Source organism: Eumetopias jubatus, unplaced genomic scaffold (genome assembly GCF_037043125.1).
Source record: "Eumetopias jubatus isolate StellerSeaLion01/CBP00866 unplaced genomic scaffold, mEumJub1_p1.0 scaffold_15, whole genome shotgun sequence".
NCBI classification, from domain to species: domain Eukaryota; kingdom Metazoa; phylum Chordata; class Mammalia; order Carnivora; family Otariidae; genus Eumetopias; species Eumetopias jubatus.
Genome location: NW_028274821.1, coordinates 93095470 through 93164567, shown reverse-complemented (window position 1 = coordinate 93164567; position 69098 = coordinate 93095470). Strand labels below are relative to the sequence as shown.

The 69098-nt window shown below is 56.0% G+C and overlaps 3 protein-coding genes across 5 annotated transcripts; 1 reads left to right on the top strand and 2 right to left on the bottom strand.

Moving 5' to 3' along the window:
* Positions 1–28370: 28370 nt before the first annotated feature.
* Positions 28371–31799, bottom strand: MRPS2 (mitochondrial ribosomal protein S2). Of its 2 annotated transcripts, none has more exons than XM_028093441.2 (4): positions 31544–31799; positions 30853–30978; positions 30079–30208; positions 28371–29464 (listed from the first exon to the last, which is right to left on the bottom strand). In XM_028093441.2, the coding sequence occupies exons 1-4, from the start codon at positions 31584–31586 to the stop codon at positions 28879–28881; spliced, it is 885 nt and encodes a 294-aa protein (XP_027949242.2). In that variant the 5' UTR covers positions 31587–31799; the 3' UTR covers positions 28371–28878. The 2 variants fall into 2 exon arrangements, with proteins under 2 accessions (XP_027949242.2, XP_027949243.2); XM_028093442.2 differs by lacking the exon at positions 31544–31799 and adding an exon at positions 31162–31241.
* Positions 31800–31917: 118 nt separating this feature from the next.
* On the top strand, positions 31918–34448 carry PIERCE1 (piercer of microtubule wall 1). 2 transcript variants are annotated; one of them, XM_028093443.1, is made up of 3 exons: positions 31918–32075; positions 33044–33122; positions 34177–34448. In XM_028093443.1, the coding sequence occupies exons 1-3, from the start codon at positions 31918–31920 to the stop codon at positions 34363–34365; spliced, it is 426 nt and encodes a 141-aa protein (XP_027949244.1). In that variant the 3' UTR covers positions 34366–34448. The 2 variants fall into 2 exon arrangements, with proteins under 2 accessions (XP_027949244.1, XP_087875116.1); XM_088018990.1 differs by having other exon boundaries at positions 33044–33137.
* Positions 34449–38600: 4152 nt separating this feature from the next.
* PPP1R26 (protein phosphatase 1 regulatory subunit 26) lies at positions 38601–45677 on the bottom strand. Its single transcript, XM_028093397.2, has 2 exons — positions 45527–45677; positions 38601–43468 (listed from the first exon to the last, which is right to left on the bottom strand). Exon 2 carries the CDS (start codon positions 42950–42952, stop codon positions 39404–39406), a length of 3549 nt encoding a protein of 1182 aa, XP_027949198.2. The 5' UTR covers positions 42953–43468; positions 45527–45677; the 3' UTR covers positions 38601–39403.
* Positions 45678–69098: the final 23421 nt, after the last annotated feature.

The following is a 69098-nucleotide window of genomic DNA, read 5'->3' as shown; positions in this document are numbered from 1 at the left end:
ATTCGGGCTCCTGGGTCGATTTGAGAAAGCTCAGAAGCCTCCTTTGTCCCCATTTCCCTCTCCGGTCCTGGTGCTCGGTTGCCTCCTAAGGCCTCCTCACCCTGAACAGAGCAGTGCTTCTGGAACCTCTGCCAAATGGGGCCCCTGAGGCTGCAAACAAGGAGGGTCTTGACCTTGGTCCCCAGACCAGTGGTCCAGTGCTCTGACACCAAATCTCAGGAGCTGCGGCTCGCATCGCTGTTGGACCTGGCTCGAGCTCTGGGGCAGGCGCTAGAGCTGAATCCCCCTCCAGCGATGATCAAACCCGGTTCCGCACTTGGATAAGGCTCTTGAACCCACAAATGGCTTTCCTCCCCTGGCATTTCATGGATGACAAAACTCGGGACGGTGACGGGACCGGCTCCATGGGGGTAATGGCTACGGGGGGATTCAGCCCAAGGATCCTGCATGCCCTTCACCACGCGCCCCACGTGAGTCGGTCCTGAGCTGCCCGACAGGGGCAAGGGCCGGACCCGCTGCTCCCGGCACCTGATCCCAGCTGAGCAGAGACACGTGCCGGGGACCTGAAGTCCTCGTTTGACCTCTGCTCCGGCCAGCCCCACGCGAGCAGGGACCGTGCTTCCTCACCGCTGGGTCCCCAACCCCCAAACAGTGCCCGGTAGTGGTAACAGTTCACATTGTAGTGAATCACAGGGATCCCCCAGCAGCCCCGTGATGCGGGGGATGTTGCTTACAGAAGAGAGATCTGGGCCACAGGCTTGTGTTCACTCTTTCATGCACTCGTGCAGCATCCCCACCTGTGTCTGTTCGCTGGAATGCAGAGGGGACCCCCAGACACCCTCCCTGCCCTCGGAGCTCCCAGCCTAACCTGTGGGTCAGCATCTCACCCACAGTCAGCAAGGGGGCGATACAGAGCTAGAGCATCTCTAGCACCAGACCTTGAAGGAGCCTGGGGCAGAGCCAGCCCTGGCGGCAGCTAAGATCTAGAACCATCGGACGCGCTAGAACGTGCCCCCGCGCTGACTCGAGCCAGCCACGGAAGGAGCTCGAGAGCCTGAGCCAGTGCCCCCACAGACCAGAGCCCCTCCAGCTCCGACCCGCGGACCCCCACCAGAGGTAAAACCAGCTCCAGCACGAGTTCCAGGGTAAAGCCGTCTGCACACCAGTTCTCCCACCCGATCCGGCACCATCGCCAGAGTGAGAGCCTGCCCGAGATCGGGAGGCACTTCTCGAGGCAGCTCAGCGCTGCTGTGGGAGGCTGTGCGGGGTATCCTCCGAGAAGGCACAGGGATAGGCTGTGGGGATCAGCACAGGGTGATCACCCGGGCAGGGTGGTGATCTTCTCTCCTCCTGCTGCTTCGGTACCATGTCCAGATGGAGGACTGGCCACTGCAGCGGGGCTGGTCACCACTGTAGAGTCGACGCGGCTGCAGAAGCAGCTACAGACCCAAAGCCCGCTCCAGAGCTCGAGGCATTTCCATCTTCTGCTGTGGTGACTTCGCCGGGAGCTCGGGAGCTGAAGCCAAGTGCGCCCCAGTGTGAGTAAGCCCCCTGGACCTACGGCTCCATCACCAACTCCAGAGCTAGAGCCAACGCAAGACTCCGAGCTGGCCCAGCTCCCCAGTCAGCTCCGGGAGCTCCTGGGACATGGAGCCAGCGCTGGCTCCCCCTGCAGAGCTAGAGCCAGTGGGCTCTGCGCAGCAAGCCCCAACCCAGCACCAGCTCCAGGGCTAGAGCCGGCTCCGGCCCCAGCTCCCGGACCAGCTGATGAGCTACCACCAGGGCCAGTTCCAGCACCAGAGTCGGCCTGTACTCACTGGTGAAGGCATTCCTTTCTTCCCTTTTGGCTTTTTTTTTCTTTTCATGATTCCAGGTGTGCTTTGTTTCTAATTTAATATAAAATAAACGTTATCTTTTTAAACATTTCACAGTGTGCAATCCACTGTTATTAACTTCATTTCCTGCACTGGGCACCATCACCACTACCTCGTCCCAGAACATTTAATGCCCTGGAGGAAAACCCCGCCCCCACTGAGCAGGCAGGCCCTGGCCATTCCCCACTCCCCCTGCTCCCTGGCAACCACCAATCTGGCACCTGTCATTTACCTGCGATGAATCTCTCATACACGTGGGATCATACCGTATGTGGTATTTTGGGTCTAGTATCTTCCCCCGAGTATAATGTTTTCGAAGTTCACCCACATGGTAGCATGTATCAGTACTTCATTCCTGTCATGGCTGAATGAATTCCATCGTATGAACACACCACGCTGTGTTTATCCATTCGCCTGTGGATGCACCTGTGGGTTGTCTTCACCTTTCGGTTATTGCCAAGAGTGCTGCTGCGCATACTTATGGGCAGGCTCTTGTTAGAGTGCCTGTATTCCATTCTTTGTTTAGATGATGAGTGGAATTGGGCCAAAGGGTAACAGCATGCTCAACGTTTGGATGACGTGCCACACCCTTTGCCACAGTGGCTCCTCCATGTTATATCTCCCCCAGCAATGGAGGAGGCTTCTCTTTCCCCAGATCCTCTCCAACACTTGTTATTTCTGCTGATTCACTAGAGCCCCCCTCCTGGGTGCGGGAAGGTACGTCACTGTGGTGTTGGCTTGCATTCCCCTACTCTCTCATGATGAAAATCATCCCATGTGCTCACTGGGCCGTCGGACTATCTTCTTTGGAGAAATGTCTCTTATTTTCAGTGGGGTTGTTTATGTTCTTAAGTTGTAGGAGTTTTTTATGCATTCTAGATGCAAGACTCTTAGGAGATTTGCAAATATTTCCTACCATTCTTTGGCTTTCATTACATTCTCTTGAGATTATCCTTTCATTCACAAAAGTTTTTAGCAATGTTGAAGTGCAGTGTCTCTGTTTTCTCTGTTGTTGCTTGTGCTTCGGGTGCCATTCAAGAGACACCATTGCCAAATCCAAGGAATGAAGATCTGCCCCTATGTGCTCTTAGTTTCCTTCTGAGTGTTCAGCATTTTCACTCTTAAAGCTCATGCTTTGATCCATTTGGGGTTCATTTTCTATATGGTGGAAGGCAGTGCTCTGACTTCACTCTTTCGTATGTGGATATCCAGTTTCTCAACACCGTTTGTTAGAGACACTGTTTTTGCCGCATCGAATGATCTCGGTATCCGTGTTCAGACACAACTGACGGTACATGTATGTATTGCTTGGTTCTCAGCGGTATTCCATTGATCCATAGGTGTTGGTCTTCTCTGCTCATACCTTTCGGGAAATATGATAATCTCATACAGAGTTTTTCAAATTCTTAGGATTATTTGCATATAAGATCATGTCATATATAAATAACCTTTTTCTTCTTCCTTTCCACTTGGGAGCTTTTAGTGACCAATCTTGTATAATTTCTCTGACCAAACTTCTATGACAATATTGAAATGAAGTGGTGGATATGGGCATCCTTGAATTATTTGGGATTTTAAGGAGAAAACTCTCAGTCTTTCACCACAGAGAATTATATACATAGGAGTTTTTTTTTCATAAATATCCTTTATCATAATTTTTAAAGACTTATTTATTTATTTGAGAGAGAGAGCATGCAAACCCAAGAGTGGGGAGGGGCAGAGGGAGAGAATCTCCAAACAGACTCCCTACTGAGTGCAGAGCCCTCCCTGGAGCTCAGTCTCAAGATTCTTGAGATCATGACCTGAGCCCAAACCTAGAGTCGGACACTCAACCCACTGAGCCACCCAGGCACCTCTCCTTTATCACAATTTAATTTCCTATTTCTATTTTATTGAGAGTACTTGTTACGAAAAGGCTTGGATTTTGTCAAAGCTGATCCTATATCAGTTGAGATGGATCACGTTTCTTATGGATGTGGTCCATGACCCTGCTTAGCTACGTTGAACAGCCTTTGCATTCCTGGTGTAAATCACACTTGGTCATGGTGTATAGTCCTGTCAGTGTGCTGCTAGATTCGGTCTGCTAGAATTCTGTTGAGGATCCGTGCCTCGCTCTTCATAATGCATTTTGGCCTGCCGTTGTCTTTTCTTGTAAGGTCTTTGTCAGTCTTTGGAGTCGGGACGATGCTGGCATTCTAGGGTGATGTGGGAAGTGTTCCCTCCTCTTGTACTTTTTTCAGACTTTCAGAAGGATTGGTATTATGTCTTCTTTAAACGTGTGGGACAAATCACCAGGGAAAGCGTCGGGTTCTGGACTTTTCATTCTTGGGAAGTTCTCATTACTGCTTCAGTCTATTTACTTATTACAAGTCTGCTCAGGGTTTCCATTTCTTCTGGAGTCACTTTGGCAGTTCGTGTGCTTCTCAGAATTATGTGCTTCATCTCAGGGAGCCAATTTGTTGCTATAACGTGGTTCCATTTTTGTCTCCTTGTCAATTTTGGTAAATCTGCAAAAGAAAGAACTGTTCTTTTCACTGAATTTTCTCACGTGCTCTTCTCTTCCGTTTATCTCTGCCCTAATCTTCATAGTTCCTTTTGCTCTACTAACTTGGATCTTCTCCTTTGACTGAGCCAGAGGAACATTCTAACAATTCCAGATGCCAGCCAGCCAGAGGGCCGTCGTCCAGGTCTGCGATGTTGGGTCCAGAAGCAATACCGAGTGGAGTGGATCAGGCTACCTGGGCAATTTCCACCTCACCTGGCATTCCAGGTCACCCCCAGACTGTTATTTCAGGCTGAACCTCTCCTCCTGCCAGGCATGATGCCCAGCAACACACTGACCTGGCTTCCCATGAACCACTCATGACGTTAGGTGTCTTCTGTGCTGAAGGAACAAGAAGACTAGCTGAATTTTGCCAAGGAGCACTGCCCATGAGCAGAAAACCCTGCATAGCCCAGGGCACTGTCTTCTGTGCACTTCCTTCACACCTTCCCATGCATGGGTCACAGCCACCTGTGCCCATGGACACCCAAGAGCACCCATTCACCCAGGGTGTCTGATCAATGCACAGTCAGCCCTTCAATTCTTTATTTTTTTTTTATTTTTTTATTGTTATGTTAATCACCATATATTACATCATTAGTTTTTGATGTAGTGTTCCATGATTCATTGTTTGTTCATAACACCCAGTGCTCCATGCAGAATGTGCCCTCTTTAATACCCATCACCAGGCTAACCCATCCCCCTACCCTCCTCCCCTCTAGAACCCTCAGTTTGCTTTTCAGAGTCCATCATCTCTCATGGTTCGTCTCCCCCTCTGACTTACTCCCCTTCATTCTTCCTCTCCTGCTATCTTCTTCTTTTTCTTTTCTCTGAAAATATGTTGCGTTATTTGTTTCAGAAGTACAGATCTGTGATTTAACAGTCTTGCACAATTCACAGCGCTCACCGTAGCACATACCCTCCCCAATGTCTATCACCCAGCCACCCCATCCCTCCCACCCCCAACCACTCCAGTAACACTCAGTTTGTTTCCTGAGATTAAGAATTCCTCATATCAGTGAGGTCATATGATACACGTCTTTCTCCGATTGACTTGTTTCACTAAGCATAACACCCTCCAGTTCCATCCACGTCGTTGCAAATGGCAAGATCTCATTCCTTTTGATGGCTGCATAATATTCCATTGTGTAGATATACCACTTCTTCTTTATCCATTCATCTGTCGATGGACATCTTGGCTCTTTCCACAGTTTGGCTATTGTGGACATTGCTGCTATAAACATCGGGGTGCACGTAGCCCTTCGCAGCCCTTCAATTCTGCCACCACACCCGCAACACAACACCCAAGACCAAAAGGAGCCCTCACTCCAAGTCCTGGGACCAGCTCAGATGCAGCCCCTACCTGCGCAGCAGGGACACCGCCCACCTGCTCTGCATGCTCCTCCAGCCCGATGTGGATGTGGAGGAGATCAGCGTGGGTTTTGTGTCAGGGTCCCTGATGGCCAGGAAAAGGTGACTGTCCCACCCTTTTCCCTGACAGACATCCGTTCCTGGAGCCTGGGTCTCCACTCCACAGCCACAAAGGGGCCAAGGAGACTCAGTCTCTAGAAGCTTCCGGGCTAGATGCTGACAGGGTGTGCCTTGCACAGTCTGGTGTTTCTGCTGGCCTTGCCGTTCCTCAGGTTCCGGAGTTGACCTCCCAGTCATCGCTGGAGACCTCAGGCATCATCTCAGCTTCCTGTCAGCACCTCCCCGTCCTCAGCCTCCATATCAGATCTGTGGCAGCCTCGGACTCACACGAGCTCCGCCTCTCAGGGTCTGCAACCACAGCTCCTCGCTGCCGCTCTCCACGCAGCAGGTGGGCGCTGCTGCCTCATCCCCATCAGCCTGGACACGAAGATCGGCACCATGTACAAGAGCATCCTGCTGAACTGGGCATGTGGGGCATCCCTTTGGTCTCCTCACTCAGACCTCTCTGGGTACTGACCTCACTGGAACAGCTAGCTACTCTGACGAGAAGCCATCTCTGGACCTTCCAGGCAGCATGCCCAGGCCTGGAAGGACGCAGACGCCCACCACGGCCCCCACTCTACACAGGAGGAAACTGCATCAGCCTCCTCACCTCTGGCTGGTGCTTGGGGATCCACGCTTGAGTGGGGGCAATAACATGCCCACCAAGCTCCTTCTAAGTCTAGGATGCTGTGGCTCTGATAAGACTGCCTGGATTGTGTCCCCTGAACCCACAACCCGCAGTGTCCCCTGACTCCTTGCCCGACATCCAGAGAGCCCTGCGTGATCTGGTCTAGACATGCTCCCCAGGGTGCACCCCTCACCCCACTCTCTCCTCTGTAGGGCCTTCATCTCCCAGGGAGCCCGTCAAGATGTTGCCCCTCAGAACACCCCCATCCAGGATGGACTCACCGCCAAGCCTGGGCTCAAAGGCTACTTCCTCGGGCTCCTCTGGAAGCTCAGGCTTTGGGTCAGGTTGATCTGGGTTCAAACCCACAGCAGGGCCCTGTCCCAGCCCTGTGACTGGCAAGCTCCTATGGGAACTCTTGGGACCTCCGTTTTCTACTTTGAAGATGGGGTCAGTGACTCCCACCCCAGGAGGATGTGTTGGGGTTTAAAGCAGGGAGATGAGAGTGTGTGAGTGCGGACCTTGGGGAGACGGGGTGCTGCCAGGAAGACAGGGGAGGGGATGTAGAGGAGAGAAACGCGGCCTGAACTCCTCCCTGCCCAGACGTGTCCCCATTCCCCCTCCCCTGACCCAGCCATGCACCGGGACGAACACTGGAGTGGAACGTGGCGGCCAGGACGGCAAGGTGGGGGGTATGTTTCATTTCTCTCTGGTCCCCAGGTCTCCATGTCCACTCAGTCCAGCGGCCCTGCCTGGCGGGAGTGGGGTTGCCCCCCGGCCTAAGGGGACATGGGGTCACTGAGCAGGCAGTGGAGATCGGGACCCGTGGGACCGACCCCACCGCGAGCCCCTTGGTGTTGCGCATGCCTGCTGGGAGGTGGGGTCCCGCGCATGCGCCGTCTGCTGGGCCGCGTGCGCACCTGCGCAGGATCCACCGGCCTCCGACGACCGTTGGCGGGAGGACCCCGCCCACCCAGAGTGCACCTGCGCCACGTCCACCCAAAAGGTGGGAGCCGACCGGCCACCCAGAACCACGCTAATGGAGTTCCTCCTCCAACCCCTCGTGGGACAGTCGGCAAACTGAGGGCAGGAGACGGAGGGACTGGCCTGGGACGCAGCAGGTGAGCAGAGGCTAGAGGAACGGGGAGGGTTCCGGCTTCCTAGGCCAGGGCTTCACCTCCCATGGGGTTTCCTTTATGAATGAGGGTCCCTAAGATCCTGGAGCACCGCTGCCCACACTCCCATGTGGGGTCCTTTCCTCTGGTCATCCTCGCATGGACACATATACACACAAGGCTCTGTGCGCACACTCACACACACACACACACACACACAAACACATACACAAACACAAAATCTAACTCCCCAGGGGGGTCATAGGGGGCGTGGACCCTGGAGGTGACAAGGGGGGAAGAAGGAAGAGGTTGGAGGCAGCGGGGTCCTGGGGTGTGGACATTGTCTCCTGGGAACCTGCCTGGGGCCATAGCATGGGGGATGGCGGAGACATGGCAGGCTGATGGCAGGGCGTCCCCAAGATGCCCAAGGGCTGTCACTGGCACCCGCACTCTAGAGACAGCCCCCTTCCAAACAGTTCACTTGGCTGGAGATGCTCCGATCCTGCTGTATCCCGATGTCCCGAGGACGTGGTCTCAGGACAGCCGACAGTGAGAGCCATTTCCTTCACCGCAGACCTGGGGTCAGGTCTCACCCAGACCCCTCTGGCCATTTGCCTGGAGGGACCCAAAGGTAACACAGGGAGGCCCAGAGCCAGCCAGGCCAGCCAGACACCGCCGTGATCCAACTGTGCACCCCAGCTCACTGTCTTTGTAGAGCCCCATGGAAGAAATTGGGGAGAAGCTGGTCAACAGGAACCTCCCTCTACGGCTGCCCAGCGTGGGGCCCGTGCAGCAGGCAGCCAGTAAGGGCTGGTGCAGGCTCAGGGGGAGTGTGGGGACGACGGCTCTCCAGGCCCGGGCTCGGGGAGGGCCAGGAGGGTCTCCTGCCCCAGAGCCATCCAGGTCACTGACCCCCCGGGCTGCCACGACGGCTGTGCCCCTTACCTGGCCATAATGTCAACCCAAGGAGTCTGGGGTGCTCCCTTCACACACACACACACCCGGCCCAGCCCTAGGCTTGGTCAGGTACAAAATCACCCTTCACACACGTGTAAGATGATCCGAACCAATTGTTGATATTCTTTTGCACTTCGGGACATGGACAGGAATATTTTTGCAGTTTCTCTTTTGTGAATTATCCCCCTTTATCCAAAGATTAGCCCCATTGTGAACAGAAGTCCACCCTGCCACTGGGTGAGAGCCCGAGGCTGTGGGCGGTCCGTGCTGACAGCCTGAGCAAGCTGGTGGAGCCGGGGCAGGCCCTCTCCCATGGCCCCTCTCCCGGAGCACCTCCCAAGGAACGCCCCCCAGCCCTTCCCACACCTGCTGCTCACAAGATGTGAGCAGGCTCCCCGTCCTGCCCAGCGGCTCCCCCTCCCCTGCGGGCTGTGTGTCTCAGGCATGGCACGGCCCCTCTCCGAACCTCAGGTGTCTCCTGGGGACCCTGCGTGCCACGAGGCCCGACCCCACACACGGGGTGACTGTCGGGACCGGTCCCCGACCCTGTGGCCGGCCCACAGAGAGGTGGCCTGGGGCTGAGGCAGTTCCTCTCCACCGCGAAGGAGCTCTCTGCCCCAAGCCTAGGTGTCCTTTGTTTGGGGCAAAGCCGCATTCGGGGCTGTGAAGAGGTTTCAGATTCCATCTGGGGCTCCCATCCTGGGGGGAGCCAGAGCAGGGATCCCTGGGGGCTGGCAGAGGGGCCCCAGACCCACTCAGACATCTGAAAGGTGCTGGTTGGGCTTCATTGACTCCACACATGGACAGGAAGCCCCTTCTAGACATTTTGCATAATTCAGGGAACAGGGCAGACAAATCGTCCTGCTCCGTGGGCCTCTGTTGTAGGTGGGGGTCCACCGGGAACCCTAGACGACAAAGCAGAGATGGGCACAGGACGTTGCGTGGGACGCCCTACCGGCCTCCTCTAGATGTGAATCCCTCTGCTCTCATTGTCCGAAGGATGCCGGGCCCTAGGACAAGGAAGAGCCCCTCTCTCCGAGGTGTTGAGGGAACGTGGGGGACCAGTCAGGTGCAGAGCCATGGGTCTCATGTACATCCGCCGCAGGGCTGGTTCATGGTATAGGTGCTGTGGGCAGGTCCCCTTTGCACACCTGGCCATGACACACCTGGCTGGCCCTCTCGGTGGGGAGGCCTGTGTGCCTGGTGCACCTGTCCCCCACCTACCCCTGGAGGAGCGGCCACGTTCAAGCGTTTCCATGTCCAACCCTCAGGGACAGTTGGGAACCTGGGTCAAGAGAGGCAGGCACTGGCCCAAGACAAATGAGGGGTGCAGAGCCCACGGAGCAGGGCTGCTCTCCAGTCCTGGGCCAGCCCCACCCCTCCCATGAGGGTCGCTTTGGGGGTGAGACCCCCTCAGATCCTTGGGGAGAGCTACCCACCATGTCCCATGTGGGGACATGACCTTGGCATCCCCAGGCATGTAGAGGCATGCACACCTCCACACCCACCCACACGCACCACTCTGACTGCCCAGCTGGGGGTCAGAAGGGGAGGACACCCCGGGAGCGAGGTGGGGACAAGGGGGAAAGAAGAAAGAGGTTGGAGACAGCTGGGCCATGGGGCAGGGCATCAGGACTCCTGGCAAGGACCCGGATCCAGAGCATGGGGAGGGGAGACAGGCCAGGCTGATGGTCAGGGGTCCCCAAGGGGCCCAGGGGGTTGCCAGGGCACTGGGAGATGACAGGGTCTGGGTTCCGGGGTCCACCAGCACCCTGGGCACATGGGAGTAGGAAGAGATACCCACCCCCAAGTCCAGAGGGCTACAGCACAAAAGGCCTCAGCTTCCTCTGCTGTCACTTGGGCTGCAGAGATACAGTGTCCCAAGGGTCCCACGGGCTTGTAGAAGAGCCTGTTGGCCTTGGATCGCCATCCCCGACCCCCTGTGATCCCAGTCTGGGGAAAATGTTTTCTACCCCCTCGAGGTCCTTCTCAGCAGAGGACAGACTCGGGGCTTGGGGAGCTGAGGACCTGGCTACGCAGAACGGGGCAGAGCACTGGGCCACCAGTCTGGAGACCAAGGTCAGGGCCCTCCTTGTTGCAGCCTCAGGGTCCCCATGTGGAAGAGGATCCAGAATCACTGCTCTGGTCAGGGTGAGGAGGCCTTAGGAAGGACTGGAGCACCGGGACCGGAGAGGGAAACGGGGACAAGGGAGGCTTCTGAGGTTTCTCACATCACCCCCGGAGCCCGAATATCCTGCTCCAGTGCGAGACACAGACAGAGACCGAGACAGAGAATGAACACAGGACAGAGGGAACCAGGAGAAGTCACACTTTCCTCCATCAGCTTGGAAATGACCTCCCAGTGTTTTGCCCCATTCTCTCCCTGAGAGCGCGGTCACACAGGCCATCCACCCTGGAGGGGAGGGGATTCCACAGGGATGTGTGAGCAGGATTCGGGAATGCCCGGGAACCACTGTGGGGATTGCCCAGCACGTGGGCGCAGACGAGGCCCTGGGGCCTGAGCCTAACCCTGATGGGAGCCCCTGGAAGTCTGCGTCACCAGGGGACAAGGTCGGAATCCGTTCATTGCAACCTTCCCTCAGGGGCTGGGACACAGGCAGGAGGGGAGTGGCTTTGCCTGGACCCCAGAGCGGACCAGGCCCCTCTGAGCTGTGCTCCATGTCCGGCCCAGCCCCTGGCTGCTCCTTACATTGTCGAGTGTGCACCAGCCTCCTGTGATGGCAGGTACGGAACGTGTAGAGGTCCTGCCCCTGATGGCGTCCCTAGAAGTAGAAGCCAGAACACCCCACTGTGCAGATGGGGAGGCTGGGGAGGCCCTGAGAGGCACGGGGTCTGTCCAGGGTCACAGCCCTGGGCACGCGCAGGAGCCCGGTCTGAACCCAGCTCTGTGTCCTCCCACAAGGGCTGCACCCAGGCCTTGTGGGGCTGTGGGTGGGCTGTGAGGGTGTCACTGTATGGATGGGGCATGGGGGGAGGGTGAGCACTGAACAGCTGGGGGAGCGGCCCTCGGGGGTGGGGCTGTTGTGTGAGGAGGAAGTTGGGTGAGGGGACCCCCGGCCGTGGTGACCTCACTTCCCTGACAATAGAGACCATCAGAATTTGGAACCCAGGTAACCAGGCACCCATATTCCAGAGACAGCCCCCGGCCCAGCTCATTTCGTTAGAGATCCTCAAACGAAGATGTTCACATGCTGCCTTCCGAGGTCCAGAGGCTGTAGGCGGAAGAAAGCACACCCTGCGAACGCTGTCCCCCCACGATGTCGTGTCAGGGCTCCCCACTGCCTCTGGCCGTTTGGTCAGAAAGACCATAAGGTGACACCAGGAGGCCCAGAGCCGGCCACCCAGCCCCACAGGGTCTAATCCACCTGTGCAGCCCCAGGGCCCCACCCGTGTGTGTGTGTGTGTGTGTGTGTGTGTGTGTGTGTGTGTGTGAAGAGGGGTCATGTAGGGTGGGCCAACCCCATTCAAGAGCAGGCTGATGAGGGGTCAGATACCCAGTGGGCAGGTCATGTTCAAGGTCAAGGCTGGCTGGGTGGGACAGGGTGTGGGGGGCTGCGAGCTTCTGCCCTGGGTTTATTCCAATTGCCCTGCAGGGGGGGTCACTGTCCCGCGTGCAGGGCTGTGCACGCACAGGTGTGTGTGTCTGATCTGGGAGCAGCAGGGGGACGGGGCAGGGGGACAAGGAGGCTGGCCGGGCAGGGCTGTGATGCCTCCGGGCCGGCTACCCGTCCCTGTCTTTGCAGACCACGGATGAAATCGGGAGGAGACTGGCGGACATCCGTTCCATTTCCGGGACCTGGGGCGTGACCCCACAGGGGTCCCCAGGAGCAGGTGCTGGGGATTGCGGGGGAAGGCCTCCGACACCAACCAGACCACTGTCCCTGGTGATCATTGACTGGATTGTGCTGCAGGAGCCGGACGCCACGGAGGTCGAGCCCGAGGCTGAGAAGCCTGGGGCTGGGTGCCTGTGGGTGTGTGGGGACGGGTCGGGGCTGACCCACAGGGAGGAGCCCCCAGAGGCTGGTGTGGGGCCAGGAGCAAAGACTGGACTGCAGTCGAGATGTCCTGGGGAGGGCTCCGTCCTGGCTGGGGCTTCTCTGGGAGGCCCTGGGCTGGGCTCTGTCTTGCAAAGGCCCACGGAGAGCATGCACGGGGTGAGCTTTTCTCCTCTCACCGCTGCTCCACCACCTAAGGAGCTAGAGCCGGCTCCAACTCCATCAGCAGCTCTGCAGGGAGGGGTGGTGCCTGCAGAGACGTCAGCAGGAGACCAGGAGCCAGCAGGTGACCTGGCACCTGCCCACGGAGAGCCTGATGGGGACCAGGAAGGGCCTGCTGGAGAGCCTGTGCCCGCAGAGCCTGCCCCTGTTCCTGCCACTGTTCCTGCCAGAGCCAGTGCCCCTGTGCCTGCCCCGAACTGTGGCCCTGCTCCTTCCCCAGACCCGGCTCCTGCCCCTCCTCCTGCCCCTACAGGGCTCCCAGAACCACAGCCAGAGCCCACATCCTTGCGGGGAGAGCCCCTTGTACAATTCCCCTTAGTTCCATCAGCTGACCCCAACATCCCGCCATATTGTTTCATGCCATCCCCTTATTTTCTTTCTCTCGGTACAAATTAACTGTTATATTATCTTTCCTTGTCCTATATGCTGTTTATTATTTATGTAAAAAAATAAAATTAATTATTTTCAATTGAACAAGTCCTGAGCATTAGCACATTCCCCACACTGGGCCACCACACCACAGAACATTGCTGCAGAATATCTGCTTCCCCAAAGGACACCCTGAACCAGAAGGCCTCCCTGCCCATTTCTCCCCCAACCCAGCCCCTGGCGACCCCTAAGCTGCTTTCTCTCTCTGTTCCTTTACTGGGTGTTTCCTGTACATGGAATCACACAGTACGGGCCTTTGTGTCTGCCCCATTTTCAAAGAGGACTCGTTTTTTTTCTGTTCATTTTACATAGAATTTTCCTTAATCGATGTTGAAATACCCGATGGATTACAGATGAGATGTAATCATAGAGCCCCTTTGGTAAATATGGGCACAATCTCGGGGCCAAGACCCCTGTTCCTGCTGGGACACCTCAGCCTGACCCCAGACAGGACAGGACTGGTTCCTCCTGTGGCCCACACAGAAACCAGGGAAATGCAGAAAGCTGGAAGACATACCCCGAAGGGCAATGCATTGCTCACAACCCAAGGCCAGAGAAAGGTTTCACCTGACTCTGGTCCAAACCAGGCTCCAAGTCACTGGGTTCCACAGGGACAGAGACCACACGCATGCAAGTCCAATGGGGGGACGGGCACGGGGGGAGTCAGAGATGCTCCCGGGGAAGGACTCTTGCCAAGGAAACTCTATGGAGGCAGCACTGGTCACCCTCAGACCGGCAGGTGTCTGGTCTGGGGACCAGCAGCCCTGAGGAGAACGTGAGGAAGTGGAGGTCCCCTGGAGGAAAGGGTGACGGGCACCCCTGTTTGGGAGAACAGTGCGCAGCACCCATCCCAGGCTGAAGGTGCACCCATCACCTAGCATGCTGGTCCTCGGACTCACCCCCGGAAACTCTGGCTCGGGTTTCACAGACGTGTTTCCAGGAGTGTTCAGCACAGCGGTGGTGGAGAGAGCAGGGAATGGAACAACGCTAATGCCCAAGGAGATGGATGGGATCCACCTGCAGCCTCCTGAGCACAGCCCTCTCCCCTTGCACATTCTTTCTTTCTGGGAGCCACACCCTTAAGGACACCCTGTGGCAAGAAGGTCCTCCATCTGCCCTGGAGATACGACAGTGACACCTGTTGTCCCACATCCTCCTCCTGGGGCTTAAGAACAGGTCTCACCAACATGGGCTTGTGCAGATGGACTGGTGTCTGGTGGCGCCCAGATGTCCTTCTGTCCTTAGTTCCCTGGAAGAAACCATTTCTCGTTGACAGGACTTGCCTCCTTTTCTTCAGTCCCCTGGCTCCCTAGGCCTTTGGGGGTCGCTGTGCACGCAACCCCTTCCCGGAAGAGCACGCACGTGTATGTGGGGGGCACCTGTGTGTGCGTGGGCAGCCGTGCGTGTGCGGCGGGGCGGGCGGCGGAGCGTGTGATCTTCCTGGTACCTGCTTTCCCAGGGCTGGACGCTGGCTCCTCCATCCCCCTCCTCCCTGGCTTTTTCTGTGTCTCTGCATGAGAATTTGCCCAGGGCCCGAGCTCTGGACCAGGGGCCATTCTGCTGTTTTGCCAGCATCACGGAGCTGCAGGGAACATCTGTGACCTTGCTCCTTGTTCACTTCGGACAGGCCTCCAATATGAAGAGGCTCCCTCTCCTGGAAAACCCATCGGAGTTGCTGGCCCCAATCTCCCCCATCTGTGGTCTCCTGGTCCACTTTGAGCCTTGTTGGGGAAAGCAGGGGTGCAGAGACCCCAGGGCTAAGTCTCAGGGAGGGATGGGGAGGATGAGGAGCTGGGATGCTGGTGATGAAAGTGTCTGAGGTCGCCTGCCCCCACCGCGGCCCCGCCCCCGTCTGCCCCCAGCCCTGCCCCGCCCCCGCCCCCGCCCGCCCCCAGCCCAGCCCCGCCCTTCCTGCTCCGTCACTCACCCGAGCTGAGCATCCTGCCCTGCCCTCCGGGACAGAGGAAGGTGCAGGTGTGGAGGCTCCAGCCTGCTGTCTCCCCTCCAGGCGGGAGCCCCTTCATGTCAGCCAGGAGCACATCTAGGGCAGTTCAGCGAGTCACAGCAACCACCTTGAACGTGCTCCATTCCGGCGAAGTGCTCAGGGACAGCAGCAGGACCCTCCTGAGCTTGTGTGAGCTGGAGGGACTTTTACCAGTCGCAGTGGGGGTTCACAGGGAAGGTGAAGGTGCCCGGAGCTCAGAGCATCAGGCTGGGGGCTTTGGAGCAGGCCTCAGCACTCAAACCACGTGCCTCGGGGTTCTCCAGCAGTGACCTCTGCCCAGCCCTGGTGCAGCCCCCAGCCTCCACATCCAGCACGTTTGGTTTCAGTGAGGGAGGGCGCTGTGCTCATCAGGGTAGAGGGACAGAGCCAGAGTCGGGAGCCCAGCACTGTGCGATCTGGCCTTGGGAGTAACCGGAAAAGCACTTTATCATCGTGTGATTGGGTTTGCAGGCTGGAGCAGAGCACACATGCCAACGGTCTGGGACTCATACTCGCAGAGCCCACGAACCGTCCGAGGGGAGCGCAGCGGGAAACAGAAGCCACGGGACCCCTCACTGCTAACTCGCCGGACACCCCCTGATGCGCGCATCCCACGTCCCTTTCCTCTCTCCCCCAAGGGGACCCCATACTGTCACTTCCAATTTCGTTTTCTCGTCTCTGACCTTCAAGGAATGGAATCAGACAGAGCGTCCGCTGTCATGCCTGGCTACTTTTGTTATGCTTCTGAGACTCATCCCTCTTCTTGGATATGGCTCAGTTGATTTTTATTTCCATAGAGTATTCCACTCTAAAGCATGTCACTCACTTCATTTACCCACACCGCGACTGAGCCACTTTTGGGTTGTTCTCACTGTGCTGACAGGCAGAAGAACACTGCTCTGAGCCCTGCCTGCACACAGGGGCGCATCTGGGTTGGGCGTGTGCCTACCGTGGAATGGGCGGGTCAGGGAATAAGTGTGTGTCGATCTTGGGAGATCGTACCAAAGAGATTTCCAAGTTCACACTCCCAGCGGGGTGTGAGAGTTGCAGTGGGTCCACACCCTCACCAACATGAGGTGTGCTCAGCGTGTGTATTTCAGCAATGGGGTCTACACATGGAGGTGTCTCACCATGGATCCCGTTTGCATTTTCTTGAGAAGGAATGGTGTGGACACCTTTCCATACACTTCTTCCCATTTGGCTACCTTTCTTGTGAAATGCCTTGTCAGATCTTATGCCCATGCTTTCTGGTGGATTGTCTGTGTTTTGAGCAATTTATGGTAGGTACATATCCTAGATATGAGTCCTCTGTCCAATAAATAGATGACACGTTTATCCCCGCTCTGTGCCTGCCTGTTTTACTCTCTGAAAGGTGTCTTTTGATAAAAAAAAAAAAGTCATTCATTTCAATAATTCCCAGTTAATCTATTTTTTCTTTATGTTTAGTACACTCCACATTATAATAAATCTTTGTTGGCCACAAGATCCTCGAATTATTCCCTAAGGTATCTTTTAGAAAGATTATTGTCTGAAACTTCCACAGTTATAATTAAGATCCTCCTGGCATTGATTTGTTTATGGTCTGAGGTAAGAGTAAAGATGAATTTGTTTCCCATTGGGTAACCAGTTGACCCTGAAGCATTTAGGTGGAAGTTCCCTCTCTCACTGCTCTGCAGAATCTTCTTGCTATGAACAACGTGTCCCTGTGAGTGAGTCTGTGTTGGCTCTTATTTAAATGGAATCTTACAGGGGCACCTTGGTGGCTCAGTGGGCTAAGCATCCAACTCCTGCTTTTGGCTCAGGACCTGATCTCAGGGTCATGGGATTGAGCCCCCCATCGGGCTCTATGTTCAGTGCAGAGTCGGCTCAAGATTCTTTTACCCCTCCTGCTCCTCCCTCACTCTTGAGCCATGCTCACTCTCTCTCTCTCTCTCTCTCTAATAAACAAATGAAATCTATATAAATATTGGACTCTTCCAGAATGTGCTCTTTTTAAAAATTGTTGTTAAAAAATCACAACACTGATTTTTGCCATTTTAAACATTTGATATATAAAGTTCAATAGTGTTAAGTATATTTATACTTCTGTGAAACATATCTCCAGACATTTCATCTTGCAAATCTGAAATTCTATACCCATTACTATTCCCTGCTTTATTATTTACTTTTTTAATTTAAATTTTAGTTAGTTAACAGACAGTGCAATATTGGTTTCTGGAGTAGAATTCAGTGACTCATCACTTACATACAACACCCAGTGCTCATCAAAACAAGTGCCCTCCTTAATACCATCATCCATCTAACTCCTCCCCCACCTCCTCCCTCCATGGACCCTCAGTTTGTTCTCAGTCATTAAGAGTCTCTTATGATTTGTTTCCTTCTCTCTTTTTTTCTTTTCCCCCTTTCCACATGATCAGCTGTTTTCTTTCTGAAATTCCACATATGAGTGAGATCATATGGTATTTGTCTTTCTCTGATGGACCAATGAATTTCTGTACCGAATAAACCACAGCTTCCCCCATTTTCCCCTCACCTGAATCTCCAGGTTACTATCATTCTAGTTTCCATTTCCATGAATATGGCTACTTTGGAGAGCTCCCAGCTATGGATTCTTCTTTTTTTTTAAATAAAGATTTTATTTATTTATTTATTTAGGTGGGGGTGGGTGGGAGGGAGGAGGCAGAGGGAGAGGGGGAAGCAGACTCCTCACTGACCAGGGAGCCCCATGCGGGGCTCGATCCCAGGACCTTGAGCCGAAGGCAGATGCTTAACTCACTGAGGCACCCAGGCACCCGGCTGCTGTGGATTCATACAGTTTTTGTCTTTCTGTGAGGGCTCCTTTCACTTAGCATTGTGTCCATGTTGTAGCAGGTGTCAGAATTTCCTTCCTTTTTAGGACTGAATAATATTTCATTGATGGATAGAGCACATTTGGTTTATCCATTTATCCGTCGGTGGACATTTGAGTTGCTTCCACCATTTGGCCATTTGTCTATTGTGAAGAGTGCTGATGTGACACGGGTGTGCAGGTGTCTCTTCCGGGCCCTGCTTTCAATTCTTTTGAATATATACCCAGAGGTGGGATTGCTGGATCATGCTGTACTTACATTTTTAGTTTTTGAGATAACTTCAGTACTGTTTTCCATAGTGGTACACCATTTTACAATCACACCAGCAGTCCACAAAGGTTCCACTTTCTCCACATCTTTGCCAACATTCTGTTTCTGTTTCTGGTTGTTCCCCCACCCACCCAGGAGCCAGAGGAATGAGTGTGAAGTTATATCTCTGTGGTTTGGTTTAGTCTTCTCTGATTATTAGTCATAATTGAGCCTATTTTCATATGCTTGTTGGTCATTTGCATGTCATCTTTGGAGAAATGTCAGTTCAAGTCCTTTGCCCATTTTTAAATCAAGTCATTTGATTGTTTTGTTATTGTGTTGTAGGAGTTCTTTATTTATGCTAGATAATAAGTCATTGTCAGATCTGTGATTTGCAAATATTTTCTCTCATTCTATAGGATGCCTTTTCATCTTTTGTGTCCTGTGATTCACAATAGTTTTTTACTTTGATGTAGTCCTATTTTATTGTTGTTGCTGCCTGTGTTTTTGGTGTCTTATCTAAGAAATCATCATCATAGCCAGTGTCATGAAGCTCTTCCTCTATGTTTTCTTATGGGAGATTGATAGTTTTAGGACTTGCATTGAGGTCTTTGATCCATATTTGAGTTAATTTCTGTCAGCAGTAAAATGGAAGGGTCCATCTTTGTTCTCTGGCATGAGGATGTCCAGTTTCCCAACACCATTTGTTGAAGAGACTGTCCTTTCCCCATTGTGTGGTCTTGGCAGCCTTGCTGAAGCTCACTTGGCCATGGATACAAGCGCTTATCTCTGGTCTCCCTGTTCTAGTTCAACACTATGTATTTGACCCTAATCAACACCACACTGTTTTGACTAACACTGCTTTGTAATATGGATTGAAACCGGGAAGTGTGAGTCGTCCAGCTTTGTTCTTTTTCAAAATTGTTTTTGACTATTTGCATTCCCTTGAGATTCCACACACATTTAGGATGAATTTTTCTATTTCTGCAATAAATGGCATTGACATTGACAGCGACTAAATCCAGAGACTGTTGAACCCAGTGCCAATATGAAGTCTTCCAGTCTGAGAGCACAAGATGCCTTTCCCTGTATTTGTGTCTTCTTTCACTTCTTTCTGCAGGGCTTTATAGTTCTCTGTGTTTAAGCCTCTTACCTCCTCGGTTAGGTTTATTCCTAAGTACTTTATTATGCTATCATAAATGGAATTTTCTTTCTGTATTGTTGATTGCGTAGAGCAACACAACTGATTTTTTCTGGGTTGATTTTGTATCCTTTGCTGAATTCCTTTGCTGGTTCTGAAAGTTTTTGGTGTATGTTTTACGATTTTCTACATCTGCATACAGAGATAATTTATTTCTTCCCTCCCGATTTGGACGCACTTTTTTCTAACCTTGTGTGATTGCTCAGGCTAGGACTTCCAGTACTATGTGGAATAGAAACAGCAATGGCAGGCATCCTTACCTTGTTCCTGATCTAGGGGAAAAGATTTCAGTCTTTAACCACTGAGGATGCTGTTTGATGTGGGCTTTTCAGAAACAGCCTTTACTGTCTTGAGCTATTTCCTTCGATTCCTAGTTGGTTTTGTGTTTTTATCATGTGAGAGTGTGGAATCCTGTCATATCCTTTTTCTGTGTCAGGTGAGATGGTCATGTGGATTTTGTCCTTCATTCTGGTAATGAGGCTTATATATATATTGACATATTGAATGCATCCTCAGAATGTAGTAGTCTTTTTTTGTGTCTGGCTTCCTTCATCATGTTTCTAGGATTCCTAAATATCTGCATGTAGGAGTTTGACTTGGACTCCATACTATGCTGTGTGTCTTTCCTGGCCCCATCCCCTCACTGCCTTGATTACTCTAGCTTTAACATGAAGCTTGAGTACCTGGTAATGCACGTCCTCCTACTCTGTTTCTCTCCACGATGTTTCTGACCATTGTGAGTCCTGTTTTTTCTTGTACATTTTGAAATAATCTCACTAGTTTCCACAGATAATTATCTGCTGAGGGATTTTATAGGGATGGTATTGCATCTTTGCTCAAGTTTGGGGTAACTGACATCTTTTACAAGACACGGGGGTGTGCTTGACACCACAACTTAAAGAGGAAATAATTTAAGGTCATAGGAAAAAGGAGAAAATGACACAGTGGCACTCATAGCTCAAGAAAGGGGAAGCTAACACCGCAGTTATAAAGAACTCCTAAAAATTAATAAGAGAGCAACCACACAGTGGAAAAAGTGCAGAAGACATTTTCAGACACTTCACAAAAACAAGTATCGCCTTCAACACATTAAAATATTCTCCTTCTTAGTCATAATGAGACAAAATTGTCAGCAAAGTTGGAAAATATACTCTGAGACCATACAGAAACAGGCACTTTTATTCATTGTTGGGAAGAACATAAGCTGCCTTCAAGAGGAGGCACTTTGGCCAGATCTATCAAAACTACAAATGTAGTGTTGACTCAGCAACCCGGTTCAGGGAATATGTCCAGTAGAAACTTCTCCACACTTGACCTGTGTACATGTTTTCATTGCAACCTCCTTCCTAAGAGCACAAGGCTGGAATTCTCCCATAGGAGAGTGGATAAATCAATGAAGACCCTCCACACGATGAAACACAACATAGTGTCATAGAGATAGGAATGAACTGAAGGGAGGGAGACCTTTGGAGTACTGATCTGTAAAAATCTGTCTCTGGTCCTTTTTGCTAGCAGGACTGAACCTCAGTGGACCGTCCTTCAGATTGGGAGCTAGCTTTTTCAGGCACCTTGGGAAGTGGTTTCACCAGTGCATTGTCAATGCCCTGGTGTTTATGGCTATTGAGGCTTGGGCCCCAGGGTTCCAAGCCCAACTCAGTCACTGACCAGAAGGGAAGCCTCAACCAGTTCCTTAGGAGAACATGATCTGCTTCCCCAGTGAACTCAAACACTGGCCCTTCAGGTTTACCAGTGAGTGGGAAGACAGACAATGGGGAGTTCTTCCTTGCAAGTCTTGGAGGATCCAGAACATTTCATGGAGGAATCTAGCAACAGAATTCCTGCCATGCCCACTAAATAGATAGCAAAACTAGGGACAGTGATGGGAATGGCTACTTGTGGATGATAGGGGGCATGAGTGTCAGACCACTGATCCCCCATCCCCTTCAACATGGGCCACCCCAGGGTAGGTCCTGAGCTGCAACACAGGGATGCCTGCATGACCAGCTGCTCCCAGCAGCTGCTCCCAGCTGAGCAGAGACAGTTGCCAGGGACCTGAAGTCCTCGTTTGACCTCTGCTCCGGCCAGCCCCACGCGAGCAGGGACCGTGCTTCCTCACCGCTGTGTCCCCAACCCACAGAACAGTGCCTGGGAGGTGGTAGCCCTTCACATTGTATGAATCAGTGGGATGCCCCAGCAGCCCCGTGATGCGGGGGATGTTGCTTACAGAAGAGAGATCTGGGCCACAGACGTGTGTTCACTCTTTCATCCACTCGTGCAGCATCCCCACCTGTGTCTGTTCACTGGAATTCAGAGGGGACCCCCAGAAACCCTCCCTGCCCTCGGAGCTCCCAGCCCAACCCAGAGGTCAGCATCTCACCTACGGTCCACAAGGGGGCGATACAGAGCTAGAGCATCTCTAGAATGAGATCTTGCACGAGCCGTGGGGGCAGAGCCAGCCCTGGCAGCAGCTAAGATCTAGAACCATCTGACGCACTAGAACGTGCCCCCGCGCTGACTCAAGCCAGCGTGGAAGTAGCTCGAGAGCCTGAGCCAGTGCCCCCACAGACCAGAGCCCCTCCAGCTCCGACCCGCGGACCCCCACCAGAGGTAAAACCAGCTCCAGCACGAGTTCCAGGGTAAAGCCGTCTGCACACCAGTTCTCCCACCCGATCCGGCACCATCGCCAGAGTGAGAGCCTGCCCGAGATCGGGAGGCACTTCTCGAGGCAGCTCAGCGCTGCTGTGGGAGGCTGTGCGGGGTATCCTCCGAGAAGGCACAGGGACAGGCTGTGGGGATCAGCACAGGGTGATCACCCTGGCAGGGTGGTGATCTTCTCTCCTCCTGCTGCTTCGGCACCATCTCCAGATGGACGACTGGCCACTGCACCGGGGCTGGTCACCACTACAGCGTCGACGTGGATGCAGGAGCAGCTACAGACCCAAAGCCCGCTCCAGAGCTCGAGGCATTTCCATCTTCTGCTGTGGTGCCTTCGCCGGGAGCTCGGGAGCTGGAGCCAAGTGCGCCCCAGTGTGAGTAAGCCCCCTGCCCCTGCAGCCAGCTCCTGCCCCTGCTGCACAGACACAGGGGCGCTTACCACCTGGGAAGCTAGAGCAGAAGCTCCTCCCGTGGCAGAGCGAGTCTTACCTCCACGCACAAAGCCAGAGCCGCCGCACACAGCAGCCCCCGCACTGATTACGGACGACGGCCCCCCTGGCAGCAGCTCCCGAGCTGGCGGCTCCTCCACCCGCTTGCCTGGACCAGCTCCAGAGCAGCAGTCTTCTTGCGGCCGGTTCCTGCACCAAATTTGGCAACAATGCCAGCCTGAGAGTTCGCTGAGCCCTGGAGTCCATTCCAGAACCAGCTCGAGCCCGACCACGGGGGACGGAGCCAGCTCCGGCTGCAGCTCCAGCTCAGGTCCTGGGCTGGTTCCACGGCAGGAGCCGGGGGCATCCCTGGCATCAGCCGCAGCTCTGGCCCAGGGCTCGAGCCGCTCCGTCCAGGGCCACCCGTCACCCATCTTTTTATTTTTTAAAGAGAAACTTTTTTTTTTTTTTAAGATTTTATTTGTTACAGAGAGGGAGAGAGCACACAAGCAGGAGGAGCAGCAGAGGGAGAGGGAGAAAGAGACCCCTCCGCTTCAGGGAGCCCGATCCAGGACTCGATCCCACGACCCTGAGATCCTGACCTGAGCCGAAGGCAGACGCTTTAACCAACTGAGCCACCCAGGTGTCCCCACCCTTCACCCTTCTCTGTTACATGTTTTATGATTTTTACATTTAACAGTTAATATGTAGATTCAGTAAAAGTTAAGCTTCCGTCACTTTCAGCTGTACCATTCAAGGCTACTTCCTCAGGCTCCTGCATGAGCTCAGGCTTGGGTCAGATTGACCTGGGTTCAAACCCACAGTGGGGCCATGTCACAGCCCTGGGACAGGCAAGCTCCTACGGGAACTCTTGGAAACATGCCCAGGGCCATGGCGTGGGGAGGGGTAACTTGCCAGGCTGAATGCCAGGGGTCCCCATGATGCACAAAGGGCTGCCACAGGCACCCACATTCCAGAGACAGCCCCCTGCCCAGCTCATTTCGTTGGAGATCCTCGAACGAAGAACATGTTTGCGTGTTGCATCCCAAAGCGTGGGGGCTGCAGGCTGAGGAAAGTGAACTCTGCAAACACTTTCCCTCCCTGGGGATGTCGTGTCAGGGCTCCACACCGCCTCTGGCCGTTTGGCCGGAAAGACCAAAAGGTGACACGAGGAGGCCCAGAGCAAACCACCCAGTCCCACAGGGTCTAATCCACCTGTGCAGCCCCAGGTCCCCTCCCCGTGTGCGTGTGTGCGTGTGTGCGTGTGTGTGTGTGTGTGTGTGAGAAGAGGGGTTATGTGGGGTGGGCCAACCCCATTCAAGAGCAGGCTGATGAGGGGTCAGATACCCAGTGGGCAGGTCATGTTCAAGGTCAAGAGTCTGGCTGGGTGGGACGGGGTGTGGGGGGCTGCGCGCTTCTGCCTCAGGGTTTATCCCGATCGGCTGCCGGGATGGGTCACTTCCCACGTGTAGGGCTGTGCATGCACAGGTGTGTGTCTGATCCAGGAACAGCAGGGGGACAGGGAGGTTGGCTGGGCAGGGCTCTGATGCCTCTGGGCCGGCTACCCTTCCCTGTCTTTGCAGACCACGGATGAAATCGGGAGGAGGCTGACGGACACCCGTTCCATCTCCGGGACCTGGGGCGTGACCCCACAGGGGTCCCCAGGAGCAGGTGCTGGGGATTGTGGGGGAAGGCCTCTGACACCACCCAGACCACTGTCCCTGGTGGTCATTGACTGGATTGTGCTCCAGGAACGGAGCCCACGGAGACCGAGCTCGAGGCCGAGAAGCCTGGGGCTGGGTGCCTGTGGGTGTGTGGGGACGGGTCGGGGCTGACCCACAGGGAGGAGCCCCAGAGGCTGGTGTGGGGCCAGGAGCAAAGACTGGGTGCAGAGCACCCAGCGGGTGGACTGCAGTCGGGGAAACGTCCCGGGGAGGGCTCCTTCCTGGCTGCGGCTTCTCTGGGAGGCCCTGGGCTGGGCTCTGTCTTGCAAAGGCCCATGGAGAGCAGGCACGGGGGTGAGCTTTTCTCCTCCTCTCTCAGCTGCTCCCCCATCTCAGGAGCTAGAGCCGGGCTCCACCTGTGTCTCTAGCTCGGGTGAGGAGCCAGGCGCAGGGGCAGAGGCCAGGCCAGCTTCCATGGGGCTCTGCAAACACAGGAACTGTCACTCAGCTCGGAGGCCTCACAGCCCTGCCCGGACGTCCTCACTGTCCCCCTGCCCAGCCCCCCTGCTGCTCCCAGATCAGACACACACCTGTGCGTGCACAGCGCAGAGTCTCCCAGAGATGCCCCAGGTAGGAAGGAGCCCTCCCCGGGACGTCTCCCTGACTGCAGTCCACCCGCTGGGCGCTCGGAGCCCAGTCTTTGCTCCAGGCCCCACACCAGCCTCCGGGGCTCCTCCCTGTGGGACCAGCCCCGACCCTTCCCCCCACACCCACAGGCACCCAGCCCCGGTCTTCTCACCCTCGCGCTCGGCCTCTGTGGGCTCTGCGTGCTCCAGCCGGGTCAGCAGAAGGTGGGCACGGCGCTCCAGGTCGGAACCGGGCATGTGGAGCTGCACATAGGCCACCAGCTGCTTGAGGCAGGGAACGTCTGGGGCTGACAGAAGTCCTCCGAGTGTGGTCCAGCCAGGTGCCCAGAACGGAGGCGATGGCCCTGGAGGTAGGCGGGCAGGAAGCCAAGTCAGTGGCCTGGGCAGCCCTTCCACACAGCCCCCTGGGGCAGTTCTGGGGATGCTCCATCCAGAGGCCAGGCCCCCCGCCAGCCCACCCACACTGGCCATCCAGGCAGGGGCAGGTGTGGCCAGCAGGTGCGGGGGGCCGGCAGTCTCCACGGGAGGGAGCCCTCCATCACTGGTGTGAGCACCCCTGCCTTCCTCAGGGGAGCCTGCCCCATGCCTCTGTCTGTCTGGGGTCCCTCCTCCTGCACCGGAAACTCCAGGAGCGTGGGGAGGGGGTGCAGTGTCTGCTCTGTCCCGGCCCTGGGGCACCACAGAGGAGCTGCAGAAGTCCGTGAGGGAGGAGGGAACGGGCAGTGTCCCTCGGCCCAGCCCGCCTGGGCTCTCACAGCCCCTCGGCCCCCAGCCCCTGCTCCGACGGCTGCCTGACCCCCTGCAGTCACGTGGGGTCTCCTCACCGACACTATTCTTAGGGACGGCTGCCCGGCCTGTCCAGGCCCCACATGCAGGCCCCCACGTGGGGGACCCAGTGTGAGGCCCCTATGTGCGCGGGTGGCCCTGGATCGGGTCAGGGCAGGTGGGGCCCCCAGCCTCCCCTCCGCTCCCTAGGCCCCGGGCCCACAGCCTCAGCTGCCTCACTCCTGTCCTGCAGGAGAGGCCCCCACACCGCCGCCCTCCCCCAGCCATGCCAGACGCGGGGCAGCCAGGGCTCTGCCCAGCCCCCCAGCCCCACCAAAGCCCCAGATGTCCCCCACCTTGGAGACAGGGGCTCTTCTTCATCCTAAGGCCCGTCATCCTTCGGACAATGAGAGCAGAGGGATCCACATCTAGAGGAGGCCGGCAGGGCGTCCCACGCAAGGTCCTGTGCCCATCTCTGCTTTGCCATCTAGGGTTCCCGGAGGACCCCCACCTAGAACAGAGGCCTGCGGGGCAGGGAGATTTGTCTGCCCTGTTCCCTGAATAATGCAAAATGTCGAGAAGGGGCTTCCTGTCCATGTGTGGAGTCAATGAAGCCCAACCAGCACCTTTCAGATGTCTGAGTGGGTCTGGGGCCCCTCTGCCAGCCCCCCGGGATCCCTGCTCTGGCTCCCCCCAGGATGGGAGCCCCAGATGGAATCTGAAACCTCGTCACAGCCGGGAATGCGGCTCTGCCCAGACACAGGACACCGAGGCTTGGGGCAGAGAGCTCCTTCGCGGTGGAGAGGAACCGCCTCAGCCCCAGGCCACCCTGTCCGTGGGCCGGCCACAGGGTCGGGGACCGGTCCCGACAGTCACCCCGTGTGTGCGGTGGGGCCTCGTGGCACGCAGGGTCCCCAGGAGACACCTGAGGTTCGGAGAGGGGCCGTGCCATGCCTGAGACACACAGCCCGCAGGGGAGGGGGAGCCGCTGGGCGGGACGGGGAGCCTGCTCACCTCTTGTGAGCTGCAGGTGTGGGAAGGGCTGGGGGGCGTTCCTTGGGAGGTGCTCCGGGAGAGGGGCCATGGGAGAGGGCCTGCCCCGGCTCCACCAGCTTGCTCAGGCTGTCAGCACGGACCGCCCACAGCCTCGGGCTCTCACCCAGTGGCAGGGCGGACTTCTCTTCACAATGGGGCTAATCTTTGGATAAAGGGGGATAATTCACAAAAGAGAAACTGCAAAAATATTCCTGTCCATGTCCCGAAGTGCAAAAGAATATCAACAATTGGTTTGGATCATCTTACACGTGTGTGAAGGGTGATTTTGTACCTGACCAAGGCTGGGGCTGGGCCGGGTGTGTGTGTGTGTGAAGGGAGCAGCCCAGACTCCTGGGGTTGACATTACGGCCAGGTAAGGGGCACAGCCGTCGTGGCAGCCCGGGGGGTCAGTGACCTGGATGGCTCTGGGGCAGGAGACCCTCCTGGCCCTCCCCGAGCCCGGGCCTGGAGAGCCGTCGTCCCCACACTCCCCCTGAGCTCCCAGGCCCTCATTGGTGGCATGGCACTCATCCTTACCGGGGTCCTGAATCCAGGAACCTGACTCTCTCAGGCCCTTGCTTCACCAGCTGGTCAGGCGGTGTCCCTGCTCGGGCCCAGAGGAGGTCAGGTCTATGTGGCAGGTCAGGTACTGCAGCAGGGAAGGGGGGGTAAGGGCTGGGGGTGAGCCCCCCTGTGCTCACTGGGAGGCTTGTCCCCTGCCTCTCCCAGGCCTCGTGACACTCACCGTTTCCTTTGGCTGCTTTGGGTTCTCCTGGGGTTCATTTCCAGGGTGGCAAGCTTGGAGGTCCCCTCCTGCCAGGGTCAGCCTTATAGGTCAGTTTAGAAATGGCCTGGGGGCCTCCTTGATCTTCCTGGAGCAGCCCTACATTGTCTGTTCCAGAAGCCTGCACCTTGCCTTTGGGTCCCTATCACCCTGAAGGTGTCTTGCTCCCTCGTGTCTCCCTGTCCAGTTAGGCGTCCACTCGGCAGGGCATCCCCTGCCCACCGCACCCCCAGTGCCCCCGGGACCGGGAGCATAGCTGTGACCAGTAAGCACTCCTGTCACCCCTGCCGGTCTCCACCAGCACCCCGTGTGCAGCTTCCAGGGGACCCTCAGGGGACAGAGGAGGGCCGGGGCCAGGCCGACCATCAGTACAGTGCCCTCGCTGGCGAGTGCTGGGGGGGCTGCTGCCCTGTACCCAGACCCTGAACTCGGACAGGATGGGGCCTGTCCCACGTTGCACGTGTCTTCTGCCTCCCCCCACGTTGCTCACTGTCCAGCCCAGACCTGAGTGGCCCGGGGGCCAGCCTGGGACGCCCCTCCCTCCACCGCCTGCTTCTAAAGGCTCGTGTGGCTTTCTGGCCGCACGCAGGTCCCAGGACTCCCATTCACAGCTTGGTTTTACGCCGCATTTGGATTTCAAGGGGTCTTGGCTCCTCATAGCCAGCCTCTCTGGAGCTCGGAGGGACGGGTGCTGCAGGGAAGGCCCCACAAATCCGTGTGTGCCACCAAGTGCCAAGTGGCTTGAGCACATGAAGCTTGAGAGTACTGTGGCCCCGTGGGGGTTTCACAAATGCCACATATCCAAGAGCAAAAGCACATAAGCCACACTGTGGAAGCCACAGGCCCCAGAGCCACATTTGTCCAAACATAAGCTTTATTTCTGTGGGAATCATGCTGTCTGCTTGGCCTGGCCCGTCCCAACCCAGATGGGATCCTCCGGGGGACTCGCCTTGTGGCCTCGCGTGACACAGCAGCCCCAGAAACCGTGCCGTGGAGGAAGCAGCCCGGCCGTGGTGTAGGTTGGCAGGGACTGAAAAGTGAGAGGACAAAACTCAAGGTGTGAGGCTTTTCAGTCTCCGGGACAAGTGTGTTTCCCGATGGGTCCTCTCTGGACGGGCTGCCTGCTCTGTGTGCCTGCTGGGCCCCATGGGTCTGAAGTGGGGCCCCGGCGCGGGAGGGGGGGGGCAGCTGCCAGAACGGTCACCAAAAGCAGGGACCCAATCAATGCCTAGCGCAATGGGGAACCTGCTAAAGACCATGGCCAAGAAGGGGAAGGGGTTCCCAGCTTAGGGGCAGGCTTGGCTGCCACTCTCCTTCGGGAGGGGAGTGGGTCCGTCCCGGGAGGGACCCAGGTCCAGCCTAGCCTAGGCTCCCAGGGAAGGAGAGGCAGCCGACCCCTGAACCCCGGCCCCCGGCCCCTCTGGGCCCTGCAGCCGATACAGGGCCTCCATCTGCCTCCGCTTCTGCTTGGCCCGGTTGATGGTGGTCTGGAAGAGCCTGCAGAAGAGGTGGATGGACGGGGGCGAGTCATCGTTGCCAGGGATGGGGTAGGTGATGAGGCAGGGGTTGCAGTTGGTGTCCACGATGCCCACCGTGGGGATGTGCATCTTGGCCGCGTCTCTCACAGCCACGTGGGGCTCGAAGACGTTGTTTAGCGTGTGCAGGAAGATGATGAGGTCTGGCAGGCAGACCATGGGGCCCAAGAGGAGCGGGGCGTTGGTCAGCAGGCCGCCCTTGAAGTAGCGGGTGTGGGCGTACTCGCCACAGTTCCGGGCCGTGGTCTCAATCAGGTGTGAGAACTGCCGGTTGCGGCTCACAAACAAGATGATGCCCTTGCGATAGGCCACGTGGGCCGTGAAGTTCAATGCCAGCTGCAGGTGTGCGGCCGTCTGTTCCAGGTCGATGATGTCCTGGCCGAGGCGGCTCCCAAAAATGTACGGCTCCATAAACCTGCCGGAGACCCCACCAAGGCAAGAGTGGGCAAAATGCACGTGGCCAACCTCGGCCAGCAACCGCCGGGGCCCTCTGTGGACAGCCCTGGGGGCTGCGAGGCCCATGGCCTCCAGGGTACACCATCCCCAGAACTGGCACAATTTGCAACCCCACCACCATGACAGCAGTGGAGACCCTTGTCCAGTGACAGCCAAGAGGCGGGGCGGGGGGGGGGGCGCGGGCGGTTACCTCCAGCTCTTCTGCCCCTGGGAGCTGGGCCCCATTGTCGTCCCCCTGGATGTCTCCAACCACCTCCCTCCCTGGCCTCCCAACTGTCCCTCCAAAACATCTGCAACGCAGCCGTCCCGTTGAGACCCTTCTCTGCAAGCCTGGAGCCCCCCGCCCCCGCCCTGGCTCACAGGAGCTGCCAGTGGCGGGTCTGCCCCTGCTAGAGGGCCGGGAGCCTCACAGGTACGAAGTCTGGTGTGGGGACCAAAGCGGAGTCTGACGACGGGCCTGCACTCACACCGATACGTGCCACTGTGAAAGGGGCCGTGGACCGCACGGATCCTGAGGCTGGAGGGTCCCCGGCCCCACCGGCACCACCACACCCGGCCCGGGGTGTCCGTTACCTGTGCCGACAGCCTGCTTTGTGGCCCAGGTGCACGCGGGCATCGAAGAGACTTCTCACGGAAAACAACTCTTTGACACTGAAGAAGTCGGAGTGCTTGAGGGGCTCACTGAGGATCTTGTCGCTGATATCTGGGATGGTGGGGGGAGAGGATGCCGTGGTCTGTGCCCCCCCCCAGCTCCCAACCGTGGAGGGGAGCAACATGGGGGTGGGGAGGGGCAGTGAAGCCCAGCAGATGAGCCCTAGGTGCCACAGGGTCCTCTCCAGGAGACAGGCTGGAGCCAGGTTCTGACTGTGCTCCTGGGTAACCCCGGTCCAGTCTTCACCCAAAAAGGAGGGGCCCAGCTGGTTTCTGAGGTCCTTCTGGTACCTCCCAGCCACCAGAGGAAGGTCCCCCCATCAGGAGTCCAGGGAGGACTCAGCAGGGCAGAGGGCACCTCCCAAGGAGCCAAGCCACGTGTTAACGTCTCCCTCCCCCCACCCCCCCCAGGAGTGCGGTGGCCTTAGCCCCATATTCCCGGATGAGGGTGGCTGAGAGGGAGGGCAGGGCAGCGCCGCTTCCAGTGCAGGTGACCCCTGCCCAGGGCATGTGGGGCTGCTGGGGCAGGAGAGGGAGGCAGGATGCCCATTCTTTCCTGGGCCCGCACCCCCTCCCCAGGGCTTCCCAACGAAGCCAGGGCACTCGGGACTCCTCGTGGCAGACGATTTCAACCCCGAATGGGAGGCCAGGCGCCGTCCCCTCAGCCCCCTAAGCCCGCGGAGGAGCCTGCGTTACCGACGCTGTCCTCGGGCCCGCTGACGGCGGGCGTCGCGGCGCTTGCCAGTGTCCTGCCGCCCGGTCGGGCTCGCCCCGGGGTCGCGCTCTGGAGCGGACGCGGCCGCAGCGGCCTGGGCCAGACACCTGGGGAGAGAGCAGGCTGGTGGCGCGCGCGCCCGGCCGCTGTCCCTGCGGGCCCGGCTCCCCGCGCCGTGGGCGCCGCGTGACCCGCAGGCCTGGGAGCAGGTCCCACCGCCCCCCTGCTCCCCCAGAGACCCCGCCCCGGCCCCCCCCCCCCCCGCGCCCCCGGGACCCGCGCGCGCTCACCGGCGCCGAGCAGCCGGGGTACGGTCGCAGCGGGCACCATGGCGCAGAGGGCGGACAAGGCAGGGACGCGCTCTGGCTGCCGCGCTCCTTCCGCCGCCGCCAGCGCCCCCCCGCCGCAGCGCCGCCTGCCGGCCCGGAGGTGCGTCTGCGCGCCCTGCGGCTCGGCCACCAGCCCCGCCCTGTGGGACGCGCGCGCCGGCCAGGGGTGCACGAGCCCGACTTCGGCCCGCCGCCGGCCCGGGCGCCACGGACACGCGAGGAAGGAGGGACAGGTTGGGGTCGGGGCGAGTGCGGGGTGTGAGGGAGCGCGTCTCCCCGCCCTGTCCCCTAGCTCGCCCCTGCACCCCGCACGAGCCGCCGTCTCCGTGGGGGCCCCCCTCACCTGTGGCCAGTCCAGTACAACCTGCCGCTTTGCCAGGGAGCATCCCATAAGATTAGGCGCATCTGGAGTCTGCAAGACGTCCGGGCCCGGGGACGCCCAGGCACGCAGTAAGCGGCCGTGCGGAGCTGGGAGTGGGCCTTTCGCGGGTGAAGCCCAAGGCCTGAGGTTCCCCCTGCATGTTGGGGACCGGGGGAGGGGGGCGGGAGGCCGTGCGCGCGACCCGCCCCCGCTCAGGAGCGGCCTGCGGTCCCGCGGCCGCTTGAAGCGACGCCTTTAAGGCGGGGCCGCCCGGTCAGGTGACCCGGCCGTCGCCCGGCAACGGGACGCCGCGCCGCCTCCCGCGGTCTCCCGCCGCAGCTCCGGAGCACCGGCGCATGTCGGAGGAGAGCCCCCGAGAGTGCGCGGTGGCTGCGGAGCCCCGGGCCCCCACGCCCCCGGCCCCCGCGCCCCCGCAGAGGACCAGCGACTACTACCGCGTGGACGAGGGCCTGCCGGCCAGGTTCAAGAACCCGGCGTGGTTTCGGGGCTATGGGTGAGGACGGAGGTCCGTCAGGGGCCACTTGGCCCGCGCAGGGGCTAGAGTGGCGGCCCTGCCCACTAGGCTCGGAGGCAGGAGTCCCCAGGTCCCCAGCCTGCCCTGGAGCCCAAGTCAAACGCGGGGTCAGCTGTTAGCACCCAGTGAGCGAGAAAGTGCCTGAAACTGCAGGAGCACTAGCCGTGGGGTGGGGGGCGGGGGCTCCAGTCACTGCAGGAAGAGCAGGGGTGGCCAGGAAATCCCACAGCCCGCTACTGGGCCCAGCGCCACGCTTTTGTGCGGGGATAAGTCTTCTGTCTCTAGGCTGAGAGGAGCCTCTGCCGAATGAGAATCTGGCAACCCGAGCTGTTCATTGCAAACCCTTAGACATACATCGTAGTAAACCCTTCACCACACCTGCCCTGCCCTCCCTCCCCTAGTCTCCTCTGCAGTCCTGGGGACGGGGTTCATTATTATCCTTGTTTTCCAGGAGGGACAGCTGGGGTATGGAAGGATAGTGTCTTGCCCAAGATCTGGTGGCATAAGGCAGCGCTGACCTCTGAACCACAGCCACTCAGTTAAACTCTGTGTCAGCATCAGAGACTGTAGGCATGTTTTCTTCAGGAGGCTCAGAGTGGAGGGACCCCCCCCCCCCCGAGTGGCAGGGTATGGAGGCTGAGCCACCACTTCTGACCTACCCATCTACCCAGCACATTACAGCGTGTGCCAAGACCCTGCCAGGGTTGAGGGCTGCATTTGCCATCTGGGAGTTCTTTCGGGCTTTGCCCTGCCTTCAGGAAGAGCAGGGGTGGAGGTGAGCAGAGGAGGCAGGGAAGCTGAACCTGAATCCCACGGAGCCCGCGTTCACAGCTGTGTTGCCAACCTGTGGCATTCCCAACAGAGCTCTGTCAAAATATTCTAAGGCTGTGGCTTGGGCAGCATTAGAATAACTGAATGGAAAATAGAGGGTGTTTCTCATCTGCCAGGACCAAGGAGCCTGTCTCGGTGTACAGGACCAGTAACCAAGCTTATGGGAGCAGAGCCCCGACTGTGCACGAGATGCCGGTATGTGGGAAGCGTGTGTGTGTGTGTCATGGAACATCTCCAGGAGGAGGCCACCACCCTGGATTTCTCAAAAAGGTGGCAGGGAGGGGCCCAAAGTTCCAACATCACAAAGCCGGAGGGGGCACATCAAATCCTTTCTAAACAGGGCAGGGTAGAAATAAGTGAGCGAGCAACTTTAGCAATGAAATGTTTTTAAGGATGAAAAAGGTGCGTGTGGACTGGTTTAAGATGTCCCAAAAGACTGGCCCCTTTCACAGGTGGACACCACCACCTCTGGTACCTTACGGCAGTGAGTTCTGAGGCAAACAAGTGAACAGCTGCTTTCTTTCTGGAATAATACTTGATTTTAATTAACTCGCAACCTTAAGAGGCAGTACTGGCCCAAATCTCAGGTTGCACAAGGCACATGGGTGGATGTGGGGATCTGTGCACCTTTGGGGAATCCCCACCCCCTTTTTGAGATCGACTTCACAGTCTGGAGGTCTAGAAACCCCTTCTAAAACCCTCCTGATGCCCCTCCTAGGCCCAGGTGGACCAACACAAGCATCCCCTGGGTATCCAGGACAGTAGGGCCACCCATTTGGGGGCCTCCCCCCACGAGGGCAGCGCCTCCCCACGCCCCTGGGCTGGTGGGGTGGGGGCGTCAGAGGCGTTTTAAAGCTCCACAAGGGATTCGAACCTGCGGTCAGGGTTGAAACTCACGGATGGCTCTTACAGAAGAGAACACCGAAGTTCAGAGAGGTCCAGTAACTTGTCTAGCGGCGTAGTGGCAGGAGCAGAACCCTGGGCGTCACATGGGGCAGGTGGCCCGCAGATGATCCTGCTGTCCACCCAGGGTGAACAGAGGCACTGTCAACAATTATTCCCGACATTGGGTATAAACTGGGATGGTCTGGGGCGAACTGGGCCATCCTGCCCACCCCGACTCTCTGCTTCTTGGGAACAGAGATGACATTTTGTTACAAATTCTTACTTTTCTTAGAAATGCCTCGTGGCTGACTGCTCAGGGGTGTTCCCACGCCCCATTAATCCGAGTGTCCCTTTTCACTTCCAGAAAGTATTTTATCCAAATTCGAACAAATTTTCCAGACAACTTGCAGCTGGTGGAATGTTCCGGAACAATACTTTCAACGTCTGCATGGAGAAGAGCATTGTGACAGGTCCCGACAACTACATCACCTCCTATGACCGGTTCAACTTCCACCCCAGTTACAACATCAACAAGCCATCCATCTGTGATTGAGGGGCCTCCTGATGCCCTCAGGGATGAAGTGTTCCCCCTACTCTCTCATCATTTGCCCAGTTGTCAACTTCACTGCTTTTCCTGAAAGTGTTTTTTCTCTTTAGATTAGAAAAATATGCAGATGGGGCTCTTAATGCCCTATTCGCTCTGTTTCACGTCTAAGATGGAAAAGATGCTAATAGCTTGACCTTGCATTAAACACATTGCCACATCCTGAATTCCCGACTCATCGGTAATCAGGGAGCAGGACCGTGGGCGTCCTGGGCCCTGAGTTGTGGCCTGATGCCAGGAATGCCTGGGTAGCCCACCCTGTGTCTCTCCTGGGTGCCGTTTCATATGACAAATCATGGAGTGGGTTTCTGTTATAAAGCGCCCTGGCGAAAATCCGCACCAACTCTGCGAGGCCACGGCGGGAGGGTCGGGTGCCGTGTGTGGGGCGAGGACAGGAGCCGCGTGGGGAAGACCAGCAGGAGTGCCCTGTCCCTGACCCACGCTGGCCAGCTTGGGGTCCCTGCGAATGCCCCACAGCTACCGAGGGGCAGGCCCGGGAGGCCAGATCTATGGAGGGGGTGAGGTGTACGTGGGACTTCTCTCTTGCTGTTCACTTTCAGTTTTCAGTACAAAGTTAAAAAACCAGCAGGCAGGGAATTCCACACTCTTCTCTCTGCAGTTCTCGATCTATGTTTGCTATGATGTAGTGGGTCCTCAATGAGGAGAGTTCTTCTGGGCCGGTATCTATCTGTCTTTCAGACCTAGCTCTCCCTCCTTCCTTCCTGAGAGCAGGACTTGTTCATCGTAGGAAGCCCGGAAGCACGGGCTCCTGACGAAGTCATTGTTCCCTTCCCCGGATGACAACTCATTCACAAAAGTTTTAGTCCCATGAATGTGGGAAGAGATTCAACACAGTGCCTGGTTCTTTCTTCATTAGGACCTTTTTATTATTAATACGCGTAAGTAAACGTTTTGGCAACATTCTTAATGTCCAATTTGGGATGGAAATGGTTTCCAGAGAAAATAAAATACTCTTGATGAAAAGATGCGACGCGGAGCCTGAGGCCAGGCTCTGTGGGGGTGATTTTCTAAGCTGCGAAACCAGTGGACTCTTCCAGGCATCAGACTGGAAAGTAGCTTGTACAGCCCTTCACAAAAAATACCGAAATACTGAGGACACTTCTGTGTTTAGCTTCTGTGGAAATCAAAACAAGAAAAAGAGGGCCTTTTTAACCAATTTCTAAACTCACCGAAAAGAACGAGTTCCTTCCTCGGCGGTAGTGAACAGCGGGCCAGCGACTCCAGGGAGGGACAGAGCCATGGCACAGAATAACCGTCCGCCCGTGAGTGCTGCACTCGGGACTGGTCCAAGCCAAGTGCACGGGAGGCCCCGTTGGTGGGACAAGCCTCCTGCTGCCGGCTGAAGGCCGTGGTGGGGCCGACTGGACTGGGCTCCCTGGCGGCCTCCCGGACGGACTTGTGCATCCTAACGGGCGCGGGGTGCTTTCACGCACCCTGGCTAATACGCTGTGCTGTCAGCGCTGCTAACGAGGTAAAGCTAGACTCTACGTGTATTCTAAATGGAATCCTCTCCATAGAATAAACGTCTGGGAAGATGGAAAACAGAAGTAACTTTGATAGAACATGTATGCCCGTCTTCCCAAAAGCCCAGGAGTGTCTCTGGCTCGGGCTCCCGGCATCTGCGTCCTGGGGCCGGGGCCCTGGAGCTGCAGGGTGGCCGCACTCCTGTCCGCCTGCTAAAGGTTTTGGAGGATGTTGACATCATCCCCTGGGGTGAGTCCGGGCCCTGCAGCCCCTGGGTTGGAGCCCACCTGGGGTGTACCCAGGGAGGCGTGGCCACGGGCATCGGACCCCGCGGTCCTGGCCCTGACTCTGCACACAACAAGTCTTACAGGAACTCCGGTGATGATGAATGGATCTTTTTGGCATGTTTTCCTGCTGGAATCTTTAGCATGGAGCAGGGAGAAGAGTATGCAGTTGGGCGGTCTTATGGAGGGCTGCAAGACCCTGCCCTGGGCTTGCAGTCAGCCTGCTCCCCCGGGGCACCGAGGCGGGGGGAAGGACCCTGCCACTCTCTGACCTGGGTCCTGATGTCTCTCCAAGGCCTCGCTGCGGTCAGAACCGTTAACAAAGAGGCGAGCACAGCATCCCCAGACGGCGACGACAGGAGAGCCTGTCCTCCCCCGAGGAGGCCTGGCTGTGTGAGGCCGATTTTTCCCACCATGAGAGGAAACACCGAGAAATAGGGCTTCAGAAGACCTCACTAATTCGTCACTCAGCGTGGCTGCGGGTGGGGTGGAAAGCAGAGACTTCCAACACTGGACACGTGTTTTCACGTACACCTGTAGACCGGTCTTCAGTAGCTTTTCGCCTCTCAGTTATAGCGACTTAGAATAAAGTTTCAGATAGGAAATTCGTCAACACGGGGGAACATCTCTTCGTCCAGAGCACAGCAGAGCAGAAGCCCCGAAGATCCTGCAAACAACAAACTATTCCCCGCTCCCGGTCAGCCTCCCCTGGAGTAGACCTGGCTGCGATCTGCAGATGTGGATGGTGGGTCCCCTCAGCAGGCCCTTCAGTTAATTTTGAGGGATGGGGAAATCAAGGTCGCAATGCTTTCATATTTGTAAAGGAGCAGGAAAGGGGCTAGCAACTTAAATGTAGGGCCTGGTTTCCCCACGCAAGTGCGTCTCAGCTTGGGAAAACCTGCTGACAATTCAGACTCGGAGCCTTGTCTGTGGAAGACCCTCCCTCTCTAGATGTGGGTGGTGGGCATCACACACTAGCGCCAGGGCTCTCCCTCCCCTCACACCTCCATTCCACCTGTGCCCGTTCTGTCCAGAGAGACGCAGTGAGTCCCAGGATGACCTACTGAAAATCAGGCCTCTCCCCTTCTTTGCATTAAATGAATGAGCCTCTAGCCCCAGACACACAGACCCCTCCTTCCCTGAGAAGTGATTAAGGATTACAGACCTCTTAAGGATCACAGGTGGGTGAACACCTGGGGTCCTGTGCAGCAGCTCCCAGGACTCTGCCGTTCATGGCTGCAGTGCCAGGCCCCACTCGCTCACCCCACTGCAGCCCCCCTTCCAGACAGGGTGCAGGGGTACCTCTGGGCTGGCCCCAGTGTGTGCCAGAGCTGACCTCGGGTGTGGGTGCAGAAGCAGGAGCGTGTCGGTGGTCCCAGGGATGGGCCAGCACAAGCAGGCTTATGCCCAGCAAGTGTGAACACAAGGCACATGTGAACGGCAGTGCCCACGCTGCCCAGGAACCACGATGCATGGGGGTCGGCGTGGCAGGCGTGGCAGGAACCCGGGAAGCAGGAAGGAAGCACGTGCGGAGGGTGCCGGGTCTAGGGGAGATCCAGAAGGGGGCGAGGGGTGCTCAGGGCTAAATGCACGGGTGGACCCTCTTGGCATCATCCCACAAAGGCCACTCCAGGGAAGACAAGCTGCGTGAGCTGATTCATGAGCAGTGCTGGATTTATTAGCGTTTTAAAAACCCAGTTCTTATGTACAAAACAGGCTGATTTTTGTTTTCAAGTGTTAAGAGCACTCTCTAAAAATTAAATAAAATTTAAAGCATGGATTGCACAAATTGAACTGTTTTTCCCGGAAGCACCTAAGTGAGTATAAGAACTGGAAGGGCACTGGCAAATGCACCTGTGCAGGTGCCCGGCAGGCTGGGGTGCAGGTGCCGGGCAGGCTGGGGTGCAGAGGTGCCGTGCTGCTAAACCCCAGGAAATTCACTTGCATTTTTGAACACCAGCTAAACCCCGCTGCAAGGTCAACCTTGCTCCAAGTCCATCACAGCTAAATTGCAGCGGTGAGTCGTAAAGCCCAGGGTCACTGATAGAAGTTTGCCGGACAGCTGCGCAGCAACGCCACGACCACTGAGCGTCCGGCCCACGGGATGCTGCTGCCCTCCTGTCCCCACAGCAGCCTCTGAGCAGAAGGCACAGGAAGCCGTGCTCTTCTCTACCTGGCAAGGCACCGCGGCTCGGCTCAAACACACCGCGAGGCCCGGCGCCCTGCCCACGACCACGCACCTCGCAGGGCTCGGCCCTGGTCCTGCCGGGCGGGGAGGCAGGCCCTCGGAAAGCCGCCAGGCACGACTGCTGGGTTGTGAGAACACACCTCGATGAGGCCCCGGTCCCTGGAGGGTGTTGGGCCTCGTCCTGGGCTCTAGAGGTGTCTGGGCACCAGGACTGGTCAGGTGGCTCGAGTCTTGTGTGTTCTGGCACCCAGATCAAGAAAAGGACATTTAAAACACACACCTTGTCTGTTACCCTTTGGAACTGTGACTAAAACTGGAAAACAGTGGCTCCCATGGAAAAAGAGCTTTATTGAGCCGCTAGAATCCTGCGGGGGTCGCACAGGGCTGGGCATGAAATACCACGGGCTGGGTGTGGACCGGGCGTGCCGTTGAGGCCTCCCGTGGCATTTCCACGTGCAACAGGGGTCGGCCAGTCCATGTGCTTGCTGAACTTTGTGCTTTGAGATGTCTCCAAGTGCGGCGTCCAGAAGCCTCTCTCTGGCCTCGCGGGACCGGGGGCCCCTATGTCACAGGTGCTGTCCGGCAGCTTCCCGGCAGAGACCTCTGCGGGCGCCTTTGTGATTCTTGGGGTGGGTGGGTGGCCACTGCTACCTTCAAGCAGCAATCGCCCCAAACTATCAGAGTTGGGTTCACGTCAACCCTGGCTGCAATGGTCACGTGTCCACTTGTCTAACACTCGCCTGTATGCCATGGAAAGCTGTGGTTAGGCACGCCCTACAAAACCAAACAACTGTATTTTCCAAAAATATTTTTTACAGCACTTTAAATAATTTACAAAAAAGCTACAAAAATCATATTTTCCAGGACACATTCGTTAAATAACACCATGGCTCCCAGTGGACATAATATGTACAGCTGTAGGCGGCGCAGAGTGGCCTCTGGTTTCCGTCCTGGGGTGGTGAGCGTCACACGCACACACAGGTACCTGCGTGTCTGTCTGCTTCCCGTGAAGACAGAGCCGTGAGCATCCTCACGGCTGGAGGGCTTTGCCCTTGGCCCCCGGGCCACCGCCCTCCTCCACGGAGGTGTCACTGAGCTCACTGGACTCACTGCCCAAGGCGTCCGGGGCCTCATCGCCTCCACTGACGGCCCTCCGCCTGTACCTCAGGTCTAGAACGTCCTCCTCAGAGCCTGAGTTCCTCCTGGTGTGCAGAGTGCATGCCGCCTGGGACTTCCGGCTGGGCCAGTGTCCCCCCTCCTTCTTCGCGAGCAGGTGTGAGCTTCCAAACACGGGACTGTGGCCCGCCGGGGTCTCTCTGAAGGCCGAGAAGGATGGGCCCTGCAGGGGCAGACTCAGGGGCGGGCTGAAGACACTGGCGGGCTTGCCCCCCCAGGAGGCGCTCTTTCCAAAGTGGAATAGCTGTGTGGACAGCAGCGAGGAGAAGCCCGTGAAGGGCAGGCCTTTCTTGGGGTCCTGGCCCTCCGGCCCCTGGTCTCTCTGGCCCCCGAGGGCCCCTCTCCACACAGCCTCCCTGCCTTCAGGGCTCAGCGCCCACATGCTCTGCAACCGACTCTGGTGGGTAAAGTTGGCCCACGGGAGGGCAAGGCCAGCCTGGGGGCTCCCCAGCCCATCTGCTCCCGGCTTCCGAGTCCGTGGGCTCTGGCCCTGCGTGGTCACAGCAAAGGCCACACCGGGGCTTTCTGCCCAGGCGCCCGCTTGAACGCGAGAGGGCGGCGACCCGACAGCACGTTCCCTGGCACGCTCGGTCCCTCTTGGGCTCTGATCTTTGTGAGTGCAAACCAGTCGCCGGCCAGTAGGTGGCCCTTTGGCACACAGGGCGCCCCCCACACTGGGGCGCCTGGCCACGGCTGCAGGGAGGCAGGCCTGCTCTGCACGGGGGCTGCTCCTCCCGCCCAGAAGGCAGGCTCTCCCCGTGTCCTCCAGGCCTCCGGCCAGCTGAGGCCCGCCTCTGCCCCGCTGGCTCCGTGTGCACACACCGGGGTGAAGGGCAAGGGCGGGTGCTGGCACCTTCTGGCACGGCAGCTCCAGCCTGGGCCCGCTCCCCATCCCCGGGGTGCCTGGGACTCCTCCTGGGGCTTCTGAGCTGCTCCCGGACTCCTTGGCCTTTTCGGCCAAAAACTTCCTGATCTCCAGCTCGATGCTGTCGTCACTGTCCACGGAGCTGCTGTCCTCGGGCGGAGGCTGGGAGCTGGGGGCTGCACCTTGAAGTTCACAGGCGTCGGCTTCACGGCAGAACAGATTCCCTTCGGAGGCTCTTCTCCTGAGCTGGGGGGCGGGGGGCGCATCCCCGGGGCCGGCGCCGTCTGCCCTGGTTCTCTCTCTGTCTCTGCAGGAGACACTCAAAGGCTTTTTCCCTAGGTTCTCCCTGCTGTCCTTTTTGGGCTTCGAGAGGCAGCTTTTCAACAGACGGGGGCTTCTGTCCTTCCAGTCTTTCCGAAAGCCGCCTAGTTTATCCAAGAACTGGGGCTCAGTGGTGCTAAACCTGACCTTCCTCTTGCACGCAGCCCTGGGGTCCTTCCACCTCTTCTTGAGCCTCCGCCTGGACCGCAGTAGGTCCTTGATGGCAGTGTCCAGGTCCTCGTCGCTGTCCAGGGAGCTGCTCTTGTCCTCAGAGCTCCCCTGCTCCCCTGCACTCCTCGCTGGGGCTGCCTTCCCGTGCCCGGGCCACACGCTGCCCCTGGCGTTGGGGCCACCGTGCTGGTCACCCAGCTCAAGCGGCCTGCAGGGGAGGGGCTGGGCCCTGGTCTGGCTTTCCGCCCTGGGGGCCTGGCCAGGCTGTGTGCTCACGGGGCTGTGGTTGGCATCCTGGGCGCCCTCCTGCGCCGTCTCTCTCGCTTTCTTAGGTGTGGATGGTGGCACAGCATGGCTGACTCCTCTGCGTTTCCTTTTGCAGCTCAGCGACAGGCCCAGCGTTTTAGAGCTGGGGACCCCAGGGCCAGGTGGCGGCGCTGGGCTCGGTGTGGTCTGCGGGAAGCTCTCTGTTCGGGCCAGCCAAGCCCCTGACTGAGCCTTCAGAGCCAGGAACGTCCGGATTTCCTGTTCTATGCTGTCATTGCTGTCCACAGAGCTGCTGTCCCCATCACAGCGGGAAGGCACGGTTCGGGGGCAGGAGAGCGGGCTGGCAGGCGGGGGTCTCTCGCTGCCCCCCGCGGGGGCTGGCAGGATGGTTTTGGAAATGTCCAAGATTGCTTCGGCGCACATCAGCTCAGCGGACGTGTCTGCCCGGCATGGCGGCCGATCCACAAGCTCGTTTTCGGCAGCTCTGGGATCTCTGGGTGGCTTGGAGGGGTGGTCAGGGTCAGGGCCACCTGGGCTAAGGTCCATGGCCTTTGGGACCACCTGCTTCTTCCTGCCTGGTGTTTTCCTATGGGTTTCGGGCAAAGCACCTTTTGTGGAGTGGCCTGTGCTGTGTGCTGGAGGGTCAGGCCCCTTCCCCTCCCCGAGCGGCGTTCTCTGCGGCGGGTCTCTGCCCGCCTCCTTCCTCTTCTCCAGCTGGTACAGCTGGATGGCCTCCTCAATGCCATCATCACTGCTGGAGCCGGATGCCTTACACACCAGGGCCACGCTCTTGGCTCGCTTCGTCCTCCGCCCAGCGCTCCTCCTGACCACACCTTTACTCTGGGCTGCTTCTGCAGGGCGGCCAGCAGCGGTGGCTGGCTTCGCGCCGTCCGCACTCGCCGGCTCAGCAGTGGCCTTGGACCTGAGGCCTCGGGGCCGTGTGCTCACCTTCGCTAGCCTGGGAGGTTTCCGGAAGAGAAAGTCCTTGCAGGGTCCCATCACTTCCTGCCGATGTGCCTTGGCTGTCGGCTCTTTGCTGGATCTAAATGCTGATCTGGCTGCATTATCGTTGGGGTCTGGTTTCGTGTTCACGGAAACATCACATCTTGGGGTCTCGTGTTGTCTTTTCTCGTTCAGAAACTGTTCAATCTCTGCCTGGATGCTCTGCTCGAAGGAGTCATCGCTGCTAACGCTAACCGGGGAGGCGGAGCCCCGGTCCTGGCCGGCTCCCACGCAGCTGCCAGGGGCGCCTCCTGAGCTGGGTGCAAACTTCAGGGGACACGGGGCAGTCGGGGCACTACTCAGAGGAACCTCTGGTTTGGACCGCCTGCTCCCATCTGTGGCCCCAGGTGGCTGGGCGGCCCCGCTCTTGGCCTTTAGGTACTCCTGGATCGCTTCCTCAATGTCCCGGTCCACCGAGTCGTCACTGTCCGAATCCAGCACCAAGGGGCCAAAGTCTGCAGCCTCCTCCTCCCTCGAGGGGACAAAATCAGCATCGAGACCACAGGCAGCAAACGCAGGGGTGGCGGCCGGCCTGGTGTCCCGGCCTTTCTCTGCCCTCTGGCTTCTCTGCAGGGCAAGCTCATCGCTCATGCCCAGAGCAGCCTCGTCCCTCTGGAGTGTGCTGATGACCATCTGTACTTTGGCACTCACTGAAGCTCTCGAGACGCCCTCTTTTGGCTCCGAGAAGCACCCGGGAAACCTAAAGCCCCCCGGTGTGCCAAAGGCCTCCCATTTTGACTGGAGAGCAACCACAGGAGGGGCGTTCATGAGAAACATTCTAGCAGACGGGGAGAGACGTGCAGAGAGGCGGTTCTTTATTTTTCTGCCCCTTTCACATCCTGAGAGGAAAGAGAGGACGTTGGTCTGATGCCACTCTGCTGGTATACGTGGCCACGGAGAAACAGCCCGCCGGGCCAGAGTCCAGAGGGCTGGGTCAGAGGCTGAGGCCCGGCGAGCCGGGGGCGCCGGGCAGGTCACTCATGCTTCCTAGGCCTCGGCGTGCTCAGCTGCAGGGGGAGGCGGGCTGTGGAGACCGAGTTAGGAACTGCTCTGAGCCATGAGCACCGCGCTCACGCAGAAGCACGCGCCGGCATCCCTCCCCGTCCTGCGCTCCTACTTGGGCCTTCCATCTTCTCTGCAAGAGAAGCGGGGTTTTATAGCAAAGGCTGTCAAGAGGTGCCAACGAGATCAAGTCCGCACGTGCTTCTTCGCAGGTTAAAGAGAATGACTATGTGAATCTAAGCTTAGTGAGACTTCACGGGTCATTGCATTCTTGGTGCGAAAAACAAGCTCCTGAAATAAAAAGTGACGTGAGGTGAGCAACTAAAAAACGATTTCCCCAAACGTCCCGAAAGAGTCCCTTATACTAAAGCCTTTTTATTTAAAAATGTCAAACGTGTATCTGTCAGGTAGTCCTATGGGCTCGGATTGCTCTGTCTAGCTAATTAGCAGAGAAGCCGCCCCAAACACTGTCCTGCGCCCTCTTCCATCCTTGTGGTTACTCTGGCCCCCGCATCTCAGACCAAAGGTGGCTGCACCAGCAGGGCTGCTGGGCCGGTCTTGTGAACACTTGGAAGGCCTGCTCACACACAGCCTTTCTACTAAAGGTCGGGGACCACCGCGGCAGAGGGGAACATGGTGTACTCGGTGAAGAGTCACTTAGAAAACATGACACGTCACATAACTATTCATCCCTCACCAGTTTTTCCCATCTCCCCTGACCACCCGCACCCCCTCCCAAAAATTGGAATGCAGAGCAATTGAGATGCAAGAGAACAGCTCTGCAGCATTTATATGAACAGGGAAACGGATTTCCACCCCATAATAGTGCCACATGAGGCTGTCACCACGCGTGCAACGTCAGTGGGTAGACTGGAACTGGCCTGCCTATCTGCTTTGCCTTCAACACAGATCCTCCTCTAACAGGAGCTTCTGTCCCAACAAGCCTATCATCTTGTGTTTACACACCACAGTCCTTTCCAAGAAAGCGTGTCCGGCCACCTAGGCGCAGACATGCCCAAGCAGGTGCAACCAGCAATTAACCAGAGGGCACCACAAATTCAGAAGCAAGCCGTTCGCTATTATGGATTCGTGCCCAAAGAGTGAAACTGTACTGTAAAAGCATCTATTGTAATTCCTTGAAATTCTCAAGGCCAGTTTCAGTGGGACGACACAGCAGGCAACGTTTGCAAAGCTTTTCGGGGATTATGTCTTCATCCCCCCGGGGCATCCTTTGCTCACTTTTGAAATAGATTTTTGACTGCCAGGGTAAAAAAAAAATCAGAAACATCTAGTTCAGAGGTTGAAGCTTCAGCTAGTAAGACAGATAGATAGATAGGTAGATAGATAGATAGATTAGATAGATAGATAGATATTTTTTTTGACAGAAAGCATGAATTTAAGAGCTTGAAATTCAAGTTTGGAAAAACTTAATCCTCAAAGACAGTTAATTGCAGTGAATTCACAACTGTCCTGGGTCACAGCTCTGATGCTGGAGGGAGCGTGTGCAGCTACCTGCCAGTTCTCAGACCCTGGTATCTCACCGTGGCCACAGCCTCTCCCAGAACATCGCCCTGTGGGGAGCCTCCCCAGTCACAGAGCAGTGTGGATGATAAAGTTGAGGGCCTCTGCACTGGCCCACCTTGCTGTGCTCATTATTCGAGCTGCCCTGGCACAATGACAGAGATCCTGAGATGTTCGAGGCGGCCTTGGACTGCGAAGTCTAAACCAAGAATGTTAACTCCTTAAGCCGCAATAATACAATTTAAAAAAAAACGGGCCCAGGGATGAACCCAAAGGCACTGGGCTGCCATAAGTAAGTTCTACACTAGGTAGCAAAGTTGTGTGTGTGTGTGTGTCGGGGGGGGGGGGGGAGGAGGGAGTCTGGTCTCTACTAACCATGTTCCCTGCGTTCCCCCAGGACTCCCAGTGAGCGGTGTTCTGAATTGTCAGATCACCTCCTGCAAGACTGAGGTTAAAAATTCAGAGGGAATCTCCAGCGACAGCTTGTGGCTTTAAAACAATCAAGTACCTAAGATGAATCATTCTGAAAAACTCCCTAAAACTATACTTGGAGAGAACTGTGAGCTGCAGCGGGGCTCCCCTGGCTTTGTCAAGCGGGGGCCCTGTATCCCCAGAGCCCCGAGCCAGGTGTGGAGGGTGGCCGTGGGGGCACCAAGCCCTGCACCCCAAAGCCACATGGTGCCAACACTGAAAAAGCCTCGGAGGGCACCCGGACATCTTCTCAGTCTGACACCAAACCCCGGGGAGGGCCGAATCTTGCTTATGCTTTATCACCTGCACAGTCTGGATCCCTGCACCAAATGCCCCCAAATACATCTCTGGGCTCACCAAGAAGCGGTTCAGCTCCATTCTTCCCTCTCAGGTGGCAGCTTCCCCGCTGGGTGAGGGACATGAGGGTCAGGGTACCGGGCCCACAAGGAGGGCCGGGGAGCCCGAAGTGGGCGTGGGCCTGCCGGGAGGTGAGGCTCTACGGGGTCGCCACGACCTCTCCCCGGGCGAAGCTGCCAGGCCTCTGCCCGTGCCTGGGGGCGCGGGGGGGGGGGGGGCGAGACCCTCCCTGCCGGCCCGGCCCTCTCAACCCCGGCCCCCGGGCGCCCGGCCAGGTGAGGGCGAGCACCTCCCGCGGGGCGGGGCCGGCCTCCGCCCGGGTCTGCGCCGGGGATGCGCGGGGACCCGGGCGCCGGGGGCCGCGGGGGCCGGCCGGGGCCCGCGACCCTCCCGGAAGCCGCGGCCGGGCGCGGGGCGGAGCCGCCTTTCCGCCGGAGGGCCGGGCCCGCGGGCGCGCTCGGGGCGGGGAGCCGGGCCAGGCCGGAAGCGCCGGCCGCCGGGCCTCACCTGCGCGCACCTGGGCCCGCTCGCCCCGCGCTGCCGGGTCCGAGGGACTCGGGGCCGCCTCGGGGGCGCGATCCCCGCCCGGGCCAGGCGGCGGCCCGGCGCGCCCGCCCCCCGGCCCGGCCGCACTCGCCCCGCCCCGGCCCGCCGCCGCCCCCGGCCCGCCGTCCGCGCGCGCGCCCCGGGGAGGGAGGGGAGGGTGTAGTGGGGAGGGGAGGGGAGGGCCGGGGAGGCGGCGGGCCCGCGCAGGGCCGGGGGCGGGGCGGGCGGGCGCGGGCGGCGGCGGCGGCGCCCCCTCCCCGGACCTACCGGCGGCCGCGCTCCGGAAGCCGTGCCCGGTGGCTGGGCATCATGGGAATGGCACGGCCGAGTTCCGGGGGAGGCGCGCGGCCCGCCGGACCCCCGCCCGCAAGCGCGCGCCCACCTGCCGGCCGGCTGCGGGGCGCCCCCGCCCTCGCCCCCCGCCCGGCGTCCGGCCCCGCGCGCCCCGCAGCTCCGCGCGCCCCGCTGCCCACCCCCCCGCCCCCCGCGTCCCGCCACCGGGCGCCCAGGCTCGCTCCGGCCCGGGGCGCCCCCGCGCCGGGGAGTTCGGGGTGGCTGACGTGTGACCCCCGCCCGCCCTGCCGGAGGCGGGGCTGGCGCTGGGGGCCGCCCTGTCCCGGGGGTGCCGGCGCGGCGCGGGCAGCGCGCGCGCCCAGCGAGTGCTGGAAAGTGGGGAGCCGGAGGGGCGGTCCGTCCTGACGTTGGTGCTGTGATGACCGGCAGCGGTGTTACTAGAAGTTCCTCCATGAGTGTCCACTGTGGGCCTGGCACCGAGCCCGCAGCGCGGGCCTCCTGCCCCCGCGCCCGAGTGTGCCCTGAGCTCCAAGTTGAGCCTGCCCTCTGGCCCTGGAAGCCGCCACACCTCGGCCCCCCAAGTCCAAGTCCCCCAGGCTGCCTGCCCCAGGGCCGGCTTTCTCTCCAGGAAAGCTGCCCAGGCCGCCAGCCGCCTGCGCCTTTAGCTGAGGCCCTTGCTTCTCAGTCTGCCCTTGTTCCCTCACCCAGACTAAGAGATCAGGAACCCGAGGAGGCTGAGCGTAGACCAGTAACCCTCCCAGGAAAGTGGGGCAGGTAGGATCTACAGGGCAAGCGTGGCTCAGTCACTCAGCAACCGGTCTCTGAGCACCTGGGAGTGCGGGCCCTGGGCCTGGCCTGCGGGGCTGGGGTTCTGTGCTTGGGGGGTTGCGTGGCTGGCCTTGTGCGCAGACCTGCAGCCTGGCTCTAACAGGAGCAGATGCATGCTAAAGGGACATCCCCCGTGGCCTGTTTGCGAAGGGGAGGGGAGCTGGTCTTCTGAACCACCCCACAGGCGAGTCAGGTTATGTTTCTGCTCTCTTCTCAGGCCACCAGACCTCATGTCTCAGACACCCCTGCCCACAGCCTGTGTGTTGCAGGTGCTGCTTGGGGTCCCAGTGTGGGTGCGGTCAGAGCCCGGCTGGTGACAGAGGCAGTTGGAAAGAAGACCCAGTGACCGTCTGTCTGTCTGTCCCCGTTGGCCTCCTTGGCCTCCACCCAGATGCCTCTGGGGGGAGCTGGGGTTCCTTTCCTGTCTAGTAAGTTCCAGAGGTTTTACAGGATGAAAGCCAGAGGCTTTTTCTCCCAGGGAATAAGGGGGGCATTTCTGAATTTGCCAGTCTGGGGAATTTGGGGGCCAAGCATCAAGAAACCCATTAAATCATTGTTGTGATGCTTCCATGAGTTGGTTTAATAAACTATATATTTTCATTGTGAGAGTAATACTCGTTCATTACAAAGAGTTTGAGAAAATGTAATTAATAACCTAACTCCGCAAAGATGTGGACTGTAACTATTTTGACATGTTTCGTGACAGTTTTTTTTAAAAGTACTGTGATGAACATCTTGATAATATGGTAGCCCTGCCCCCCGCCCCTTATCCACAGGGGATACGTTCCCAGACCCCAGTGGCCGCCTGAAACCACGATAGCGCGGATCCCTACACGGACTACGTTCTCTCCTACACGTACATACCTGTGGTGGAGCTCAGCCGCAAACTAGGCACAGGAAGGGAGTAAGAACGTGGCTAATAAGAAAGCAGAACGACAGTAACAGTACGCCGTGGTAAAATTACGTGGCTGTGGTCTCGCTCTCTGAATGTCACGTGGCCCTGTGCTCACCCTTCCTGGACGCCGTCAGAGGATGAGATGCCCACGTGGCGGGAGGACGCAGGTGAGGGGCGCAGGGTCGTGGTGCAGCGGGAGGCAGCTGCGGGCCTGAGCCTCCGTCCGAAGGAGGGTCATCTGCTTCCGGACCGTGGCCAGCGCGGGAACTGAGGTGAGGGGCTGCTGTGTGTCCTTGGAAGTGGCCTGAGTATGTCCTCGGGGTAAATTCCCAGAACAGACACTGCGGGGCCAAAGACTACCACGCATTTTGCCAAGGTGCCCTCCGGAGGTGCCGACTGATGCCATGTGCCCCGCCATGTCCCTGCAGCCCTTTGTCTCCTGCTGGCCACACTGTGCATTCCGTTTGGTCTTGGGGGGGGTCTCGGAGAACAGGCTTTTTGGTGCTTTGATTTTCATGCCTTTGACTGCTGGTGATGTTGAGCATCTTTTGATTTTGCTGTTGGCCATTTGGAAGATTACCTGTACGTGTTCTTGCGCATGTTTTGTTTTCCTCTTGGGCCCTGTGTCTTTTTCTTACTCTAGAGCTCTGTCCATTAAGGGCTTTAGCCCATCTCGCCCGTGTACTTGTGTGCATCACATCGATGTTTCAGTTCATCTTTTTAACTTTGGAATTCACCTTTTGTTTGTGATGCACCGATTTTCAATGTGTGCATAGCCAAATCTATCAGGTTTCCTGATATGGGTTCTGGCTTTGGGATGAAGCCTAGGGTAGCTTTCACCATACCAAGATTTCATAAGGGTTCACCAGTTGATGGCTAAATTTCAAAATAAGAGAACTGTAAGACACGAGGGGGACGGGGGTTCATCTGAGGAAATCAGAAGCCAAATGTGCAGCGGGGAAGAAACAGTCTCTTCGAAGGGAGAGCACTTTCTCCACTTCTGTCTGAAGGCACGACCTTCAAATACATACGGACCATCCCCACGCATGCATGCACGCGCATGCACGTACCTACCCACACATGCATGCATGCACCCACACCCCCTGCATGCACGCACACATGCACAAGCACACACCCACACATACATGCATGCATCACACGCACACATGCACGTACCCACACCCCCACATGAACGCACACATGCACATGCATGCATGTACACACGCACACGTGCACACGCACGCATGCATGCACCCACACGTGCACACACACATGCACGTACCCACACCCCCACATGAATGCACACATGCACACACACACGTGCACATACATGCATGCACGCACCCACACGTGCACCCACATGTGCACACACACATGCACCCGCATGCACGCACCTACCCACACATGCATGCACGTACCCACACCACCCCCACACGAACGCACACATGCACACACATGCACATACATGCACGCACGCACTCACACGTGCACACACACACGCACACACACATGCACTCGCATGCACGCACCTACCCACACATGCATGCGCGTACCCACACCCCCACATGAACGCACACATGCACACCCACATGTGCACATACATGCATGCACGCACCCACACGTGCACACACACAGGCACACACCCACATGTATTTTTAACTTTTGGAAGCTTTACCTCTTGCACATTGTAGGGTCTTCAAGGGAAGAATAAGAAGAGGCATCTGTTTTTTATCAAAACTCTCCTGTTGGTTCGCCTGGCTGGCTCAGTCCAATGACTGACTCTTGGTTTCAGCTCAGGTCATGATGTCAGGTGGGACTGAGTCCCGTGTCAGGCTCTACACACAGCGTGGAGTCTGCTTGAGATTCTCTTTTCCTCTCCCTCTGCCCCTCCTCCTCTTGCTTGCACTCTCTAAAACAAATAAATAAATCTTTAAAAACAAACAAACAAACAAACAAACACAAAAACCTCTCCTGTCCTAAGAGGTGTCAGCTTTGGTATTGGGAACTCGGGTTTCCCCACTAAATGGGCTCCTGACTGCAGGTTTGGGTCCCCCAGAGCCCACAGACTGCGTCCCCACTGTTCTTGCAATAGTGGGGTCCCCTTCCTCCCCACAAGGGACCTCTCTTCCACCCAGGCCCAGTGCTTCCGGAAGGACAGTCCATGGCTGTGCTTTCCTCTGGGTGGGCCACTGTGGCAACAGGGACAGCAGTGGTGGGGCATCTGGTCAGGTTCTGGGGCCAATCACTGCTCCCCTCTGGTTTTCCATTTGTCCTTCTGTCACGGGAACAGAAGATCCCAAGGGAACTTCCTGTTACTCTCCATACACCTCCAGACGTATGGGCTGGCTGGGCCCCAGGGACCAGAGTCTCCATGCTAGTAGAGATGCCAGGGCCCTGTATTCAGATCTGTTTCCCTTCACAGAGTTAATGATGCTCTCATAAACTCAAACGAAAGAAGGCACCCCCAACTCAAGGAAGTTTGACAGCCCCCAGAGGCCCTGGGGGCGGCACAGGCCCCCCCCCGTCATGCTGCATCCCTGCCTCCACGAAATGTGAAATGCACTGGCCCCACTTTGAGGAGCTGGCCTGAGCTCACATGGCTCATACAGGGGCATCTCTACCCAGACTGCTCTTGGCTCATCAACGCGAAGGACCCTCAAGGACCACCAGCAGGGCTCGTGACGTAAGTGTGGGTGCGTGCCTCGCTGGGAAAGAATGAGGTCTGCCCTTGTGCTCCAGGGGGGCGCAGGTGGAGGTGAAGCCTCCTGCAGGTTGTGGCAGGTGGCTGGACAGACTCCTGTTCTCAGGCTGTGGGGAGCAGCCGTGGTGGGGGCAGCGCCCAGCTGTTGCACTGTTCCTTCTGACTTCTCTCATGTTCTTCTCATCTGAAGTCATGGGTGTTTTTGCTTTCATACACACAGAACTTAGGCGAGGTATTTAATGTGCACGGATGAGTGCTTCTGTGCAGAGGTGACTGACGTGGTACGTGTGCCCCTCCCCGAGCTAGGGACGGGGGCTCGGCCCGCTTCGGCCCATCTTTGGAAATTCTCTTTCTTCCAAACAACTGTAAAAATCTGTCACCTGGGGCGGAGCAAGATGGTGGAGGATTAGGAGACCTGGATTTCGTCTAGTCTCAGGAATTCAGCTGAATAGGGATCAATCCATTCTGAACACCTACGAACTCAACAGGAGACCAAAGAAGACAATAGCAACAACTCTCTGAGCAGAGAAGCGACCACTTACTGGAAGGTCTTTTCTGATTTGTATAGAGTATATTTGCTGGGGACGTTGTTAACCTGTGAGCATTTTGTTCTCTCATTCATCTATTCTCCTCTGGACAAAATGACAAGACGAAAAAAAATCACCTCAGCAAAAAGAACAAGAGGTAGTACCGTCAGCCAGGGACCTACTCAATACGGACATTAGTACGATGTCGGACCTAGAGTTCAGAATCATGACTTTAAAGATACTAGCTGGGCTTGAAAAAAGCGTGGAAGTTATTAGAGAAACCCTTTCTGGAGAAATAAAAGAACTAAAATCTAACCAAGTCGAAATCAAAAAGGCTATTAATGAGGTGCAATCAAAAATGGGGGCACTAACTGCTAGGATAAATGAGGCAGAAGAGAGAATCAGCGATATAGAAGACCAAATGATGGAAAATAAAGAGGCTGAGAAAAAGAGAGATAAACAACTACAGGATCATGAGGGCAGAATTCGAGAGATAAGCGATACGATAAGATGAAACAACATTAGAATAATTGGGATCCCAGAAGAAGAAGAAAGAGAGAGAGGGGCAGAAGTTATATTGGAGCAAATTATAGCAGAGAACTTCCCTAATGTGAGGAAGGAAACAGGCATCAAAATCCAGGAGGCACAGAGAACCCCTCTCAAAATCAAGAAAAATAGGTCAACACCCCGACATATAATAGTAAAACTTACGAGTCTCAGAGACAAAGAGAAAATCCTGAAAGCAGCTCGGGAGAAGAGATATGTAACCTACAATGGTAGAAACATTAGACTGGCAACAGACCTATCCACCGAGACCTGGCAGGCCAGAAAGGACTGGCAAGATATCTTCAGAGCACTAAACGAGAAAAATATGCAACCAAGAATACTATATCCAGCTAGGCTCTCATTGAAAATTGAAGGAGAGATAAAAAGCTTCCAGGAAAATCAAAAACTAAAGGAATTTGCAAACACGAAACCAGCCCTCCAAGAAATATTGAAAGGGTTCTCTAAGCAAAGAGAAAGCCTAAAAGCAGCATAAATCAGAAAGGAACACAGACAATATACAGTAACAGTCACCTTACAGGCAATACAATGGCACTAAATTCATACCTTTCAATAGTTACCCTGAATGTAAATGGGCTCAATACCCCAATCAAAAGACACAGGCTCTCAGATTGGATTTAAAAAAAAACAAGACCCATCGATATGCTGTCTGCAAGAGACTCATTTTAGACCCAAAGACACCCCCAGATTGAAAGTGAGGGGGTGGAAAACCATTTACCATGCTAATGGACACCAAAAGAAAGCTGGGGTGGCAATCCTTATATCAGACAAATTAGATTTTAAAACAAAGACTGTAATAAGAGATGAGGAAGGACACTATATCCTACTTAAAGGGTCTATCCAACAAGAAGATCTAACAATTGTAAATATCTATGCCCCTAACATGGGAGCAGCCAATTATATAAGGCAATTAATAACAAAAGCGAAGAAACACATTGACAACAATACAATAATAGTGGGGACTTTAACACCCCCCTCACTGAAATGGACAGACTATCTAAGCAAAAGATCAACAAGGAAATAAAGACTTTAAATGACACACTGAACCAGATGGACTTTACAGACATATTCAGAACATTCCATCCCAAAGCAACAGATTACACATTCTTCTCTAGTGCCCATGGAACATTCTCCAGAATTGATCACATGCTAGGTCACAAATCAGGTGTCAACCGGTACCAAAAGATTGGGATCATTCCCTGCATATTTTCAGACCACAATGCTTTGAAACTAGAACTCAATCACAAGAGGAAAGTCGGAAAGAACTCAAATACATGGAGGCTAAAGAGCATCCTACTAAAGAATGAATGGGTCAACCAGGAAATTAAAAAAGAATTAAAAAAATTCATGGAAACCGATGAAAATGAAAACACAACTGTTCAAAATCTTTGGGATACAGCAAAGGCAGTCCTGAGAGGAAAGTATATAGCAATACAAGCCTTTCTCAAGAAACAAGAAAGGTCTCAAATACACAACCTAACCCTACACCTAAAGGAGCTGGAGAAAGAACAGCAAATAAAGCCTAAACCCAGCAGGAGAAGAGAAATCATAAAGATCAGAGCAGAAATCAATGAACCAGAAACCAAAAGAACAGTAGAACAGATCAACGAAACTAGGAGCTGGTTCTTTGAAAGAATTAACAAGATTGATAAACCCCTGGCCAAACTTATCAAAAAGAAAAGAGAAATGACCCAAATCAACAAAATCATGAATGAAAGAGGAGAGATCACAACCAACACCAAAGAAATACAAACAATTATAAGAACATATTATGAGCAACTCTATGCCAGCAAATTAGATAACCTGGAAGAAATGGGTGCATTCCTAGAGATGTAGCAACTACCAAAATTGAACCAGGAAGAAATAGAAAACCTGAACAGACCTATAACCACTAAGGAAATTGAAGCAGTCATCAAAAATCTCCCAAGAAACAAAAGCCCAGGGCCAGATGGCTTCCCAGGGGGATTCTATCAGACATTTAAAGAAGAATTAATACCTATTCTCCTGAAACTGTTCCAAAAAATAGAAATGGAAGGAAAACTTCCAAACTCGTTTTATTGGGCCACAATTTCCTTGATCCCAAAACCAGACAAAGACCCCATCAAAAAGGAGAATTACAGACCAATATCCTTGATGAACATGGATGCAAAAATTCTCACCAAAATACTAGCCAATAGGATCCAACAGTACATTAAAAGGATTATTCACCATGACCAAGTGGGATTTATCCCTGGGCTGCAAGGCTGGTTCAACATCCGCAAATCAATCAACGTGATACAATACATTAACAAAAGAAAGAACAAGAATCATATGATCCTCTCAATAGTTGCAGAAAAAGCATTTGACAAAGTACAACATCCTTTCTTGATCAAAACTCTTCAGAGTATAGGGATAGAGGGTACATACCTCAATATCATAAAAGCCATCTATGAAAAACCTACAGCGGATATCATTCTCAATGGGGAAAAGCTGAGAGCTTTTCCCCTAAGGTCAGGAACGCGGCAGGGATGTCCACTCTCACCACTGCTATTCAACATAGTATTAGAAGTCCTAGCCACAGCAATCAGACACCAAAAAGAAATCAAAGGCATCCGAATCGGCAAAGAGGAAGTCAAACTCTCACTCTTTGCAGATGATATGATACTGTATGTGGAAAACCCAAAAGACTCCACCCCAAAACTGCTAGAACTCATACAGGAATTCAGTAAAGTAGCAGCATATAAAATCAATGCCCAGAAATCAGTGGCATTCCTCTACACCAACAACAAGACAGAAGAGAGACAAATCAAGGAGTCGATCCCATTTACAATTGCACCCAAAACCATAAGATACCTAGGAATAAATTTAACCAAAGAGGCAAAGAATCTGTACTCAGAAAACTATAAAATACTCATGAAAGAAATTGAAGAAGACACAAAGAAATGGAAAAACGTTCCATGCTCATGGATTGGAAGAACAAACATTGTGAAAATGTCATTGCTACCTAGAGCAATCTACACATTCAATGCAATCCCCATCAAAATACCATCCACTTTTTTCAAAGAAATGGAACAAATAATCCTAAAATTTGTATGGAACCAGAAGAGACCCTGAATAGCCAGAGGAATCTTTAAAAAGAAAAGCAACGCTGGTGGCATCACAATTCCGGACTTCCAGCTCTATTACAAAGCTGTCATCATCAAGACAGTATGGTACTGGCACAAAAACAGACACATCGATCAATGGAACAGAATCGAGAGCCCAGAAATGGACCCTCAACTCTATGGTTAACTAATCTTTGACAAAGCAGGAAAGAATGGCCAATGGAAAAAAGACAGTCTCTTCAACAAATGGTGTTGGGAAAATTGGACAGCCACATGCAGAAGAATGAAAACTGGACCATTTCCTTACACCACACACAAAAATAGACTCCAAATGGTTGAAAGACCTAAACGTGAGACAGGAGTCCATCAAAATCCTAAAGGAGAACACAGGCAGCAACCTCTTCGACCTCAGCCGCAGCAACTTCTTCCTAGAAACATCGCCAAAGGCAAGGGAAGCCAGGGCAAAAATGAACTATTGGGATTTCATCAAGATAAAAAGCTTTTGCACAGCAAAAGAAACAGTCCACAAAACCAAAAGACAACCGACAGAATGGGAGAAAATATTTGCAAATGACATATCAGATAAAGGGCTAGTATCCAAAATCTATAAAGAACTTATCAAACTCAACACCCAAAGAACAAATAATCCAATCAAGAAATGGGCAGAAGACATGAACAGACATTTTTCCAAAGAAGACATCCAAATGGCCAACAGACACATGAAAAAGTGCTCAACATCGCTCGGCATCAGGGAAATCCAAATCAAAACCTCAATGAGATACCGCCTCACACCCGTCAGAGTGGCTAAAATGAACAAGTCAGGAAACGACAGATGTTGGCGGGGATGTGGAGAAAGGGGAACCCTCCTACACTGTTGGTGGGGATGCAAGCTGGTGCAACCCCTCTGAAAAACAGTATGGTGGTTCCTCAAACAGTTGAAAATAGAGCTACCATACGATCCAGCAATTGCACTACTGGGTATTTACCACAAAGATACAAATGTAGGGATCCGAAGGGGTACGTGCACCCCGATGTTTATAGCAGCAATGTCCACAATAGCCAAACTGTAGAAAGAGCCAAGATGTCCATCGACAGCTGAATCGATAAAGAAGAGGTGGTCTATATACACAATGGAATATTATGCAGCCATCAAAAGGAATGAGATCTTGCCATTTGCAATGATGTGGATGGAACAGGAGGGTTTTAGGCTGAGTGAAATAAGTCAATCAGAGAAAGACATGTATCATGTGACCTCACTGATATGAGGAATTCTTAATCTCAGGAAACAAACGGAGTGTTGCTGGAGTGGTGGGGGGTGGGAGGGATGGGGTGGCTGGGTGATAGACGTTGGGGAGGGTATGTGCTATGGTGAGCGCTGTGAATTGTGCAAGACTGCTGAAGCACAGATCTGTACCTCTGAAACAAATAATGCAACATATGTTAAGAAAAAAGAAAAAGAAGAAGATAGCAGGAGGGGAAGAATGAAGGGGGGGAAATCAGAGGGGGAGATGAACCATGAGAGACGATGGACTCTGAAAAACAAACTGAGGGTTCTAGAGGGGAGGGGGGAGGGGGGATGGGTTAGCCTGGTGATGGGTATTCAAGGGGGCACGTTCTGCATGGAGCACTGGGCGTTATGCACAAACAATGAATCATGAACACTACATCAAGAACTAATGATGTAATGTATGGTGATTAACATAACAATAAAAAATAAAAAAAACTGTCACCTCAGGAATGGCTCTTAATGACCTCGTTCTGTTTTATTTCTTGAGTGTCAGGTTCTTAGAATCATCCTGGCATGAATTTTCCCCAATTTGTCACTTACCACTTCAGGGGCCAACGTGATGCTAAGATTGCCTTTTTACAAGGTGGCGTCCAACAGGAGAGCACAACGGAAGCCTCCTGAGATGACATTGTTCCGGAGGGCCCCCTGTGTCCAAAGTGGGAAACGAGGACATGTCACCTTTCCAATTCAAGATCTGAGGGAAAAATGATTTTCTCACTCTGATTCTTGGCAGAAGATGGGGTGGGTGAAGCCCCTTAGCAGCCGGTGTTGGCAAGTTTGCTCCTGTCCTGGGTGCTGCGCTGAGGGGCGCAGGGCCAGGATGGGGGGCCCTTGCCAGGTGGGAAAAATGTGCTGAGAAAAGGCAAAATGGACAAGCTATAGCAGCAGTCAGACACCCCCGACCCGCAGAGCTCCGGGACAGGAGCCGCCCCTCCGCACAAGAAGTGTGTGCGGGGCCTCCGTGTGGGGCCCCCAAGATGCAGGGCTGGTTGGGGGGCTATGCTGTGGACGCAACAGGGATCGGCCCAGGGGAGGCGAGTGGCCCGGCTTTCGCACCCCTGCCCAGGGGCCACGGCAGGTAGGCTGTCCCCGCTCAGGGCCCCCGCTCAGCCCCGCACGGGGCTGGTCCACGTGCTCAGTCTTCCTTAGACATTTTCTCCAAACCACGCTCAGTGGAAGAGGCTGCTGAAAATGGGTCGAGAAATTATAAGATTTACGTAGATCTAGCTGAGATATAGAGACCTGAAATGGAATTTTAACAGTCCAGATTCACATGACGGCAAACGTGATGCGAGAAACAAATTCTGGTGAAACTTGGCCTGGGGGTGGGGGTTGGGCTCCGTGCTCCCGGGCAACAGCGAGGAGTGAACGTGAGACAGTCGTCCCTCAGGGCTTGAAAAATTTCCCCCACATCCACAGAAAATATTCTATTTCAGCTCTCCTTTGGCAGAAAGGAGAGGTAATCTGCCACACACTCTCCGAGGTTTGGAAAGGACAGAAAATGTTAAGATTTAAAATTTATATTTTTTTTATATTTTTATATGCTTTTAAAGTTTTATGTCTGTAAAGAAGTCTACTTATATCCTGAATCACGTATTCCCTTTCTGAGATGTGGGATGGTAAGAAGTATCCTGCAGGCTTGGTAAAGGGCTCCGGGTCCATCGTTGTGACCCGCGGGGGCCGCTGGGGGGCAGGAGGGGCTTCTCGGGGAGCTGTGCCGTCTACGTCCTCAGAGGCCCATCCAGGACGTGAAGCCTGTGGAGAGGTGACCATCCAGGAGAGAGAAGTGAGGGGCGCCTGGGTGGCTCAGTCGGTGAAGCTGCCTTCGGCTCAGGTCATGATCCCAGGGTCCTGGGATCGAGCCCCGCATCGGGCTCCCTGCTCAGTGGGGAGTCTGCTTCTCCCTCTGACCCTCCCCCCCTCACTCTCTCGCTCTCTCTCAAATAAATAAATCTTAAGAAAAAAAAAAAAAAGGAGAGAGAAGTGAGAGACCAGGCCCCTCCTGATTCTCAAAGGCCCTAACTGCAAACTATCTCCACCTTCAGAGATATTTTCCCCACAGCACATTTTGGGAATATGTGGGAATGTCCCTCCCCGTGCCTGACTTGAAGCGTCATTCATGTGTAGACACAGGCTCAAGAGGTCCGTGCTGCCCGTGGGGATCTGCTGGGCTGTGTTAGGAGGGGGCACTGTGTGAGGTGCCAGTGTGTGGGTATAGACGGAGTTCTGTATCAGGGTGGGCTGCTTTGCACGCTCCCTGGCCCCGGCCCCATCTTCCCCACCATGAGATGCATGTCACTCAGCTGCTGGTCATGCCCGGGAAGCTCTTGGGGGGCACCAAGCACAGAGGCGGTGGGAAGCTGAGGGTGAGGAAGGAGCTGGGTGGGTGCGGAGCTGGGTGCCACGTGGGGTGGGGCTCCTCTTGTGGGCTTGCCCTGGGCGTCAGGCCTCGTGGCCCTTCCAGGTGGGGCAGTGTTCCACCTGCTTGAGTGTGACAAGAGAGCGTGCTCATTCTTCAGACCCCAGGACTCGGGCTCCGGTGTGCTCGTCCACCCGTCCAACCCCCCTCAACGCCAGGATGGAGAGGAAGCTGCCAGCGCCAGGACCCTGCGGAGATGGTACCTTCTGCTCCGTTTCCATAGCAGATGAGCCCCGTTATAAAAGCCAAGTGCAGAGCTGGACATTCCGGAACTGTGGTCTGCGGGCTCCTCGGAGGAGGGGTTCTGCCTCCGTACGATCTGACAGCAAGGGAGGCAGATGTGAAAGCTCTGGGAGCCCGAGGGAGAGAAGCCCCGACCTGGGCCGTGCACAACCAGCCGCTGAGTGACAAGCTGTTCACGCAGCAACTTGGGCAGAGGTGACTTCCGCCCCCCTTCCTGAGCGCTGCCCACCTGCAGATGGTCCAGGCGGGCTGCCCCCCTTCTGTCCCTGATGCCCCGCGCCACAGGAAGGCGCCCGGGGAGAGGTGCTCGGCATGGACGCGGGCTCCGAAGCAGGTCTCCTGGCTAGGGGCAAGGCGGCAGCGCCGGGTGGGGCCCTGTTGGATCCCAGGCCACTGCTGTCGTCAAGGACCAAAGGGGGAGTGCTGTGCAGGCTTCTTGCTGAGAAGCCCCTCCTGCTCGGAGGGTTGGGGCTGCTGCGCTATCCGAGGTCCTCTGGGCTGAAGGGGCCGCTGTGAGCACAGCTGAGACGCAGCTGCCCCGACCTGGCCTCATGCAGGCGGGACTCCACCTCGTACCTCGCAGAAGCCCGGGCTCCGAAAGCTGGGGCTGCACAGAGGAAGCTGGCCGGTCAGGGGCGTCTGCTCTGTGGCTCTTCCCAACTGCTTTGGCCGAAGCACTGGACTTCAGGCCTGAGAAGATGCCTGCAGTCTGTCTTCTGGACCTTCCCACGGCGCCCACGCTGGTGTTCATGTCCCGCTGTGGAGAATGTCACTTCCAATGCCCCGGAAGACCCCGCCTCAGCCCCCAGGACTGAGGAAGCAAAGGAACCGGGAACGGGTATTTGTGACTGCAGGAGAGACCTGCTTCTCGGAACTTCCCCTGAGGGATCCAGAGCTGCCCGAGGCCCTTCCCGAGAATCGTCTGGGCCCACCGCCCTGGCTGAAGACAGAGCTGCCGCTGGGCTGCCCGTCCTTAGGGGTCTGGAGACCCCAGGCTTTAAGGGCAGGCTGACGGCAGACGGAGCTCCATTCAATGTGTCCTGCTGTGACCATGACTCTCATCCTGTGTCATAAAAATGTACAAGCTTAGGCAATATATTGCAGTCTCTGCCCCGACAGTAGCTTCTGCCTGCTGAGGGAGGTCTCCTTCACCGGAGAGGGGCTGCAGACGCTCTCCTGCTGGCCACTCAAAAAAACAAAAAAGAGTGAGCGTAAGGCTTGAGGAGGCCCACGCAGGCCAGAGATGGGACCACCGAGTTTCTGTCAAGACCATCGCAAGGGACCAAAGCGCCCAAGTAAGTTTAAACCCATGAATTCATGATAACATTTTTAAAAAAGCCAAATTGGTCCCCTCTGGAGGATATACCTGGAATCAGCTCCTTGTCTAGCAGACAGGCGAGTGACGAGAAGAGTCTAGAAGACAGGCGAGTGATGAGAAGAGTCTAGCAGACAGGCGAGTGATGAGAAGAGTCTAGAAGACAGGCGAGTGACGAGAAGAGTCCGCATTTTTCCTGCCTTTCTCATGTGAACTGGGCCGGAGGCTAGCTGCAGTATGCGGGGGAGGGCTTGCAAGTATTCCAACTACCAAGTGTGAAAGGAATGAAAGCATTAGGACATCACCATCTTGCAACTTGTGAATTTTTGAGGGTAGGGAATGGCGGCCACTGGCCCAGAAAAAAAGGGATCATTAGACCTTCAGTGCCTCCGATGGAGAATGCGGCAGCCCCAAGGGGTGGCCGAGGGATGGGCCGGAGTGTGACAGAGTCCCTGGCCCCGGCTGCCACCTTGTGGGAAGCCCACCGGCCAGGGCCACGCGGAGCTGCATGCTGAGGGGGCGGCCAGCCGCGCCCGGACCGTGGGGACTTGGCAGGGCGGCCGGGTCTCCACCAGACCAACTGCAGCAGAAGGGAGGGCTGGAGAAAGCTCTGGGTGCTTCACAGGATTGCTGTCCCCTCCTCACTGCCAGGGATGCAGGGGTCCTCGCATGTCTTACACCTGCAGGGGCTCCTGGAGGGGAAGCCCTTGGAAGTGTGGGTCCCCAGACTTCCTGGCTCACTGCCCCACACGCAGCCTGCAGCCTTCAGAATTCACATCTTATTCTTGCTCTTGCTCTGCATGTGGGGTCTCTGGGTCCACCTGTGCACCTTCTGGATTGGGTCTCTCTGTTTTTCCTGTTTCTCTCCTGCTTTCCATCTGTTTATCATGTCCTTTCTTCTACCCACTTGGGTTGTTTGCTCTTCCTCGCTGGCTTTTTAAGAACGAATGGGGCTCTGACCCCTGTGTGCCGCCCGCCCTGCCCGTCGCCCAGTCTCTGCGGCTGGGAGAGGTCTGGAAGGAGGGGGTGCAGCCAGGAGTGTTTTCACGTCCACCGAGTTGAGGTATGGGGCTTGCTGATGTATGAAGGGGAGTCTTAAGTCCTGGGAAGGGCTTCACAGACCATCTGGAAACCCCCTGCCCTTATGAGGGAGGATCTTAGCCGTGAAGTCGGTGTCCTAAGTCAAACCAGTGCACATAACCACAGTCACCATCCCCAACATTCTGACTTATATTTAACAAGTGCAAGTTTATGGACTTGGGACACAATTGGGTTTCCTTTAAAAGCGGTAAAAGAAGAAAAAGTGAAGGAGATCTGACACCTAAAGGGGCGAATGTGCGGAGAGCTCTTACGCAGAGCCCGGGCGCCCGACACTGGGGAGTGGGGTGGCAGCAGACAGGAGCTCTGCCGATCCCACCCGAGCCCACAGCGCCAGCCCAAGCCTTCCCGACCGGCCTGGTTGGCAGCGTTGACCTCAGCTGATCAGGTAACTCCTTAGGCATGATTTGTCCTGTCTTAGCTCCAGCTGTGGATGTCTTGCTACAAAGCCCCCGAGGCGCCATCAGTGTGTCCTCGAGGGCCAGGCTGGAGCAAGCTCACGAGGCCCATTGCCTTACGCTCTCCCCCAACGTGACTTCCAAGGCTGGGTTGACGGACAACTGTCAGGAGTCTGGGAAGGACACACCCAGCAGGTGTCGACTCCCCCTTCGCCCTCAACTGGAATCTGGAATGGAAACCTGTCGCTCTGCGCAGGGCCACTGGGGGGTACGCAGGCTCCGAGGGAATGGTCTCCACCTCCACCCAGGAGGCCCCAGGGTGAACATGGCAGAGCCAGGGTGCTCACTGGGGCGAGCAGCCCGTCATTTTCAGGGATGTCTTCGAGCCTGAGGGTAGAGTTGCTGCCAGGGGCTGGGGTGGGGGTGGGGGACTGAGGGCTGCTGGCCAGTGGGCGTGGGGTCTCTGCGGGGATGAAACTCTTCTGGAATGGACGGTGGTGGTGGTTGCACGGGTGGTGAACACACTAGAAGTCACGGGGCTGCACACGCTCAGTAGGTGACGGGCCAGGAGTTTGAATTAGATCGCAATAAAGCTGTTAGACAAACGAACCAGCAAGTACAGCCCCCAGGCCGGTGCCTGGGCTCCCCATCCACCCTGCACCTTGCCAGGGGCCTGGGGCCTCGGGAAGGGCTGGGCAAGATCTCCATGCCTTCCCTGGCCTGCGGCACAAAGCGCTGGGGAGTGGGGGCGGTGGGGAGGCCCAAGGGGGTGCCCTGCGCTCCCAGAGGAGCCGAGATGTCGAGATGTGTGGTTCCAGTGTCGCCTCGGTTCAGTGGTTCGTCCCAGGCCAAGGCTTCCCGCAGCCTGGAACCTTCCTTCCCGGCATGCACTGCAACAACAGGTACTCGGCTGTGTGCGCGATTCCCAATGCCCCACCCAGGGGAGGCTCGTGAATGTGCAGGGCACTCTCTGAGCCTGGCATAGACGCTTGAGTAGGGTACCCAGCAGATACTAACAGAAGGGGAAAATGGACTCAGGAAGCATTTGCTTAGTGGCTTCTGGGTGCCAGACCCTGGCAATGCAGAGAAAGTCAGAGTCCAGCCCTGATCCCCCAAGAGCCACAGTGGATGGGGGATCAGTGTGGTAAGGATCGGCCAGTACGGTGTGAGGTAAGGCTGGGGGAGCTCGGAGCCAGGCACATGAAGGTTTGAATCAGAATGCAGTGAGGGGCCACAGATGAGCTTCAAGCAGTAGAGGCGCAGGATCAGAGTTTGTCTCCCCTCCTGGGCTGCTGAACTGGGCGGGGTGGCCATGTACAGGTATGAGGCAGGAGGCTGGAGGCAGGAGGCTGGAGGCTGGAGGCAGGAGACTGGAGGCTGGAGGACGAGGGTAGAGGCTGGAGGAAGGAGGCTGGAGGCAGGAGGTTGGAGGCTGGAGACTGGAGACTGGAGGCAGAGGCTGGAGGCAGGAGACTGGAGGCTGGAGGCAGAGGCTGGAGGCTGGAGACTGGAGGCAGGAGGTTGGAGGCTGGAGACTGGAGGCAGAGGCTGGAGGCAGGAGACTGGAGGCAGGAGGTTGGAAGCAGGAGACTGGAGGCAGGAGGCTGGAGGCTGGAGGCTAGAAGCAGGAGGCCAGAGGTTGGAGGCTAGAAGCAGGAGGCCAGAGGTTGGAGGCTGGAGGCAGGAGGCAGGAGGTTAGAGGCAGGAGACTGGAGGCCAGAGGCAGAAGGCAAGACTCTGGAGGCAGGAAGGATGGCCAGGGCCCAGGTCGAACAGGCCTTGATTGTCTCCCAAGAGCCATATGTTGCCGTTTGAAGGTTTTATTTTAATAAACCTTTTATTTGAAATAACTTTAGATATACAGAGAAGTTGCAAAAATAGTACACATACGTCCCTTATATCCTAATCTAGGCTCCGCCATGTTCACCTTGTAGCACGCCCGTGTTTCTCGCTCTCAACCTCTCTTACTATTGTGTTCATGGGGAGTTGAGAGTAAGCTGCAGACCCTGCAGACACGGTCGCTCTCGTGATTCCACATGTCTTCCCTGAACACAAGGACTGTCTCCTGGGCGAGCAGAGCACAGTGATGGAAATCAGGAAATTCGTACTGATATGGTACCTTTACCCACCGTACAGCCCGCACTCCGGTCGCACCAGCTGTCCCAGCCCTTGGGGCAAACCGAAGCCGATGCTCTGGCCCAGGATGCTCTGAGGCCACAGGTCGCCCTAACTCCATGCCTCCCCAGCCCAGTTTGATTCCGCTCATTTCCTGGCCTTTATCTTCATGACCTTGGTGGTGTTGAAGAGTGTTCCGTTGGAGCAAGCTCTCGACTGTTTTTTCTTTCTGATGTCCCTTGTGGTGAGAGGCATCACAGACGTGAGTTTGCACCCTTGTCTGTGCGCCCCATCAGCTGGCACAGGTGTTTACCTACCCAGTTCCTGGTGAGGCGAAGGTCGACCACTTGGCCAGGGCGGTGTCAGGCAGGATTCTTCTGTGTGACGGCTGTTTTCCCTTTTATCCTAAGTGTTGGGGTGGAGGAGACGGGGTGTAAGCATCCTGTTTCTTGTCACACTTTTGCCCACTGGTGTTGGGATCCACTGATGATTCTTGCCGGAAAGAGAAAGACCGTGATGATCGTCAGATGGTGGTTTTCCCAGTTCCGTCATCTATCTTTATCAGTTGTCATTCTGCACAGCACGGGCTTTCCCTTTTCCCTTCTATGTGTCTATGGGAGTATGGACTCATGACTATTATTTTATGTGTCATACTTCGTTACTATCATCTTTGTTGTTGTCGTTCAAATCGTCCCAGCTTTGGCCAGAAGGATTTGGGAGAGTTTTGATGAGGGGGGAACACAATTACGTTCAGGTTTTAAAAGGATCCCTGTGAACAGCCTGGCTCAGCCACGCTTGGCAACAGGGGTGATGACAGTGGCCAGCAATGACAGGGAGCACCTGCAACCCTCAGACGCCGCCGGTGGGACCGGGGATGCTGCTGCAGCCGCTCTGCAGAACAGGTGGGCACTTTCTTATGAAGTTAAACAGCCGCCGACTGCTTCCGCCGTCATCCTGCAGCTTCTAGAAGCTTGTATAAATAGGATCGCACAGGCTATTCTCTGACGCCTGGCTCCTTTTCCTTGGTGTGATGTTTCTGAGACCCGCCCACGCTGTGCGTGTCAGAAGTGGGTTCCTTTCTACGCGCATCTTCCAGTGCACGGAAATACCCATTTTATAACCCGCCCGGCTGCCAGAGACATGCTGTTTCCCGCCTGGGGCTCTTACGAGCAGGGTCACTGGGAGCACCGGTGACAATGTGACTTCAACGTCTCCTGGGTTCGCACCTGGAGTGGAATTTCTGGTCACATGGTAACTATGTGTTTACCTTTTTAAGAAGCTGCCCAGCTGTTTTCCAAAGTGACCCCTTTGGGGGTAGCTCACAAGCTCTGCAACCTCAGGCTGGGTGGGCAGAAGGGATTCCCCCCCCCAGTAAGCTGGACAGACCCCTCAGGGAAAGACACGGAGTCTTCCCTCCCGGGGCTTCTTCAGGGCTGGCAGAGTGGCGTTCGGGCGGCTAAAAGAGAGACACCCTGGTCCCCCCACCCCCGTTATGAAGAACTTGCCGGCCCCAAGGGCAGTGGCCGAGGCTGAAGGCCCCAAAACATCTAGAAAGTTCCAAAGCCCCTCCCTCCCTTGAGCTCTGATTCCAGCAACCCCACTGGGACCCCTGCCCAGGCGGGCCAGTGCCACCCTAGAGGGGCAGGTGCACTCAGGCTCGGGGGGCTGTGATTCCCGGACATCATTGCCGTCCCCAGGGCTCTGACGTGCAGACCTGTTTGACAGTCTCCCCCAGGGTCCGCTCTGCCCTCTGCCAGCCTTGCCCATAACAGGTCAACGACATCACAAGCTCCGGGGTTGGGTCTCAGGGCTTCCCGGTGGTTCGAATGCTCAGACAGGTTGAGACCCACCAGGTGTGGGGCTGCCAGCTAGGAGTCGGCCCCAGGGACCGGGGCTCCTTTGAGCCAGAACCCGAGAGGCTGCCCCACCTGCATGTTCCAGAGTGCCTGGTGGCCTCTGGGAAGGCAAGGGGCTGGCGTTACTGAGAATTTAACTTGTGGGCTGGTTGAGGCCCTGGGCAGAAAGGGACGGTTACCACCCAAGTGAAGTCAGTGCCCTTTCCACGGCAGGGAGACAGGCTGGGTTTGATTTCTAATACGGAAGGTAACCAGGCGAGGAATGAGCTTTACCTGCAGGAGGTCTTACAGAATGGCCTCGGGGGTCAGAAGCAGGGGCAGGACCACCCACCCTCCCGGATAGCTGTCCGAGTCATTCCTTTCTTTTGCACGCTCATCAGAGGGGCAGTGGACACCTGCGGTGCAGGCTCCCTCCTAGCGCCAAGACACCCAAGGTGGACAGACCAGCTGGATGGTGCAGCCACCCTCCTGCATGTTCAGCCCACCCTCCCAGGCTCTGTGAAACAACACGAAGTTGATGGTAATCTGTTGTTGCTCCCTGCAGACCAGACCCCGCTTACGCAGCAGGCTGCACTGTACGCCCCCCACTCCAGTTCCCAGGATGCCGAACAGCTGTCAGGGCCCACTCCAGGAAACGAGTCCTGGGGTGATTTCATCAAGTCCTGCGTTCAACCTGACACCCACAACCTGCCTGGTGACTCACACCGTTCTCCGGAATTCTCCCTGGGTGACTTTTCCTATTTGCAAAAGTGAAATCCAGCTGGACAATGGGTCTGGAGGGCCATCCTCCTGAGTGGGCAACTTTCCCGGGGGTGGGGGGGGGGATGATTTAATCTCTAGTCTGCTAAAACAGTTGAATTGCATTCTCCAACTTATAAAAGTAATATGGGCTTCTTGTGGAAAATCTAAAAGGTAGCAAATCTGTTAAAAAGAGATTTTAAAGCACTGACAATGGGCAACCATTTCTAATCTCCTTGTACTCCCTGGAGGCCAGAACTTTCCTGTAATGAAAGAGTCAGCTGGAAATAGGGAGAAAGCCACTCAGGACAGGGCTGGGCTTTGGGGACGCCGTGCAAGAGTGCCCCTGGCACTGGCTCGGGCTCCCAGCCAGCCGGTCCAGTGGCACCAGGGCCGTGGACGATGGCTGACAAGATGGGTGCAGGGATGGGGGAGGGGCGGTGGAGAACCCACTTCCTCCCTCTGGACCCCATTGGCTGATCCCAACCAGAGAGCAGGGAGCCCAGAATCCAGGGGTGGGGGCAGAGGACAGTGACTTGGAAGGTGGAGGGCAGGCGTCCGGCACAGTGGTCCGGCATCAGACTTTGGATGAGGTTTATGGATGTAGGAATGTTTTGGGAAGGAGAATGGCGGGTTCATGTTGTGTTCTAGAAAGGTCAGCTGGCTGGCTACTTGGATAATGTATCTGGGTGGTGGGAGTGAGGTCCCGGACAGTTGGGAGACCACCACCGTCATTCAGGAGGATGAGGAGCACAGCGTTGTTCCGACAGGCTCCAATGACAGGGAGTTTGTTTCTTTAGGGAGCAAGGCTCTCTCCCGCATGGAGCCCGAGGGCTGGCTGTGCAGGTACAGGGGGCTGAGGTCTGCAGGAGCATAGGGCTTTATCCCAAGGCAGCTCTGTGGCCTCTCTGGGCCAGTGTCCCAGGTCATGGCTCACTTTGAGCAGCTTCTCTTGAGGACACCTGTCCAGCATGGCTGAACACAGCCACCAGCCTTTGCCCCAGATGCTGGGCCCCCGGCTCCCCCACAGCCAGCAGCTCTGACCCTGGTGCTCCAGCTCAGTTCCTAGGGAAGGAGTCTGGCTGGCACATGTCATCTTTCCAACCCAGACTCCTAGTCACGGGTCACAGACCACTCTGCACCATCACCTAAGCCAGAACCCTGGGGTGGTAGATCGCAAGCAAGGGCGGTGGCTGTTTCTACCCCATATACCTGCCCCTTTCCAGGTGACTTTTCTGCTCCTCCCACCGGGAGGTGGAGTCTATTTGTGCTTCCCGAGATGACTATCAAGGAAATGCCCACTTCTGAAGGGTTTCTCCCTAACTTTGCTGCTGGATGACTTCTCCCCAGGGTGACCACACACCTGGCAAGAGGAGACATGCGTAGGGGTTCCCGGGGAGTAGGGTACATTGTGGGGGGCCGTGGGGGATCGTGGTCAGGGGGAAGGCCCGGGTAGGAAACAGCACTATGCTTTAGGGTAGTGATGTCTGAGGCTCAGCCTCTAATTGTTCCCTGTCTTGCATGGTCATCTCCTGCCGTTCCCAAATTTAAATCCAAGTCTGCTGTTGGTAAGAAAAAAGTACAATGCCGGAAGGGACGTGTGATGCATTTCACTATTTTTAATCAAATTGTTTAAGGATTGGTTGTTTAATTCTATCCAGTTCCATTTTATAAACATGGCAATTCATCCACTCTTCTCCTATCAGATGAATACGAATGTTCTGGCGCATGTCCCCAGTAGGCATGCTCTCACACTTTCGGGGGCAAGCACGGCAAGTGCCTCTTCGTTGCGAGGGGCCACCATCAGCATTCCAAAGGGGTCACAGCACTCACACTCTGGCTGGCAGGCAGGGGTCCCAGCCGACTTATTACTGCTGCCTCTTCATCTTCCGTGCCCCGAGCGGACGTGAGGTCTTCTCACAGCTGCAGCGTTCCCTTCTGCGCTTCCCCAAAATGCCCAGCGCTGTCTCAAGTGGGTGCATGGTCATCGGAAGCGCTCTTTTGTGAAGTCCCTGTTCCAGTCTCTTGTCCATGTTTTCATTGTGTTAATGATCTTTTTCTCATTAATTTATAATTTCTTTAAATAATCTGGAAATGACTATTTTTGGCGACACACATTGTAACTACTTTTACCTCACTCTCTCGCTTGCTTCTTCATTCCCTGCAGGGCGTCTTTTCGTGAATAGAAGCTCTTAGTTTTGATGTCGTTGAGATTCTCAGTATTTCCCTGTATGATTGACTCTCTTCTCCTTTGCCCGCTCTGAGGTCAAAAGTTGTTTTTTCCTATTATCCTTTAAAATCTTTATATTTTTGCCTTTCACATTTAGTGCTACAGGCCAGGTGGGACCGATTTTTGTGCACACTGTGTGAACTATGCATTACATATATTTAAAACATGTGAATATTTCTTTTTTTAAAGATTTATTTCTTTATTTGAGAGGGAGAGAGAGAGAGAGTGACAGGGGGAGAGGGAGACAAGCAGACTCCCTGCTGAGTGGGCAGCCGGACACGAGGCTCGATCCCAGGACCCTGAGATCATGACCTGAACCCGACCCTGAAAATCAAGGGTCAGACACTTAACTGACTGAGCCACCCAGGCGCCCCCACCCCAAAATATGAGTATTTCTTTGCCCAGAACCACTAACTGAAGAAATACTTCCTTCC

Excerpts from the sequence above, each read along its gene's own strand:
- PPP1R26 (XM_028093397.2), bottom strand. The coding sequence starts at position 42,952 with ATGTTTCTCATGAACGCCCCTCCTGTGGTTGCTCTCCAGTCAAAATGG.
- MRPS2 (XM_028093441.2), bottom strand. The coding sequence starts at position 31,586 with ATGCTCCCTGGCAAAGCGGCAGGTTGTACTGGACTGGCCACAG. Across the intron at positions 30,979-31,543 it reads TTGTACTGGACTGGCCACAG|GTGTCTGGCCCAGGCCGCTG; the intron begins GTGAGGGGGGCC and ends CTCTCTCCCCAG. Across the intron at positions 29,465-30,078 it reads AAAGCAGGCTGTCGGCACAG|GTTTATGGAGCCGTACATTT; the intron begins GTAACGGACACC and ends GGTCTCCGGCAG.
- PIERCE1 (XM_088018990.1), top strand. The coding sequence starts at position 31,918 with ATGTCGGAGGAGAGCCCCCGAGAGTGCGCGGTGGCTGCGGAGCCCCGG. Across the intron at positions 32,076-33,043 it reads GCGTGGTTTCGGGGCTATGG|GACCAAGGAGCCTGTCTCGG; the intron begins GTGAGGACGGAG and ends CTCATCTGCCAG. Across the intron at positions 33,138-34,176 it reads TGCCGGTATGTGGGAAGCGT|AAAGTATTTTATCCAAATTC; the intron begins GTGTGTGTGTGT and ends TTTCACTTCCAG.